General features: G+C 40.9%; 3 protein-coding genes across 5 annotated transcripts in view; all 3 read left to right on the top strand.

Annotated features, from left to right (window-relative positions):
• ap3b1a (adaptor related protein complex 3 subunit beta 1a) overlaps positions 1–2,537 on the top strand; it is a 65,852-nt gene extending 63,315 nt beyond the window's left edge. The window contains exon 27 of one of the 2 annotated variants that reach the window (XM_073477819.1): positions 528–2,537. In XM_073477819.1, the coding sequence (XP_073333920.1) occupies positions 528–681 (154 nt within the window). In that variant the 3' untranslated portion in view covers positions 682–2,537. The remainder of the gene's footprint in view (positions 1–527) is intronic. The other variant, XM_073477820.1, reaches the window with a different exon arrangement.
• A 45,037-nt stretch (positions 2,538–47,574) lies between these two features.
• Positions 47,575–58,941, top strand: tbca (tubulin cofactor a). Its single transcript, XM_073478561.1, has 4 exons — positions 47,575–47,718; positions 53,999–54,104; positions 55,916–56,002; positions 58,324–58,941. Exons 1-4 carry the CDS (start codon positions 47,666–47,668, stop codon positions 58,402–58,404), a joined length of 327 nt encoding a protein of 108 aa, XP_073334662.1. The 5' UTR covers positions 47,575–47,665; the 3' UTR covers positions 58,405–58,941.
• An 8,731-nt stretch (positions 58,942–67,672) lies between these two features.
• On the top strand, positions 67,673–71,851 carry otpa (orthopedia homeobox a). Of its 2 annotated transcripts, none has more exons than XM_073478695.1 (3): positions 67,673–67,709; positions 68,173–68,570; positions 71,330–71,851. In XM_073478695.1, the coding sequence occupies exons 1-3, from the start codon at positions 67,673–67,675 to the stop codon at positions 71,849–71,851; spliced, it is 957 nt and encodes a 318-aa protein (XP_073334796.1). The 2 variants fall into 2 exon arrangements, with proteins under 2 accessions (XP_073334796.1, XP_073334795.1); XM_073478694.1 differs by having other exon boundaries at positions 67,673–67,748.
• Positions 71,852–72,089: the final 238 nt, after the last annotated feature.

The raw sequence follows: 72,089 nt of genomic DNA, 5'->3' as shown, positions 1-72,089 counted from the left end.
GAGAAGTTACTTTAAAAAGAAAAAATGAATTAAACTTTAAGAAATGAGCTGTTTTGTCTCGTGTTCCTCTGGATGAAACACAGAACATGCTGTCAGCTGGTTTTATCCATTTTACTCCTCACTCCCATGATACCTTGCACAAATTACGGACACGTCCTCTCACTTAACTGGAACCAGCGTTTGCCGTAATAACAGGACGCTGACACTCGTTCTGAGAGCGATTGGTACAGCGTTATCGTTCGTACATGAAGATCTAGTTTAGCGACTTTATTTAGTGAATACTACTAACACTGTTATCACTGTTAAACCCACTAAGCTCACGCTTCTGAAGCCTTGAAAGCTCCAGATGTACGTCATCACTGTTACCCCGGTATCGTCCCCGGGAAACTGGTGGATAAGGACTGTTTCTGTGCGAGAAAGTAGTTCCATGACAAACTGGAACTACTTCTTCTCTCTCTCTGCAGCTCAGCTTCAGTCTGTCCTCGATGTTTTGTGAAGCTGACTCGTGTCCTCTGACTCACCTGCAGGTTTGCCGGGCGGACCGTCAGCAGCGGCGCCGTGGTCCTGGTGTCTCTGGAGCAGAAGGAGTCCTGCGCCGCCCTGCTCACCATCAACACAGAGAAGAGCGTCATGGCGTCCATGTTGCTCCGAGACCTCAAACAAGCCCTCGCTCAGGCGTAGACTCCCCCTCCTCCTTCTCCTCCTCCTCCTCCCTTCTTCCTGTAGTGAAGGTAAAGGGGAGCAACACCTAACGAAAGACTTCATGTATTTTATTTCTGTGCTTTAGGACGAGTCCGGCGGTACTTTAAACATGTAGCATCTTTATCCAAAACACAGAAGCTGAAGAACTGGAGCCCGAACAGAGAATAAACTGGAACAACACTCAGCTTTTCTTATTTTTGACGGTCTGTCTTTTCTGATCCTGAATCACAGAAATAACTTTGTGAAGTCTTGAATTAAGTCATGTTCTCCTTTTAAAACTCACAGACGGCAACACTGAAGTGGATTTATACATTTGAAAATGTGTCACTTAAAGGGACAGTCCACCCCGAAATCAAAAATACATATATTTATACTTTCAGTGACAGATTTTTGGAGATCTCAGCCGTAGAGATGTTTGCCTTCTCTCCAATGTCATGGAAGTAGAGGACACTTTGCTTGTGATGCACAAAGTGCTAAAAAAAATGTATTTGAAATGTCTCTTTCCAGAAAACATGTCTCGATTACTCCAGATAATCCACAGACCTTGTTGTGAGCAGGAACTATTTTCTTTCTGTATCATTGCTCTGAAGGAAACGAGCATCTACTCATGGACGAGAAGCAGCTAACTATGCTAGCTAATGTAACAGCTCAGCAGGTGAGGATGCCACTAATAGACCAGGTTTAAAAAAGCCATCTTCATTTGAATGATCCAAGTTAATCCTGAGATAGATCTTCAGCGTATACCTCCTCCCGTTGATGCCTGTGAGGGTCTAACAACCATCAAGCATCATATATTGGTAAATTTTCCATTTTGCGGGAAAATGGCTCTGGCTCTGAAGGCCACACTGATGATGAATATTATAACTCAGAAATCATCAGTCAAATGGCCACAAAGGTCGTTTTAAACACAACATTTAAATGTTTTCTTATTTTCCTTTGTTGAAATACACAGTCACACACCCGTCATTACTTTCTCTTTCTTTCAATGCTGCATTTTTGATGATTAGTTGCTAAAATCACAACAAAATGCCTTTCATTTATCCAGAGGCAGCAAATCGCCAAAACTGCCAAAAACATTTTTTAATAATGCACCAGGGGATTTCTTTCATATCCAAGCAAAACTGCTATTTTAACTGACATATATCAAACTGAATCGAATCAAATCAGGAAATCAGTGGCGATACTCGGCTCTAGCCATTAATATTACCTACATGAAACTGCTCACAGCGCGGCCTCTGGATTATCTTGAGTCACCAGGACAGTATCGTCTAGATCCATTATAGTGGAGAGAAGACTCGCATCTCTCAAAATCTGCCACTCGCACCAAAACACTCTAGATGGATTAAAAAAAACACTACAGGTAAGAGGAAAGGTGTGTATTTTGGGGGTGAACTGTTCCTTTAAATGTGACACTTGCACCATCAGGAAAATGTGAAATCAGCTGGTGTTCTGGTGTTTCTGATCAGCGTCATCACACGGTGGGAGAACGAGTACATCACTGCCCAACAGGCCCGTTTTTCTTCAATGTTTTAAAAAAACGTTTCCGATATTTGACTGTTTTTCATCGACATTCGTGTCCGAGCCAAACGACCCGTGTTTGTGAGGAGAAAATGAGGATCTCCACTCGACATTCAGAACCGCTGTCATCACATCCTAAACCTTCTTAACCTGTGCCTGATGGAGTTTTACATTCCAGCCTCTCCACCCTCATCAAAGTGCCTTCTACATGAAAATAATGTAATTTAGAAAAACCAAACCTTAGACTCAAACCAACGAGGTCTTTTTATCTGTATCGCTTTTGCTGAACAATAAAAAGTGAATTTATTAAAACCAAACTTTTTTGTTTTATTTCTTTGTTTTGCTATTAATAGCGCTGCTCAGCTCAGGCTGACTGCGGTGATTGATGGTCACTCGGCTGAACGTGGCTCAAACACAAAATCGTTAATGATGAGCGCTGCTAATTGGCAGGCTGAGGCGCTCACCATGTACTCATGACATCATGATTGTGATGAATCTGTCACTCCACCTGCTCACATATGTTCCTCCTCGTCTTCTCCTCCGTGTTTCCATCAAACGCCGTCGACTCTGTTGTTAGCGAGCAGTGAGGCATCAAAACTTTTAGCATTTATTCCAAATAAACTGCAGATACAACTTCAGCTTCACTTAATGAAACAAGCACACTGTAAATTTGAGTTTTAGTTTCATGTCTTCAGCCTGATTGACACGAATCAGTGACGGTCGGAACAGAAATGACTATTATTGTCTGTTTTTGGACAATTGAGTGTTAACAGTACAAGTTAAAACACAGCAAGAACTCAAAATCTGTTGAATTTCTTTATAAAAATATCTCCTTACACAATAATAAGATAAAGTGACTTATTAAACAGTCAGTGAGATAAGAGAGACTTGTTTCAAGGGGACACTGCTGGTCTATCTGATAGATATCACCATGAAACTTCCCCAGTTGATCACTCACATTAACACATTTATTTTAACTACACTGATTTGCATAAACTTCCAGAACTGAAATCTGAACTAAAAAGAAGACCTAAATATGTATTTTGGATGTTTTCTCTGAAAGAAAACATGTTATGGAAGCAAAATAACCAAGATCTCAAGTTTTCTGATATTTTAGTTCAAGTAAGCAAAGTATTTAATAAGAAATGGACTCATTATTCAGAACAGAAATCTGAATATTGGATAAAACCAGGTTCAAACTTCTTGTTTCGTGTTGTTGACATCATACAGTCAAATGTTTTTACAGAGGGAGTTTTTAATATCTGTTTTTATCACAGAAAATAGTCAACAGCCGTTAAAAAAAATCAATTTCCTCCATGTTTTTAAGAATAACATGTTCTATAACTCGGGCTGTGAACGTTATACGAACGAAGCCGTCTGTGAAAACCTTCAGAATGTAGAGATTCACACTGAGTCTGAGAATAAACACATTTTTACGTCTTGTGAACGTGATATCTCAGAAACATCTGGAGGGACTTTATTCAAACTTGGTACAAATGTCCACAGTGTCTGAATCCACATCTCCACCCTCTGGACTTGCAGACTTAAGTCGTACGTACGAGGGGTCGACCGATATTTCTTTTTCATGGCTGATACAGATTATAAGAAATCAAGAAGACTGGAAGGAGATAAATGATATTTGAGACCGATATTCATTTGCAGAAAAAATTAAAATCTTTGGTGCATTTCGTCACTGGTTGTTCTAAATTTTGACACAAAGTACAGTTTACTTGAGTGCTGATTTTAAGTACAGTGTTTAAGCACTTAACTTGAGTATTTTCAGCTACTTTATTCTTCCTCTCCACAACATTTATTCGATAAATTTAGTGACTAGTTACTTTGCAGATTCAGATTCTTCAGTGTTTATAAGAGATCAATTGTGACGTGTTACCATCAGATATTGTTGTGGGCGGGACATTGTGTGAGACGATGCTGCATCAGAGCCAAAGTTTTTAAATGAGTTCATTTTATCTGCGATCTGACAGAAAAATCACAGATGATAATCGGAAAATGCTGAATATCATCAGACTGATCAGTCGTGTTTACTGTCATCAGTCAAGTCTGCGAGGCGAATATAAGCCTCTGATCAACGGGCCTGATGACTACAATAATACAAACATTCTGATTACCTCTGCCGTCTGTACTTCTACATATCTCTGTATCATGATGTGGTTGAATATTATTTCTAGCCTACACGCGAATGCGTCCGCAACGTTCAGCCTGAAGGATGAACTGATTAGAAGTCGGTGGTCAAAGGTCAAAAGTCACCGTGACCTCAGGAAACAGACTTTTGGCCTTAACTCAAGAATTCATACAATAAGCACAATAAAATTTGACATAACGTCTAATAGGATAAAATGAAGAAAGTGAAATGCAGCAGCTCTGAAACAGCTTGACGGGTGCGTGGTGGTATGAAACCGTGATGTTGTAATTCTGTTTGGACAAAAAATGGTGAATATGGTAAAAAATGTAACTAATAATAAACATGAAACTTCCTCAGTTGATCCAAAGAACCTGAAAAAGAAGGACGGGTCAGTACGTCACTAAATCTGCTCTGGTGCCAGACTGGTGTCAGATGTACTGAAGTCATGGAGGTGAAGATATGCCTCCCGAACATGAATAAAACTTCAGAGAGCTGATTTTTATCCACATGCTGTTCGTCCCTCCACTTCATTAGGTGAAGGCTCCTGTTTGCAGTGTGACTACAGTCTCATCAGCGATATTTGGTCGGACCGGCCCCGTTTGGTCACGATATTATCAGCCCTGTCAATCATTTGGAAGAAGAACCAGTCGTTAGTATTTATTTAACGTTCATATTCACGTAGCAGAAGGTGTACGAGGACTGTGTGCCTCAGCTCGACTGTCGGGTAAAGAAGATTTTAGCCGACCGGAGCCTCTCCGCCGCCCAAAGACAGTTCTGCAGTGTTGAGTGAAGTTGTGCAGACGTACGTGATGTGTTTTAGCGTGCAGCAGGCCGGTGGCGGCGCGCTGTGCTCTGCGTCTGGCTGTCTTTTCCGGCTCATAAATAGCGTCTCTCTGAGGGCTGTGGTGAACACCTGTTAGCTCATCTGTCACAGGAGCTCCACTCGCATCCATCACCTCTCCCTCTGTACTCATTCCCTCAGCCAGCTGTTCCCATTACACACACACACACACTCACACACACACACACACGAGCTGCGTCAGGCTGCCAGATACACACACACATCGTACGTATCATACACATCCACAGAAACACGATTTACAAGTTACTTCACAAAGAGAACAAAAACCAAACATGTTCGCTCGTTTTTCAACATTTGGAGGCTTTAAAGATCAAATATGAGATTTCAGCATTAAAATGTGTAAAAACGACTCGATCTTTGTTCTACATGTCGTTGAGTTGTGTTCTCACATTATCACAAATGTTTTAAACAATGTTCAAACCAGAGAAATCCACAAGATCGCTTGAGATGACGTGTTTCATTTGAGTCAGAGAGTGAAGGTGGACGTGACCGAGGCGTTCGATCTCAAGCAAGTCACAAGATATTTTTTCTTGGTCAAGTCCCCCCAAAGATTCTGCAGTTGTACCTGCAGCATCTTTATGAAGACGAAACACAAGGTGTTAGTGCCTCTGTAGTGATGCCAGTATTGGCCAGTTTATGTGACCCGTTACTGTGACTAAACTCTAAATACTGTTAATAGATATTTGTATGGAAGTCGACTTCAGCCAGACGACTAACCTTGATGAACAAAACATTCTGTAAATGTAAAATATTCCCATGGTAAATCAATAAAAAAGCCATATATGAGATAAAAAGTCAACATTTCTCTCATATTTATGACTCACTATGGGAACTTTGTCGTCAATACTAATTTTTTTCATCAGTTTCTTCTCTTTAACGGGCTGAAACGGGCTCCATATGTTTGCTCTTGGCCCGAGGCCCACCATTCAGTTTCAGTTCTGGCACCGCTGATCTGGAGAAAACCTGCAGCTCCACAATGCTTCATTTATTTATGTTTACCGATGCGATGATATTTCCATTAATTGCTCTCACTGTACACAACCCCACATTGTCGTAATCTTAATTAATTATAACCGTAAACAGAAGAAAAGAGCAGCGAGTGTTGGACACGTTTGAATAAACAACACGTCGTTTTCTGATCATTTCCAGTTTCAGAAAACAAGAGGTGAACGACCCCGACAGTCATCGCTGTCGGGGTTGTGTTTTTATTTGTGTGTTTAGCAGTGTTTTTATGGTTGTTTTTTTAAATCAAGTCTCCAGCTGCTTCAGTTGTTTAGCAGAATGCTGCAACTCTGTTTTACTGTGAAGCTCCAGAAATGTTCTGTGGACATCGGGCTGAATTTTCATGTTTGGGTGAACTGTTCCTTTAAGTAAATATCAGGAAAAGAGTTACGATGAAGTCACGTTTTTAGGGAGTTTTTCACAGGCTGTCCTCAAACTGATAGAGTGTGTGTGTGTGTGTGTGTGTGTGTGTGTGTGTGTGTGTGTGTGTGTGTGTGTGTGTGTGTGTGTGTGTGTGTGTGTGTGTGTGTGTGTGTGTGTGTGATCCATCTCCTGCTGTTGGCACCTGCTATAATGGGCTGTGTGGAGGGAATGAGAGAACAGGGCGCTGCCTCTCTTCCCCTCCAGCGGTGACAGCTTGATTTCTTTGCCTCTCTGGGCTGCAGCACAGTGACATGATGGGCCTGTTCAGTTGGTCTTCTCACGGTGTGTGTTTGAAGAGAGCGCTGGAGAGCCGTCGGAGGGGGTGGGGGGGGGTGAAGCAGGAGGATCCCAGCTGAGGAAACGCCTGTCTGACCCTACCGCTGAGAGCAGCTTCTCATTAGCCGGCGTGTCTGTGATCAGCTGACAGCGAGCAGGCAAAGATACAACACACACGATCGCAGGCTGGGATGTGGATGTTAAGTTATAGATCTCCTCCTCTTCTCAGTGAGAGTTTTAGCTCCTGTCACAACAATAATATTCAGTTCTGATGACAGGTTTCCTCACGTCAGCCTCCGCAGCTGTTTATAGTGACCGTTAACATGATTGGAGGGAGAAACTGAAGATGATCTCACGCTCACCAGCCAGATCAGACTGAATTCATACAATAAGTAGAAAAATTTGACATGCAAATGTCCGATAGGATAAAATGATGAAACCTAAAATGACCATTCAGGCCGTTATTCATCTGGAAGAGCAACCTGACTGCTGCACAGAGGCATTAAACTGTGATCATGTAATTCTAGTCAGACAAAAAATAGTGAATGGGGTAAAAATCTTGACTAATAATCACGTGAAACTTCACTTCGTTGATCCAAGGAACCTAAAACAGAAGGAAGGATCATTACGTCACTCTGGTTTCAGACTGTGGTGTCTGTTGTATTGAAGTCAATGGGAGATGATGGAGAAACACACTGAAACCCAACATACCTACGCCACTCAATATATGAAAGAAGACAACATTTTATTGAAACATGTCAAATTTGACAACAGTAACCAATACAGGCTACTTCGTTGACGCTTGTGGGGAAAGTCACCAGACTACCTTTAAAAATCGCTCAATTTAGTGAGTTGTTGAATAAGGAGAAACTTAACAAACATTATGAAACTCTATCTTAATCTCTATCTTAAATGTAATACATGAAGCCAACTATTAACCACAATTTCACCAGACTCCCTTAACAAATCAGCTAATTTTAGGAGTTGTTGAGTAGCGTAAATCTTTATAAACATTATGAAACTCTCTCTGACAGATTCTGAATCATTGTCTCCTTCTTGTAAATTCATTATTAAATGAAAACCTGAAGTTGTTTGTTTGCTTGTAAAAAGTGTCAGTTTGTGGCAGCATGGCTGCACCAGCCTGTCTGCTTCTGTGTCTAAAGTGCTAAAGTCTGACCTGCCAACATTTAGCAGCATTTAGCAAGTTTTTTCTTTGTCAGCGTATAAAACATTGTTTGTCTCGGTGATGTACGTGTTTGGTGGTCACTCCAGGTCTTAATTCCCTCTCATTTCTAAAAACCTTTGATACAAACAGAATACCTGTATCACTGACTGACACCCACCAGGGGATGAAGGGTGCAACGTGTTTTTGTAGATTGGTTGAACTGGCCCTTTAAACAGTATAATCAGTCAGTTCATTTTTAATGTGGGAGGATTTCTCTCTGAAATTTGTTGTTCAAGGTGAAATAAATAGATTACAGATTCTGTAACTGATCATTTCACCAGTCGCTGACACAGTTAATCCTCCGACAACACAAAATTATGTTTCCCTCACGAGCTGAACACATTTTACTGAAAACCGAGAGGCGATGATGTGAAGACGTGTGACATCGGAGGAGACGGAGTCACATCCACACAAATACAATTTCTCCCCCAAAACAATCATGTGTGACTCCAGCAGAGCCGTGGGAACAGTAATTGTGGTGATTATGCTTAAATTGATGCTTCACAGCTATTCCTGTGTCTCCTGTATTGTAATTAGGTTTTTGTTTTTTTTTCCTCTGCTGAAGTTTCTTTTTAATGCTTCTTTGGAGCATGGAGACTAATGACTACATGTGTCCCCACTGAAATGTTCAATCAGCAGCTCATTAGGGGGACAGACACATTCAGCGCCGCTGATTTGATTTTTCACTTTCCTTTTTGGTGTCCCACATTTATCAATCTACAGTCCAGCGGAGATGAAGAGCAGAACGTTCACACCGAGAGTCGCCCTCGTTTTGGCCCCTGAGTTAGAGGTTAAAGCGACAAGCTGTGAGTGATGCAGTGATGCTGGTCTTAAATTCAGTTTTATAAATATTATTAATGACGAATGTAATGACATTATTTGTAAAAGTGCTGCACGTTCATAAAACAGTAAAACGATGAAAGAGTGACGAGGGGAAACGAGTATTAAAGGGGCAGTTACAAATAAAAATATAAAGACAACATAATGAATAAAACAAAAATAAAAACATCAAAATCAACAAGTTCTTTATCAACACAAACGTTTTATCTTATTTAATTTATCCACCATGAATTTTCTTTTTGTCAAAATGAGGCAAGTTTTTTTATTTTATACTTAAAGAAAAAGTTCACCCGATAATGTAAATCCAGTCGTTTCTCCTCGTAGCTCAACAAAACATTTCTGGAGCTCAGATCAGTTTGTGATCTCGTATCTCCTGCAGACTGTGATCACAGCAGACGAGCTGTTTGGAGACATCTGATGTTTTAAATCATCTCCAGCTGCTTCAGGTGTTCAGCAGAATGCTGCAACTCTGTTTTACTGTGAAGCTCCAGAAATGTTCTGTGGACTACGAGACTTCAGCTGACTTTACATCAACATGGAGGGAGGAGATGATGACTGGATTTATATTTTAGGGTGAACTGTTCCTTTAACTTTTCTCATTATAATAATCATATTTCTACATAAAACCACCTCAAACAACAGAATAAGTGTTGGTGATGTACATTTCTGCAAACCATCGACATGTTGCTGTTCTGCTACGTTTATTTATGTCCAGTTATTAATTGTTATGTTGTGACAACGCTGTGCTTGTTTTGTTTGCCACAAACACGTCTGGAAAACATTCAGACGTCTCCTTACAACCTGTTGTTTTCATGCTTACAAATGTTGAAACACAGTCTCGAACAGCGGTCACTGGCTTCACAGCTTTCTCACCTGTAACTCCACCACCGTCCCCTCCACCTGCAGATAAGAAGGTCAGGACAAACGCCACCATTGTACCCTGATGACTGAGCTTCAGTAAACCAACTTCTGCACAGGACCACGTATATACGACACACCTGAATAAGATTTTAAGGTTTTGGTTTAAATTCTCTTGAAATGTGATAAAAATTGAAGCGTTCGACACCTGTGATCATAAATGTGAGATATGATCTGTGATGTTTTGCAGTGATTGATTTTAAAACCAACAATTAGCTTTATGTAGCATTAAACGCAACATTACAGACGTCATATTGTTTAATATGAATGTCTGGGTGAAGAAGTGTTGACGGCAGCTTCGAGGCTTTTATTCACCGATCCACTCTGAGCCGTCACTCAGAGAGGAAGGAGAAACTAATCAGCGCAGATTCTTTGAAAGCTGCTTTCATCGCAGTGTTTACTCTCCATTTTTTTGTGTCCTCTTTAAAAAGACACGCAGCTCGCTGAGGGCCGTCTGCAGGTGCATTTAACAATCGACTCATAGTGCGAGCGTGCACAAAGGAAAACAGGCAGAAAGAGCATTTATGGTCAGCCGGAAAGAAAAAACACCTCCCACCAGCCTTTAATTAACATTTGATTGCACTTTAAAAAACACTCGAGTGCATTAAAAAGTGATCACACAGTCAGGACGGCTTCATTAACGGTGACGAGGAGGTAAAAAAAAAAAAAAGAAGCTTGTTTTGCACCCGGACAAACACACGCTGTGATTTATTTGCGATACAGATGCAGAGCTGTTGACAGGTTAAAACGAGTTAATATAAGTTAATAAGTTAAAAGGGGTGAGGAGGAGGTGAGTGCTGTTAAAGTGCTCCGCTGTCCTATTCGCCACCAATTTGCCCCCATAAAGCCCGGCACTAAAACACACTCGGCTGACACGCCGGAGTGTTAGAGGTGCAAAAGACACATAAACCGCCGTGATTCACGCACACAAAGGAGGCTCAGACGCTGCTAATGAAGACCTGTGTGTGACAATAAAGCAGAGCGAGCTGCAGAGAGCGCCGGGCCTCTTTGCATCTGCATCAGCCTCCATCAGCCTCCGTCATTATAAAAGCCTGCAGATCTCAGAAGTGCCTCTGTGTGTTTCTGTGTTTCTGATGTTCATTCAAAGAATTTACTCACATTTAGAAACATTTCATCTGATGTTTTCTCAGCACGGTCGAACCTGTCGAGCACATTTTGTTTACGTGGGTTTATTTCTCACTGTCTCACTGGGTTGATTCATAATAATTAGACCTGCAGTGATTGATGGTTGATTAATCGACCGGTTGATCGTCAGTATAAAGCAAAAATGGCCAAAACAATTGCTGGTTCCTGCTTCTCACATGTGAAAATGAATAGTATATTGGACTTTTGGACTGTTGAGGAACGAGACATGGAGACGTCACGTCGGCGGAAAGAAAATTTGATTGTGAGATTTTTGTTTTATTTTAACCTTCGATCAATAAGTCAAATAATCTGCAGACTCATTAAAAAGAAAAGTAGTTTGTATTTTAGATTTTTCAAGCAAAAATGCCCAAAATGTTATAGCTTCTGCTTCTGAAACGTGACTTCTGCTGACGGTAGCTGCTGGTTTTTGTCTCACGTGAAGGTAAATTGGACTTTTGAGAGACGTCACGTTGGTCTCAGGGAAGTTTTGATTGATAGATTGGGATTTTTTTTACCAAATAAGTAATCGATCAATGAGTTTAATTATTTACAGATTCATTGACGATGAAATTAGTCAGTCGCAGCCCGAGACGTTTTTGAAATACCTCAAATAGAAGTTTTCATTTTGGGTAAAGTTTCTCCCAGTTTTGTCCATAGAAGCTCGATTAATCTTTATTGATCAAGAGAAAATTAATAATCTGAATATTTTGGTTTCTGCTTCTGAAACGTGACAGTCGGCTGCTGGTTTTTGTCTCACGCGAAGGTAAATTGGACTTTTTTGAAGTTTTCATTGTGATTTTATTTAAAATAGCGGATCAATCGATCGTGTGATTTGATAGTCGTCATGTATCAAGTAAAATGTGGAACATTCTCAGGATGTGATCGATACTGTCGTGCTGAATCTCTCCAGTGGTGGAAAAATACTCAGTTACTGTAATTATTGTAATTAAACTGTAATTAAAGTGGAAGTGCTCCTGTGACTGATCAGTGTCAGAGCAGCATGTTACTGTTGGAGCTGCTGCAGGTGGAGAAATACTTTATATACAGTCGGATGGTTCAGTCAGTGTCTACCTGTCGGGTCGGGTCGGGTCGGGCCGGGCTCGTTTAAAGATCCGTCAGATGATTAACAGAAGAAAAACTGCACAACTGTGTTTATGTTTCACTTTTTTGTGAATGATTGGATGTTTCCTCTCGACCTGTTTTATTATTTCATTTTTGAATGAAAGAAGCAGATCGTCACAGTTTTGTTTGTGAAATGACGTCAACTCGATTGATCGTCACCTGATCGTCACCTGATCGTCCAACTAGACTTGACGAGTGCAGCGTCTCCACACAGCAGGTGGTGGTTTGCACCTTTGCAGGTGTTTTGTGTGCAGCCAATAAAAACAGTTCTGTTATCGGTTATTTTATCGTATTGGCCTCGAGAGTCAGCCGATTATCGGTTATCGTATCGGCAGATAAAGATCCACATCGTGCCTCCCAACACTGTCAGGTGTCTCTGAGCTCAGGTCCTCTCAGTGTCAGTGTCTCAGTGACGTCACGCTGTGTCTCATCTGAATGCTAATTTGCTGTTTAAAAGTCCTCCCTCTGCGGCCGCTGGGTGGGTGAATCACAGATGTAGAGAGCATCAGACTCTGGCCTCTCCTCCTCCTCCCGCAGCTCTGCAGGGCTGATAATTAACCCCGGCGGTGCGGTGCGGGGCGGTGCGGGGGGCGGGGGAGGTTTCCTGGCAGCGCGCGGCCACAGGCGGTGGACCTGCTCTCAGATTTAAATGCGCATCTCATTTCCACGGTGCTGAACACGCACACGCACATGCAGCCTCCTCCTCCTCCTCCTCCTCCTCTGTAGCGGGCAGAGAGGCAGTGTTACAGCCTCAGCCCTCCTCCCGGGCCCGGCCTCTAATCCCCTGAGAGCCGGGCGGGTCGTCCGGAGCCACTTTTGGGAGTTAAACGCTTCGGAAAGATCCTTTTGTTTGCGCCACGCACACAGCGGAGATCCATTGAGGCGCCCTAAATAGAAAGTGACTGGGCTTTAATTGAAGAGCCCTGCGAGCAGTTGTCATATGGAAATATTTGAATAGAGATCGCGTGCAGCACTTCACCCAAATCCACCGGCGGCGGGCAGGGCCGCAGGGCCGCAGGGCAGAGCGGAGCGCAGGGATTAGATAAATGGACTCAATCAGCCTATTAACACTCTCAGCGGCTTCAGGAACATGCTGGTTAACATTTGAAAGGATCTGAAAGGCCCGGCCCTCCGCTGCAGCCACCTTTGTCACCTTTGTTAATAGCAGATGTGTCATAATACTGAGGGATTACACCGAGGAGGCTGTAATCCTGTTAAGATTACAGCCGGAGGTTTGGACGAGTGTCAGTTGTTCCATTTACTTTCCTTCCTCATTGGAGATGATTTGGGCATCAGCTCCGCGCTGACAAGGTTACACGCTGCATTTGTTTGAGTTTGGCATCTCTAATCATGGCGTTTCCAATTGTGTGATTTATGTTCAGAGTCCAAACGGCGGCCATGATTACGGGCCCGGCGGCGGCGGACGGAGAGAGTAAATGGGCGTTTTATTTATCACCGGTGCCACAGAACCCCGGAGCGGAAGAGCGCACTCCCAAATTGAAATATAGCGGAGTTTACTCTCCTGATTAGGGCTCTCTGCTCGAGGCTATCATCAGCCGAGAACAGCAGCTCTGACACGTAATTGTGTTCTGGATTAATGTGGACCGGACTGACAGCGGAGCGGCCAGGGTCCCGTCCTGCAGCCGAACTAAAGGAAACACGAACAGCTCATGTCCTCCAGGTCCAGACTGCAACACGAGCAGAACCATCTGTGCTCGTCCACACACAGCAAACACAGTGTTGATCTGATGGGCCTCACAGTGACATTAAAACATATATATATATACAATTAATTATGATTATTTCATTTAATCACTGGTTGTAAGTGCAGGAAGTCAAACTTGAGTTAAAGTAAATTCATTGTGTCAAAAAATTAGAAAAATTAGTGAAAGTATTTGATACTAAATGAACTTAAGTATCAAAAGTAAAAGTACAATATGCGTATATATTTACACGTATGTATAAACTGTACTGTGGGTATTAACATTCACTGATGATCAGAATCTGTTTGGGTTTTTAACCTGGTTGCTGATAAAATAATTAAAAATGTTTTACTTTGGCTCTGAAGCAGCAGTAATCTGCAAAGTAACTTGTAACTAAAGTACAACATTTGCCTCCAAAATGTAGCTGAGTGGAAGAATCAAGTAACTTAAAATGGAAATACTCGAGTAAAGTACAAGTACCTCAAGATTGTACTTCAATGTGATTTAATAAGAAACTCTGAATACTGGATCTGGTGACGGGTCGACCCACAGAACACATGAAGGCATATCATTTACTTTAACTTGTAGCTTTGATACTTGAGTACATTTAATATCAGATACTTCAAGACTTTTACTCGAGTAGACTAATATTTTAACACCATATCTTTACTTTTACTCCAGTATGACTTTATGGTACTCAGGATGCACAATGTTTATCAGACGGAAAAATTATTGGCCCGATTATCGAAGATTTACATCATCTGTTGTCGGCAGATGAAGAAATTATAGCTGATAATACAAAAAAAGTACAATATTTGTCTCTAAAGTGAAGCTGAGAGGAAGAATAAAGGAGCAGAAAATGGAAAAACTCAAGTAAATTACATTACACAAATCGTACTTCAGTAGCCTGCAGTACCTGAGTACATGTACTTAGTTACATTCCCTCACTGTGTACACTGACATCATGACGTCAGAACTGTGATTTCTTCACATTCTGTTAACTGAAGTTCATTTCTGAATGTTTTCAAGTTAATTTCTCACATTTTGCACCAATAAAATATCACAACAGTGAAAATGTTCGTCTCGATCCTCCAGAAGGTGAAATCACGTTCAGTTTGCAGCGTCGTGCAGAGAAAAGAAGCAAATCGTCACATTTCAGAAGCTCGACTGGATGAAAATGATCATTTTAAACAATAACTCGATTATCGGGCGATTAATCGTCATGACCGTCGGATCGTTTCAGCATTTATCCTGAAAGTTGTGTAAAAACGCCTGTTTTTGACACAATGCAACAGTAAAGTTGTGCTCTCGTCTCGTGTGTGACGCTCTCATAGTGATGGTGATGGTCAGGGTGGCAACACGGCTCCATGTTAACACACAGATTTAAATAAAGATCTGAGATCAAACACAACTTTTCACTCTGACACATTTCCAGTGAAACCGTCGATCAGGATGTACAGCAAAGTAAACAGAGCGCTCACACACACACACACACACACACACACACACACACACAGAGACACACACACAGAGAGACACACACACACACAGAGACACACACACAGAGACACACACACACACAGAGACACACACACAGGTGATATATAAGTTAATTAAAATGTAAAGAGTTTATAAACGGCATCGTGGGGGTGTGAGAGGAGATGAGCACAGCTGTAACAAACATCTTCTCTCTGTAAAGACACGACTCTTTATTCTAAATGTTTTTAACTTTGACTTCTCAGCTTCAAGCAAACGTTTCCTCAACAGAAATAAACAGTGTGTCTGTTTGGGGACTATTTTCAGCGGCGGATTAATCCACATTTGGTGCTCTGGTCAGTATCTGAGGCAGCAGGACGGTGTGTGTGTTCACTGATGTGTTTTTAATAGTTTCTGGACAACAATGGAGGAAGAAGATAGATGATTATGATAAAAATATCACCAGATTTAGAGTTCTTCTTTTCTCACTTTAAAGGAACAGTTCACCCAGAAATAAAATCCAGTCATCATCTCCTCCTGATGATATAAAGTCAGGCTCAGCCATCATCTCCTCCTGATGATATAAAGTCAGGTGAAGTCTCGCAGTCCACAGAACATTTCTGGAGCTTCACAGTAAAACAGAGTTGCAGCATTCTGCTGAACACCTGAAGCAGCTGGAGATGATTTAAAACGGAAAAACAACCAAAGAAACATCAAATGTCTCCAAACAGCTCGTCTGATGGGAGCTGAATGCTGCAACTCTGTTTTACTGTGAAGCTCCAGAAATGTTTTGTGGACTACGAGACTTCACCTGACTTTACATCAGCATGGAGGGAGGAGATGATGATGATGACTGAGTTTACATGTTTGGTTGAACTGCTCCTTTAAACTTTTCCGTCAGCACCAGAGGCTCATGGGAAGTTAAGCTCCCATTACCTGTAAACACAAAAGGTAAAGTTGTGTTATGAGAAAAAGGTGACCCTCCTCCCGAGAGGTGCAGGAGCCCTTAACCTGAACGAATAACCTGTGTGTGTGTGTGTGTGTGTGTGTGTGTGTGTGTGTGTGTGTGTGGCCCTGGAGGCGCTCACCTGAGCGTTACCGTACAAACCCTCCATAAAGCGGCGGCAGGCTGTGACCTTTCCTATAATTCATCACGCGGCGCGGTGACAGCGGGGCCCTTCACACGCCGATAATTTGATTACTATAACATCTGTAACATCAATAATGTCCGATGAGATTGTTTTGCGCAACCAAACATGCAGAGGCCATAAAGGGTTGTTGTGGAGGAGGAGGAGGAGGAGGAGGAGGAGGTGGTGTCATGACATTTAACCGCATGCAGTCAGCGTGGCTGCACATGAGAGGGAGGAAGATGATGCTCATGGTGATGATGATGATGATGATGATGGTGAGTTACAGGCTGAGATGTTTTTGAATCACCTCCACACAGGTCGAGACGAGGAGGAGGTGAGAGAGAACTGTTTATGTTCCTAAAACAGAAGTAAAAGTAAAGATATCATGTTAAAATAAACTTCGGTCAAATAGAAAGTCACAAATATGAAGAGGACTCGAGTAAAAGTCTGAAAGTATCTGATATTAAAAAGTACTTTTCTGGTGATTAATGTACTTGAAGTTTATAAATCTGCAGCAGAAAGACACAAATACTTCTGAAGTTGGTGCAACACGACAGAGAAAACAGAAACAGGCCGTGGTTTTCTCTACAGGTCAACTCTCCTGCTGACGGGTGACGTGCTGCGAGCTGGGCGGTGCTCGGTTTATTCGCTCGTCGTTTGTTTTGAAACAGGAAACAGTAAAAAGCAGCCGGCTGGTAACAAACAATATGATATTAACAGTTCAGACAGTTTGATCAGAGTTTGGTGAGACGTCTCGCTCGATCTGAGAGAGTTCGACTGAACTCTTTGTGTCCGTGGACCTTTACAAAATGTGGAACAACAATCTGTAATTAATGAAACAGCCAGATCCTGTTTACAGCTTGTTTTTGCTGATCAGAATCAGTGTTTGTTTGTTTGTTTGTTTTTTATCTGATTGTTGATAATAAATTAAAAAAAAAATTAAATCTACTTTGGCTCTAATGCAGCATGTAATCTGTAAAGTAACTAGTAACTAAATGTATCAAGTGTAACACAATGCAGTGGAGTTAAAAGTAAAATAATTGACTCAAAAAATGTGGTGGAAGTAAAAAGTAGCAGAAAATGGAAACACTCAGGTGAAGTACAAGTACCTCGAGATTGTACTAATGTAAAGTACTTGAGTAAATGTACTTCCTTACATTAGATTGTTGGTAAAAAGCAACATTACCTTCTGAGTACAAGTTAAAACTGTACTTAAATATGGTACTTGAGTAAATGTACATTACTTAGTTACAATAAATCACTGATAAAAGAAGCAATACCCCCTTTATATGTGTAAAGTAGCATAAAATGGAAATACTCAAGTGAAGCTCAGGTACCTCAAAGTACAGTACTTGAGTAAATATACTTAGTTACATTCCACCGCTGTGTTTCGGAGCACAGGAGACATTACTGGAGATGAGCTGGAGTAAAAACATCACTGTGAACGTGAACTTATGAATGAATGGTGGTGATGTCAGAGAGCTGAGGGCTTCACACACACACACACACACACACACACACACACACACACACACACACACACTCATATTCCTGCAGAGATGTGTGTGATGTAACACACACACACACACAGAGAGAGAGAGAGAGAGAGAGAGAGGGATTGTGGGATATAAATGTTTTGCCTAACCAGAGGAAACACTGTGCCCGCTAACCGATCGTCGAATCCATTAAGCTAATTTATTAAATGCAATTTGCCGTGTGTCATTGAGCTGAGTAATGCTGGGAGAGCCGAGCGCGGGCCGACAAAGGGCCACTGGGCGGGACAGCGGGGACACGCGGCCCTGACACGCAGAATTAGAGAGGAATTAAGAGACTCATTGAAGAGGTGGTTCCAGGATAAACACAGCGACGGAGACGATCCAGCGGCCCTCTGTGACTCGCTTTATACACAGACTTTGATTATCGAATTTCCATGTTCAATAAAGTCCATATTTAGCCAGGCGTGCTCCCGCCAGGCGAGCATGCATGATTAGCACTTTTTCTCCAGAAGCTAATGTGCTGGAGGTTGTTCTCCCCACACGCCTCTACATTAAATCATCTTCCACTGTGCTTTGCTTTGTTCTGCTCTGCAGGTTCCTTCATCCTGCAGGTGCCCCCGGTGCCACCGCCAGCCGGTTCCAACGCTCCAACTTCAACTGCAAGCTTGACATTTTCTTTGTTTTTCCTCTTTCTTCTACTTTAATTCCTCTTTCAAGTCCTCGCCGGCTATTTGTCTCAGCAGTCACAACCGTTAGTGTTACATTACAAGATTGATGTCTCATCATTTTGACCATTATTGTTCATAGTAACGAATGTAAAATGAAAGGCTGCTCCTGCTCCAGAGAACAGATACAGAAAAAAAAATCTCATGGTTATTAGCTCGGCCAATTTATTTTGTGTATGTCAGAAAACAAGAAGACCAGAAAAAAAGAATATATAGGCTTTCTTTTCCATTACCAAACATTACAACCTTATTTCCATCACTGCACCGTTAAGTAATTTGCGGGGAAAAAAGCCAACAGAGTCTGGCGGCATTCTCGGTGCGTGTGTTTAAACCCATTACTTTGCCTTTTAATCAAACGGCGCGCTGGTGTCAAAACGCACTATTTTCTCCATGCATCTCCCCTCCCTGGTTCCAGTTCACCGGGTGACCTTGAAAATGTTTGCTCTCCTAAACGTCTCCCTGCAGCCCCTCCCTGCAGCCCCTCTCATCTGATCCCAGGGAAAACGGAGCCGCCGGCGCCGCAGTGCCATGGACGGGCCGCTGCTGGGCGCAAAGATGGTGACGATGACGACGACATGATGCGTTTCAAGGTGGATTCTTAAAAAATATGTTCATATGACTTTCTGTACATGATGATCAGAGGCAAAACAGACAATAATATCAACAGAAAAATCAATGACACTTCCAGAGAGGCGTGAGTTAATGTTTTCCTTGAAGCTCTGCGATGATGGATCACATTAATTTATGTTGTTTGGATTCACATCAGCTTAAAAAGGCCTTTAGTTGGGTTTGTCCTCAGCCGCTCATCCGTGCTAACACGACGAAATGACAGCGGAGCTCACCTCTGTGTGTATTTAAAGGAAAACAGTTCACCCAACAGTGAAAATTCAGTCATTATCTCCTCCCTCCGTGCTCGACTTGTTTTAAAACGTAAAAAAAAACAAAAAAAACATCAAATGTCTTCTCAGATCAGTTTGGGATCTCGGGGCTTTTGGAGACTTGGATTATTGTTTTGTTCTCCAGCTACTTCCGTCAGTGAGCCCCAAACCAACATGCTGCATACGAGCGGCAGGCGTACCGGACCTTCGATGTACACTCGCATTTTGATTAGATTTGGGCGACAAAACTACTCGGTCTGCTTTCAGAAAACATTGTGGGTCGGCTTAAAAATAACGATGTTGCTTCTGTAACTTCAGATTTACTCTCATGTTCGTCACGCAGCTTAAATAACTCGGCGTTGACTCTTGGTTTCACAGTGGACACAAACAACAGCTCCTGGGTGACAGTCCTGTGTTTGTTTGACCCGACCGTCCATCCTGACGTCCTCCTTTGCAGCTGTAATAATTACTACAGCCACTAGAGGTCGCCGCCTTATAACAACCGTAAATATGAGTCAACTTTAAAAAACATGTTAATAAATTTCAATTTTGGATCTCGAGCTTATGGAGAGTTTTTTTCCAGCAGCTGATTTTGCTTTTCCATCACCTGTTTTAAAAGTCAGTGTGTTCAGCTCTCAGTTCTTCTGTAGCTTCTAACTGAACCTCTTTAGTTTCTCTCGTCCTGTTTGTTCTTTCAAACATCTGTTTTTTTTATGTTTCATCGTGTTCATTGAAAACACAACGTTTCCTGTGATGCTGCTTCATAATAAAAGCTTTTAAATGATTTTTTTTTGCTTTTATTGTGAAGAAGTTGTGAAAAAACAACATTGGATTGCACCTGATGAGCTATATGGAGCCATTTTATATTATATATGTTATATTTTATTTTATGTTATCTTTTTTTGTTTTGTTTTGTTTAGCAGAATGCTGCGACGCTGTTTTACTGTGAAGCTCCAGAAATGTTTTGTGGAAACTTCACCTGACTTCCCATCAGAGTGGAGGGAGGAGATGATGACTGAATTTTTTAATTTCTGGGTGAACTGCTCCTTTAATGTTTTTCTTGATGGATTGCTTTAATTTATGACATTTAGATTCTTGTCACCTGTATTGTTTTGTCCTCAGCTGCTCATCCAACCTCTGCTGCTGCGTTCACTGACACACAGAGAACAAACAGGATTTAAAGCAGAGTGTTGTGAGGCCGAAGAATTAAATGAATATTAGAGTCTAATTGTTTTACTGTCATCACATCAGGCTCACATAATGGACTATTGCTTCAATTACACTGCTGATCAATTGATTTAACCTGCAGGTGTAAAGGTGTGAGGGCCACGTGATGTAGTCAACATACCTAGAGAGAGGCAGAGGGGGAGGACAGGGGGAGGACGGGGGGAGGACGGGGGGAGGAGGGTGAATGTAACAACACTGGGCCGTATGATTTATCGCGATGGGAACGCAGCTCCAGTTTTTTGGTGCCCGGCCTGTCCTAACGCATTTCGCTCCAGCCATCAGCTATGATTAAACACCTGCTGTTGCGGGGGAACAAAGCGCACTAATCCAATATGTATTTCTGACATCTTAAATATCACCCAATCCCCTGACATCACGGGCCGCTTTTTCCACGGGATGGAATTCTAAAACATATTTTTCTAATTTATGGACGGACTATAAATCAAAATTAAGCCGGCGGACAACGAAATATACATCAGTGCAAAGAAAAAAACACACAGTGACGATGAAGGAGCCTCACAGACTGAAGCACATGCCCTTGTGTGCTCTCTCCCCTCTCTCTCTCTGACACATTCCTTCAAAGTAAAATCCTGATTCTGATCCTGATCCTGATCCTGATCCTGATTCTGATTCTGATTCTGATTCTGATCCTGATTCTGATCCTCATCCTGATTCTGATCCTGATCCTCCTCCTGATCCTGATCCTGATTCTGATTCTAATCCTGATCCTCCCCCGATCCTGATCCTGATCCTGATCCTGATCCTGATTCTGATTCTGATCCTGATTCTGATCCTGATCCTGATCCTGATTCTGATTCTGATCCTGATTCTGATCCTCATCCTGATTCTAATCCTGATCCTCCTCTTGATCTTGATTCTGATCTTGACCCTGATCCTGATCTTGATCCTGATCCTGATCCTGATCCCGATTCTGGTTCTTACGTACTTGTACTTCCATGCACCTTTACTATTGTTCACAGAGGAATATTGTGCTTTTTATCAATGATTTAATGTAACTGTGTACATTTACTCAAGTAATGTGCAACTTTCAAAGTATTTGTACTTCCATTTAATGCAACTCTACACTTGTACTACACTTCATATCAGAGGGGGATGTTGTGATGGGATGTAACTAAGTACATTTAAACAAATACCGTGTTTAAGTACAATGTGTATTTCTACTTCGGAGAGATTAAATTTTACTTTTTACTCCTCTATATTTATTTAGTAACTTTAGTTACAAGTTACTTTTCAGATTACATGCTTCATATTGTTCTGGACATTTATGCAAATTAGCCAGTTTTAATCAGAAAATGCCTCATTTGCATATTTAAAGATAAAATATGAGAGAACTTGTGATACAAATAATAATAATTGATTGATTTCTGACATCAAGACAACATCTGGAGTACTTTTAATTGTAACATAGTATTTTTGCACGAGTACTTTTACTTCTACCGTTGCTTTCTATCGGCTTTATTGATGGGAAAAAAGTAAAAACAGCACAAACACCCAAATATAACACGACAACATGAGATATTATAACAATAAATATTTCAGTATGAAGCAGAGCTGCAACAGTTAATCGTGTAATCGATTAGTTGTCAACTATTTTGATCATTGATTAATGGGTTTGTGTATTCCAGCTCGTTAAATGTGAATATTTTCTGGTTTCGTTCCTCTGTGACAGTAAACTGAAGACAAAACAAGAAATCTGAGGACGTCATCCTGTTCGACATTTTATAACCCAAACAACTGATCGATTAATCAGGAGAATAGTCGGCAGATTAATCTACGATGAAGGTAATCATCAGCTCTAACACGAAGAAAAGATTTTCAGCTGATGTTATTTTCATTGTTGATTCATCTGCAAATTGCAGAAAGCACATCCAGGTTCAGAGTCGGTGACGTCTTCTAATTGTTTGTTTTTGTCTCATTAACGTCCAGAAACCCCCAAAATATTCACTTTGTTATCATATTTGACAAAGAAAAGCAGCAGATTCTCACAGTGGAGGAGCCGGAGTACTTTTTTCTTTTTTATCTTGAAAACTAATTAATTTGTGATCGACTAACCGATTAATCAGGTATAAATGAATCACACTGATCTTCTTGTCTGTGTTCTTCGCCCCTAATTTTGCTGTTCCACCGACTTTATTTGTAGAAACTGTTCAAATCTCTGCAGTATTTCACATTTCAGGAACAATAAGTTTCTTATTTCTTTGAAGTTGCTGCAGTGTTGGAGGAAGTTCTGCTGAATCTGTCCCCCCTGACTCCCCCTGACTCCCCCCATCCCCCACCCCGAGGCCACTGTCCCCCCCTGAGGTGACGCTCATTGTATGTGACTCCTCAATTTCGCTGCTTCCCTGCATTTACAGCACATTTCTGCCGCTGTATTACCGCGCTATGAACTATCTGGACAAGCGGTGTTTGCACCAGGTAATGGATTGTTTTTTTTTTCATCCTCTGGACCTGCAGCTGCTGCTGATGTGCTGAGAAACCATTTCTACCGCAGAAAACCTCCCATAAAAGACCAAACATTATTCTATTTGTTCATGTTCTGGCTGCAGGATCGGACGCCCTTTGTTCTGTCCTGAGTGTGTGTGTAGAAATTAGTCTCAGTGCGGTGTTGATTCTGTCACAACAATGACCCATTACAGGATAACTGAAAAACTAACCCAGATAATTGTTTATAGTGGCCTTAATTAATGCACTAATGACTGCATTTCATGCCTCCTAATGAAAATAAAGTATATTTTCAAGCATATAAAGTTTGTGGCCAATAGGGCGGGTAATTGTCATAATGTCCTCTTATTGATATTTATGTAAATAAGCGAGTTCCTTTAATCAAACCGTTGGAATCAGGTGAAATAGTTTCGGATTCATTACAACGTTCACGCAGAGAATCAATGCAGCATTCATTTTTTTAGCACCGCGGACTCTTAAAGGCGAGGACGTATTGGCCAATTTGCATCTAAAACGAGTCTGTCAAACATGTTTTGGTAATGCGTTTATGAATGTTATTCAGGCATTAGCACCGTGGATAAAGAGTGATATTAAGGTGGATTATTCTCCCCTCCTCACACACTCTGCAGCTCAGGACTGTAACACTGACAAACAGGAGAATATCACCACAGATGATGAGATTAAATTCAGACTTTTTAACGTGGTAGTTTGGTTGGGTGTGTGCTTCCGGCTGCAGGTGATCTGTTTTCTTCTCCTAAAAGGTTTTTCAGGGGGAAACAGGTGGCGTTAATGAGCAGAGGAGTGAAAAATGCAGGCGTTCTTCTCCATTCAGCGACTTTTATGTCACACAGCAGAATTTAATGGCGACGTCAGTGTCCAGAAAATGGATGCTTGCTTTAACTATCGTTTTCATCTCCCTGACAAATTGGCTTCTTTTGCCTAACATGCCTCCCATGGCTGCCACTTAACGCCTCCCGGGGAAGCAGCCTCCGTTTTTCATTTTTCACCGGCTTCCATCAGACGCCTTTTCTTCTTCATGAAGCTCCTAATTCTGAATTACAGGAAGTGTTGCGCGCCGTCTCGTCTCGTGTTTACAGAGCAGGGCCTCGTGTTCGCTGTGGGAGAGGAAAGATAGAAAGATGCAGGACTGGAATGTAACTAAGTACAAATATGAGGTACTTTTACTTCTTTATACATGTAGTCCACTAGCTTTGTTCCCTTTGACAGCTGTATACTTTAACACGTGACATATATCAGCGGCCATTTTACTTTTTAAAATGTACCCACGCAGCTTTGCTTAAATTACATTTTTAATTGTAATGGAGTACTTTTATACTGCAGTATTGCTACTTTTACTTCTGGTCTGAATACTTCCTTCACCACTGGGTATATTATGTATACAGTACATATTTTATGACATTTATATGACGTGTAAAATAATGTTTACATCGGTAAAGAGGAACCAAGTACATCAACTTAAGTACTGTGCTTACGTTTTACAGACACTTGTATTTTACTTGTATTTCCTGCTGTGTACTTGTACTTCTAGTTACTTTGTAGGTTGAGATTTTACAAACAAAATGTATGAAGCTTTTTTATAGATTAAAGGGTTTATGAAATTAAATACAACAGTCAAATACTACTCACATGAACATGAATGCATCAGTAATTATAAACTTGTATGATATTTATTAGTAATATATAATATATAACACTAACAGGGGCCCTTTTACTTTTTATACTTAAAGTATTTTTTACTACGACCTACACACGTTTGCAGTTTCAGATCTGAATTTCCTTCATTCTGTGTTGTATGTCTGTACTTTTACTTAAAGGAACAGTTCACCCAATAATATAAACTCAGTCATCATCTCCTCCTCCATGCTGATGTAAAGTCAGGTCAAGTCTCGTAGTCCACAAAACATTTCTGGAGCTTCACAGTAAAACAGAGTTGCAGCATTCTGCTAAACACCTGAAGCAGCTGGAGACTTGATTTAAAACGTAAAAACAACCATACAGCTCGTCTGCTGTGATCCAAGTCTCCAGAAGCCCCGAGATCCCAAACTGATTAAAAAAAAAACATTATTTACACCCTGGATGTGCGGTCGAGCTTGTGCACCCAAGATTTGGGCATAAAAGAGGGTGTAAATAACGTCTTTCCAAATCAGTTGTGATCTCGGGGCTTCTGGAGTTCTCTGATGTTTATTTTGTCTGATGTTTATTTTTTTAGTTGATTTTTCCGTCTCCAGCTGCTTCAGCTGTTAAGGAGAATGCTTGCGACGCTGTTTTGCTGCGAAGCTCCAGGAGGAGATGATGATGACTGAATTTATATTTTTGGGTGAATTGTTCCTTTAAGATTTTACATCCTAAACCTTTGAGGAGCGAATAAATAATATGACAAACTGTTGCAGATTCAAAAAATCTAAAGTGATTGAAATCAGCTCCACATCCACCAGCTGCAGCAGCAGAAATATGATCAGAAATATCAATACAACAATTAAATATATAATTATGTAACAAGTACTTCTACTCAAAGTACGTTTTGCAAATAATATTTGAGTACGTTTCAGATTTTTGATGCAGTAGATTTACATGTAAAGGAGTGTTTTCACATCAAAATACTTCTTCCACTGCTGTATTTTTCATCAATGATACATTATTATGTGAATGTATCTTAGATTTTATAGCAATCCACTTTTATTTTTCATATTTCTACGTATGTTTCGCACATAAAAGCCTCAAACACACCAACGCTGACATGAACAACACTCTGTAAAACCCTGCTTCCGTCTTTAAACTCGTGAATCTGTGTGCAAGAGAAATGAGAAGTGTGGAGGGAGATGATTTTTCATTTTGTGTTTCGCTTCAGCTCCCCCCCCACCCTCCACCCCCACCCCTCCTACAGAGGATCCAATCAATCTGCCAGCTATTAAGTTTGTTAATTGATAATGCATACTAATTAGGCTGTGCGCAGTTACTTTGGAGACTCTGAGGAGGTAATTGTAGGCACCGGTCCAAATGGAGTTTAAAACAGTCTGTGCCAGGTAAAAATTCATTAGGCGGATAGATTGGAGAGGACGAGGAGAGGGAGGAGGCGCGGAGCAGAACAGGTGGAGGGGGGGATGGGGGTCAATGCTAATGCCAGTCTTTGGAGAAATTTCCCTCTGTGATCCAATCATTGTTTCTTTACGGCGCGGCTCGACACTTATGGAAAGACTTTGTTGTTGTTCTGTAAACTTCTCCGCTCAGCTGCCAGGCCCACTTTTTCCACCCATTCTGCTCCAGTGAAACTTATTTTGATCTTTTTTCCAACATGTGATCCATCAGGCAGCAGCTCTCCTCCACCTCCTCCTCCTCCACCACCGTGTTGTTGCCCTGAGGCGTGTGTGATTGACATGCGTTTAACATAATGAGACCTATCTCCGGGATCTCGGCGTGACGGCTGTGAATCAAAGGCCCCGGCTGCTAATTGAGACGGTTGTGGTGTGTTTACTGTCCCCTTTCGGTGTCAGCCTGACGACCCTTTGAACTGTCTGTCAGTCTCCCCGACAAATGAATGTGTCCCTCACAGTGAGAGGCATGCCTGGGGATCATGTCAAAAGCATGTTTTACAGCTCGCCTCAGTGTCTTTGTCACTGAGACGGAGTGACAGAGATATACTGTGCGGGAATGGAAATAGATCCGGCTTTACAGTGTCGGCTGAATCCTGCAGGAGTTCACAGACAGGGTTGAGTTACAGTGGACGAGAGACGGGATGTTTGGTAGCAGCTCTGTGAACAGCAGCTCTGATTTTACAGGAGTTTCCTGTTTATTTACAGCGATTTCCTTAAAATACATGAAAAAAACATTTCTAATGTAAAACAACATGACAAATCTGTAGCTGCTGAAAGAAAGAAAGTGTTTTTTATTTCACAAAATAAAAATAACAATAATTTTGTAGTTTTACATCAGTTTGTTTACCTGACTGATATCTTTTCTACATTTATGTTAGTTTACACAACAAACAACAAGGTTCCAGCTGCGTGTTTCACAAACTACGCTGTAAATTAAACCTGTAATTTTACAGAATTTTTATGTTAATTTTTAAATATTTTCCTGTATTTTTACTAAACACATGAAAATATCAATACAATTACAACAAATAGTTCATGAATTGACATGTCTAATGTAAGATAACATTAAAAATCTGTAACTGTTAAAAGAGAATGTATTTTTTTCCGTTATCAAATTCATCAACATTTAATAAATTACAATTACAAACAACTAAATTAATCACATTTAGATAAAATAAGTGAGTAAACAGTAAATGAAGTATTAGTTTCATATATTTGTTTTCTCAATAAAAACGTTGAATAAACGTGTTTTTCACAAACTTCTGAGTAGTTGCAGTTGCTATGCTCAGTGTTAAACCATATTTCATACCTTATTTAAAGCTAATTTAATAGTTTTACACTTTATAATAACAACATAAATGAATAGTAAACGTTAATTAAACTTTAGTTGATTGTTATTTTATTGTTAATAAAGTTAAATGTTTTATAAATCATTTATTAAGCAGTAGTAAAGGTTTATAAACAGATGCACGATATTGTTAAAGTTATATTATCAGCTATTTATTGTATCAGTGAAACTATAGCTGATGTTAAAGCCCTTTATTATTACTTTACCATCTTCTTTATGTTTTCTTATTATTTTTTGAATGTTAATTATGTGTTTTCTGTAACTTCCTGTCATGTTTTCTGCCTCTTCCTGCCCTCTGTATCTCTGTTTGTTTTTCTTGTCATTTGTACATTTTTTAAATTGTTAAAAAAAAAAACTAAACTAAACTGATAAATATAGACGTTAATATGAAGCCAAATATAAAATCATCTTTGCTCAGTACATCTGAGCCTTTATAACCTTCAGGTGTGAATAAACTGCAGCTCAGGAGTCTTTTTAAAATACAAACATTATCGATTATCTGATCAGTATCGTCCACGAGAAGCTGGGAGTTATTGGTCGTCTAAAAAATACAATTTCTGGCATCACTAAAATAACTTTGAACTAAAGTTGAATTAACAATAAATGTAATTTATTATTGAGGGTTATTTAAAGTGTTTTCATGTGTAAATATTCTTAATTACACATAAATAACCCCAAAACATAAACAGGATCTCACATATAATGAAGTTAAAACCTGCATTTCAATCACAGAATATTACAGTATTTTCCTGTTTTTTTACAGGATCTTTTGGCGTCCAGCTGCCTTTTTTTTTTTTTACAGTGCGTCGAGTCTTTGTCTTTCCCATCTCTCCATTCTCGCAGCTGACAAAGTGAATTAGCCGTCCTGTTGCTGTAATATGAAAAAGCAGGACGAATTTTTTTGCATCTCAAACTCGATGAAGAGAGACCGTAAACTCTACAAATTGCTCTGATGTTCTGCCGTTGTCACATTATTTATCCTCCATTTTAGAATATCTCCAGCTCCCCTCTTTTTCTGTTGAATTAATAATAATTTATCGCACTTGCTATGTGAGTCTATCCTTCACTCTGTGGTCACTTGCTAAATAATCTCTCTCTCTCCGTCTCCGTCTTATTCTCCGTCTCTCAGTTTTGTTTGTTTCCCCGCTCGCCTCGTGGGACACCCAGAGACAGACAGCCTTGCCAGATTCATTTTCTGATCAAAGCTGTTTGATTTGGTCAATTTTGCCACATTGGAGACGTTCCCTATTACTGAGATAAATAGCCTCGGGCTAACTGTCAACGAAAACTTGTAAGCTAATAAATTATTCCAATTTCTTCCAGCTGGATTTCTCTTGGGAGTCGGCCTCTAGGAAATACACTTTTTGATTAGTAAATTTCTGTGTGTGTGTGTGTCTGTTTGGGTGTGTGTATGTCTGGACATTCGGATGTGTCGTTTTTGATTAGCGGGCGGGCTGCTGGAGTGGAAGGCGGCAGAGGGGGCTGTCAGTAGAAGGAGGCCTCTAATGCATTATGCATTGACAAGGCTTTGGATCCTGCCACCTCCGCCGGCTCGCCTGGGAGCGAGGAGGCTGAACCGGCCTCACCTGAGGGGCCTCGGCTCTGCTCGCCCCCTCCTCAGTCCTCGCTCGCACTCCTGGGGGAGAGGAAACTTTGACAGAAGCTGCTGCCGCCTAACACATGGACAACCCCCAGGTGTGCTCTCTCTCTCTCTCTCTCTCTCTCTCTCTCTCTCTCTCTCCCTCTCTCTCTCTCTTTCTTGACTGACACACACACACATTGAAGACAAACACACACACCTAGACTTTTTCGCTCTTGGCCTGGAAATGGGCCGATGGGCAGAGAAAGTGTGTCATCAGCAGAAACGGACAGAGTGAGAGGACATGACTGATAGGCTGGAGGGGAAAATTGATCGGCTCCACGTCTCCCAGCCAGGCAGTCTGTCCTCCTTCCATCGCTCCATCCCTCCTCCTCCACCTCCTCCTCCTCCTCCTCCTCCTCCTCCTCGGCCCTGTCTCTCCCCTCAACCAGCCCTGGTGACTCAATAAGGCTCAGCATGCTCCGCATCTCCAGCCCCGCTCGGCTGGGTTTAGGCCGCAGCAGATAAATAGGTGTGCGTGTGTGTACGAGCACCAAAGCCACACACACCATTCATCAAGCTACCAAAACTGTCCCTAGATGATTACCTCTTCCAAGCTCCCCAAAACCAGGGGGAGGGAGATAGAAGGGGGAGATGGTAAATGAAACTTTTGAGGGGTCAGTGGTTTTGTACTTTGGCTATTCATCTTCTCTCTCACCTCGCAGGGCTGCAGAGCGGCAGGAGTGCTGCTGGGTAATTACCTCTCAGCGTGCTGCACTGCTTCATTATGTCCTGCAACTCCAATCCACTGAAACATTTGTAATTTAGTCTGGGAAGCTTCGCACAGGCCATGCTGAGAGGAAGATGGCTGTGTGGATATGCTGGAGTGTGTGTGAGGAAGCAACCGTGTGTGTGTGTGTGTGTGTGTGTGTGTGCGTGTGTGTGTGTGTGTGTGCCTGGGAGGGTAACGTGTGAATGCATATTACTGCTCGGGATCATTTCTATCTCTGCATCCCCCATTTAGGAAATGAATCGAAATTTAATTCATCAGCTGCAGAGATTGTCCATTATTTTCAATGAGCATTGTTTTTTAAATCAGAGACTGTTTTAGATTTACTGACACCAGTTGAACGCTGGTGTTCATGATGCATAAAGAAATATAATGTGGGAACATGACGCTCTGCAGCATGTGAATACCAGCACCTGATTGATTCTGTTTTAGTCCAACTGTAGTGATCGATTATTCCGTCCCCAAAACCGAAGACAAGTTTAGTCCGATGTAAACGATGCATTCAGACCAAATGCGAAGAGGATTTCGCCTCTCGTTACACAACAAGTTTAATCATTTTTATTGGTGTTACTCGTGCTGGTGCACTCAGCTTGCTGAATTTCACCGTCTTCTTCAGGAGCTTCGCCTGGATGACCGACTCCTCCAGCGTTACCTGACCCCCAGTTTCCACCAGGGCCCATCAAGGCCGCGATACGGGTCGCTGGAGCTGATCGGAGCTGTATTTTGTTAGCATGTCAACCTGTTAGCATATCAGCTTGTCTGCATGTTAGCATGTGTACCTTGTTTGACCACTTGTAGGCCTGTTAGCCTGTTGTTAGCATGTTAGCACTATATGGCTGTATCCTGATAACAGTATTTCCATGTAATGTAACATTTTTACTTTTTTTTTACAGTCACCGCAGAATGACGCTGAAATTCAAATTCACAGCAGCTGACTGTAAATAATCACCCATCATGCATTTCAAAAAGCGTGATGACAGTAGTTAAGTAGTATTGATTTATCCCAATTTCACCAATTTATTCTGAGCACGTCAACAAACATGTTAACGTTTCATCAAAGCGTGGAGGGAAAATGGACGTCATGTCACATTTATACAGGAGTTACACAGTTATTAACTTCCTACAGGTCTTTTGTATGGTAAGTATTTCCTTGTTTTCTCTCTCGTATGTTACCTTGTCTCTCTCCATGCACTCTCCGTAGACTAAAACCAAGTGAATAGACACAAGTGGATTTAAGAGACTCTGGATGATCCCAGTGTCTCGAAGTTTCACATCTCTCCTGTCATGACCGTTATATAATCCCTCTTCCTGCTGTCCAATGACGTCACGGTAAACTGGAAGCCACCCCAGTGACGTCCAAACCCCACAGGAGCTGCTGTCCAGGCCGAGGCCCGGTCCCTCAGATGTGGACTCAGATGAGAGGACGGATGGATGAACAGCTCTTTGTTTTTGACGGAGCCGGTGGGACTGAGGTTACAGTCCTGGGGAGATGTGTTTTCAGATCATCTGAAGGCTCCACGCTGAGAGAAAACACATCGCTGTCACTCACGTGGCTTCATGTATGACACATCTGTTTTACCTCAAAGCCAACCTGCCATGTGCAGGTGAAGTGGGTCTCAAAGACAATAGTTAAACAGGTCGCAAATATGTAGTTTCCTCAGTGATTTCCTGAAACAGAATAATAGTGCACTTGTTGGGGACTGTTTCAGCGGCAGATTAATCCACATTTGGTGTTTGTGGCGGCAGGACGGTGTGCTGGTCTTATCGTTAAATACACAAAGAGGGGCAGCTCTGTAAATATTAACCATATTCATTCAAATTAAGAACATCGTCCCACAGGTAGACATCATTTACTGTGAAATATATCAGCCTACAGTAAGTTATTTAAGGCGCCTGACTCTCCTGTATTTATTTCATGTTCCCTCAGTCAGGCATCGAGTGTCACACATCATCTGATTCAGGAGAACCTGAAGTTTCAGTCTCGCTCATATAAAGTCCCAATTTTACATTTGTTTTGTCTGAAGATGGATGATTTTACAAGTATTTAAAAAAAAAGTCAAATGGTTTTGTGTTTTCTTTCGCTGTGAGCTCAGACTGAACCTCAGGAAGTTTAACTTTATTTATTTACGAAGACGAACTTGGATCTTTCCTAAAACAAGTTACAACCATTTATTATAATATTGTCCTCCACTGGTGTAATCCTTTATTTCATTTCCTGCCTCGTAAACAGAAAGGTCATTACATTTTCAGAGAAATATATGATTCATTGAACATAAAGACTAAAACTAGCTCGGCTACAACCATCAGAGGAAGAAACTACGTGGTTTTCCTTAACAAATCTCCAGAACATGATGGTGTAATCACGTTCTGGACACGTGTGATTCCACGAAATAAAGGAGCTCGGCCTTCACGTTGATCTCAGCTACACACCTGTAGAGTCCGCTGGTAAAACAGAACCAGAAACACTAAAACACAAAACTGCTTCTGTGCTTCAGTATCTTCCTGCTGCAGAAGGTTTCTGTAGGACCACATGACACCATGATGACACACACAGACTCACAAGATGATAACATCAACAGCCGACACTGTCACAGCTGGATTTATTCATTTACACCACTTTTCAACCAAAATCTTCACAGTTCACCTCATCTGAAGTCCAGGGTGTAAATAAGATGTAATATAAAAAAAGATTTAAGGTTTTTCTTTTGTTTTATTTCTGGAGCCTCACAGCAAACAAAAAACATAAAATGTCTTCACACAGCTCGTCTGCTGTAATCCAAGTCTCCAGAAGAACAAATTGATTTGAAGAGACGTTATTTACACCCTTGAGGTGCGGACAAGCTCGTGCACCCACTTCAGACGCTTATAGCTCAACAGCTACAGAGAAGATTTACGCTTAAAAAAGGTGTAAATTTGTGATCTCGGGGCTTCTGGAAACTTTTGAGCAGCCATTTGATTTGTTTTGTTGTTGTTGTTTTTCCCTTCGAAATCAAGTCTCCAGCTGCTTCAGGTGTTTAGCAGGATGCTGCAACTCTGTTTTACTGTGAAGCTCCAGAAATGTTCTGTGGACTACGAGACTTCACCTGACTTTATATCATCAGGAGGAGATGATGACTGAGCCTGACTTTATATCATCAGGAGGAGATGATGGCTGAGCCTGACTTTATATCATCAGGAGGAGATGATGGCTGAGCCTGACTTTATATCATCAGGAGGAGATGATGACTGAGCCTGACTTTATATCATCAGGAGGGAGGAGATGATGACTGAGCCTGACTTTATATCATCAGGAGGAGATGATGACTGAGCCTGACTTTATATCATCAGGAGGAGATGATGACTGAGCCTGACTTTATATCATCAGGAGGAGATGATGGCTGAGCCTGACTTTATATCATCAGGAGGAGATGATGGCTGAGCCTGACTTTATATCATCAGGAGGAGATGATGACTGAGCCTGACTTTATATCATCAGGAGGAGATGATGGCTGAGTTTATTCTGCTCACAGAGATGTTTCACTTTGTTTGAATTCTGCTGGAGTCTCTTTTCATGAAATTTTATGTTTATAATTTAGGTTTTTAGTGAACATCAGAAGCTTGTCTTTCACCTCACATGAAGAACAGTGTGTGCTGAGCATCATGAATATTACAGTTAAATAGATTATAAGCTGCTTCAGGCTTTAAAGTGACATATTTTCCTCTCCTGACTGCTTCCAAGAGGACGATCCCCATGATCTCATCTGTGGGACGGTTCGAGGAAAGTCCTCGTCCTTCATCACCTCGCTTCAGTCTTTTACAGCCCGCTCTGATTTCCTCCTCGTGTTTCTTCTCTCGTCGTCACCTGAGCAGAGTCCCTATTAGACTGTTGGCCTCTAATCCGCTAATCAGAAAACTCATTTTTCCTCCTACCCATGAACTCCCAGCAGCCCACCAGCACACACACACACACACACACACACATTACGCTTGTTCACACACATAGTCTTCCTGTAAGAGGTGGGGCTTTACAGTAGGAAGAAGACCCCCCCCCCCCCCCACACACCACCACTACCATCACCTCACCTCCCTCCTCCTCCCCCCTCAGTGGAGAGGAGAGTGTAGGGAGGGCAGGAGCAGCCAGCTGGGTTGTAGGAGTAATAAAGAAGGAGAATCAATAGGGCATGCAATGGAGCCAAGGTGCTGCCATTCATCACGCCGCCTCCCTGACTCCCATCATTCATCATGCTCAATGAGGCAGCAAATAGGAAAATGACTATTTGTATCAAACACATCTGCACTCATCCACCAAGGTATTTTATTCCCATTAACTCTCGGAGTAAAATACGCACCGGCTTGTTGTTTTTCTCCCCCCTCCTCCCGCCGATTGTGTGTGTTTGAGCGTCTCTTTGTTGCACGTGTCTCTCTGTTTGTAAAGGACGGCGGTGAGAAAGAACACATTCATGGTGCACTCCTTCTTCTTCTTCTCCTCCTTCTTCTTCTTCTTCTTCTTCTTCTTCTTCTTCTTCTTCTTCTTCTTCTTCTTCTTCTTCCTTTTTTTTTTTTATGATCCAACCACACCCACATTCCCACCCTCCCCTCCCAGGTCTCCCACCCCACCTCCCCATCATCCTTTATGTGCTGTCATTGGCGGCTTGTCATGGATGTCTTCATTCCTAAACGCCGACCACAAACACACACACACACACACACGGGCCGATTCTATTTGCCTTTTGGGTTTACACTCGGATAATAAATCTCTGCGGTTGACTCTAAGTGCAGCTTGTATTATTCCAGAGCGGCTTATGCTCTATAAATTACCCGTGCCAGGTAAGATGGAGGTGCGGCGCGGCGGCTAAAGGCTGGATGGGATGCAAATGTGCAGGACTATCATCATTATAGTGTAATACCCCATGAAATGGCGGGATCATTACAGTCTATGGCAGGATCATTATTGTCTATGAGCTTTATGAGGTTCTGGGGAGCAGCAGAGAAGAGCGGCTATACGGGAAAACAGTGTGCTCGCTCACACACACACACACACACACACACACGTGGAGGCTCTGTGATCCGGCCCCTCAACCTTTACATTAAAGTAGTGCTGTTTGTTTTGAGGCGGCTCCCCCGGTGGCGACCCCGTCACGTCATGATGGGCCTACAGTTTTAATTGGATCTGTCAAATTCTAATTAATGTGGATGATCCTCAAAACGCAAAACATAAACAAGCAGATTCTCATTAAGATGAAAATAACGCAGCTCGTTTTGTGTTTGTGTCGGCAGACGGAACAGTCAGAGAACGAGGACGTGTTTCAGAGGGAACGGTTTGATGGTGACACTTTACTTTAACACTCTTTATTCAGCTTTTATCAACATTTAATGAGTTATAACACACTGGAATTAGAAGTAGAAGTACATCTACTCAATTACTTTACCTCAGTATAAATTTTAGGTATTTGTACTTTAATTGAGTATTCCCATTTTCTGTTACTCCACAACATCTCAGAGGGAATTATTGTTTTCTATCATTAATGGAAAGTAACTAAGTATATTTACTCACAGTATCATACTTTTGTACAATTCGTAGGTACTTGTACTTATATTTAATGCTACTTTGCACTTCCACTCGGCTACATCTCAGAGGGGAATATTGCTCTTTTTTAACCAGTGATGGAATGTAACTAAATACATTTACTCAAGTACTGTAATTAGGTTTAATTCTGAGGTTCTTGTACTTCCATTTAATGTTACTTTGCACATGTACTCCACTACATCTCACAGGGATATTGCTTTTTAAAGAAGTACATTTACTCAGTTACTTTACTTAAGTATGAATTTGAGGTATTTGTGCTTTACTGGAGTATTTCCATTTTCTACTTTCTACTTCCACTTCACTTTATTTTGGAGGCAAATAAAGTACTTTTTACTCCATTACATTTATTTGTGTAAATTTATTTATTAGTTACTTTGTAGATTACATGCTGCATCAGAGCCAAAGTAGCACATTTTAAAAATGATTTATTTTATCGGTAATCAGATGAAAAATAAACTTATTGATTCTAAACGTCAGAGCTGATAAAAATATAAATATCTGTATTTTCCACTCACAGACGTGCAGCAGTGAACAACTTTAAACAACCAGCAGTTTCTGGAAACATTCACGTGAACAACGTGTTTTAAATTAACTCAAACTTCTGATCAGTCGGTGTTTGAACTAAAGCACAAGATGATAACGCTGCAATAGTGACTTCTTATTTATACTTATACTTATCACAGTGCTCACAGTGACAATAAGCAGATTTTTAACTCTTGAAAACAATATGATTACAGAATAACTGCTTTGAGTTTAGTGTTTTAAAGTGTGTATTAAAGATCTTATAAGTTATCAAAAACAATAAAAGGTTGAGATGAAAGATGAAAATGTAAATGAAAACTACTCTGTTAGATATTATATTCATTTCATTGTTATTGTTCTGTGTGTAACATTGTTGAATTATTTTATAAATTGTCATTAATTTTAAATCGTAGAACGTGTGTGTGTTAATTAGTGTCAAACTTCTAGTGAGCAGGACATGTTGTGGGTTAGAAATCCTTGATTTGGAGTTATTTGGACACCGTTGAGACTTTTTAATGTTCGTTACATAAGAATGCACCTTATTAAGTGTTAATAAGGGAGAACGACCTTATACAGGACATAAACACACATTATGTCATTTCTTCCTCCTCTGAATCAAAACAAATATAAAGCTGCTGCCGAGTGTTGTCTCAGGAGATGTAGATCCAGACCTTCTGGAGGAATAAACACCTGGAGTCTCATCAGATTCTGCTCTGATCCGGAGACGTTCACCGATGGGAGGAGAGCTCAGAGATTACTTTTTAACTTGTGGGATTAAAAAGTGGATTTATCTTCACTCCTGTTTATCAGCCTGACTGCAGCAGTGATCCGGAGGTGACCTCCATTGTCGGGTGTTTCTGTTCTGTAATGTTGACTGCTGACTGGAGCTGGAGGGGAAATGGACTTTATGAATGTAATGTTACAGAGAGGAGACAGAGAACCAGAACCAGAACCAGAGTCTCTGCTGAGTGCTGAGGTCAGTCAGAGTTGACCTGAAGTCAAACACACAGACACTTGTAATCGGATTGTTTGGGCCGAATAAACACAAATGATTGTTGATGAAAAACTATCTGACGTGACAAACGAGGTAATATTTTAAAGTTTTATTCAGGTGCCGTTCAGTCTTGTTTGCAGACCTTCCATAGCGACAGGCGACCAAATGAAACCGTTACCTTGAGTAAAGTTGTTGCTTTATCTGGTTTGAACATTGTTGGAAACAACTCAACAAAAATATATTACAAAGACGTAAAGATGTCATTTTAGACATTTAAATGCAGAGGTCTTACATATTACACAGTATCTTTGTTTGAACATGAACACGTCATCAAGTATTAATCCAAGCAGATTTTTATTAACGACGCCTTTGGACCCTAATCTGCATCTGAGCACCTTTCAATAACATTTAACAGCTTGTTTTGTTCCTGTAAGTAATCAGGCGAACTTAAACTACAAACGTGAAGTTCTTTAAAAACCTTCACACCTCCCCCCTTCCTCCCCTCTTCCTCCCCCAGATCTCCCCCGTCTGGCCCTCTGCCTGTGCCCCACTTTCCAGCAGCTCCTCGGGGAGCAGCCAGCAAAGTCACAGACTGCAGGAACAGACCTTTCAAATTCATAAAATTCATAGGATTTTTCACAAATGAATGAACACAATTTTCTACCAATTTCCTCATTATGCAAATATGCAAAATATCGCATTTAGGCCAATTAGGCTTCCACACAGTTCCAAATTTAACCGTTTAAGCCGTAATTGCAGAAACTATCAAATAATTACCGCCACTAATTGTGAATATTTGTGACAGATACAACAAATTCTCACACAAATTACATTTTATTCACTGAACGCCACTGCAACTATATTTTTTTCCCCCTGCAAAGTCTAAATTAACTTACATAATAAAGAGGATTGAGTGCTTGTTATCGAATTTGAACAATTCATAAGGCCGTAATGTGGAATGATGAAGTAAATTGGTCCGAGATCCTCACAATATTTTACTGATCTCCTTCACTGGCCTCTTTCTATTTGTGGGAAAATGTCTCCCGCTATTACTGGAGGTGTCACAGAGTCTTTCAGAGAGTGATAGCAGCTGGTAGAAGGTGATGGGCTCTCATCACAAGACTCCTTCTTCACTAACACTGAGCTCAGAAATACTCCTTTTTATTTGTGTTTAAACGACCCATAATAAAACATTTTTCTGACAAATCCTTTCTTTTTCTCTCCCTGTCCTATAATAAACTGCAGGCAGTGGTGGGTGCTGCATTCAGGGAAGGTCATCTGTGGACACGGACATCTATTCTACCCCCTAATACAAGACACAGGCATTTATAACTGTCGTGCTGGTGACCCGTTAGCGGATTATGGATGTCCCCCTCGGGCAGTGATTTGTTTAATCCGTGGAAATGGTCCTGGTGCTATGTAAACAAGCCAAGTGCGGAATGAAGGTGGCCACCCGAGCGTGGCGGGGAGGCCCTATTTGTCAGGGACCCTTCATAAAACACGGGGACGGCGTCGGAGAAGTGATGTCTTCATTTTGTCGCAGAGGGCAAAAAGGCTAAAAGACTATTCCAGCGAATTTAACCACAAGGGGATTTTTTTTTTTTTTTTTTTTAAAAACTCATTGTAAGATGAAGTTTAACTCAATCAGTGGATGAAATTACATTTCCTGGTTAGAAAATTTCTAGATTACATTCAGGAAACAATCTCAGAGCAAATTAAATGATTTTCTTTTTAAATTGAGTTTATTAACATCACTAACTTTAGTGGTTTTTAGCCTTTTGTATTATTTCCTGTAAAAATCTGCTGCTAAATTTCCTGTTGGCGTCTTTAATATGTATTTTAAAATCATCGTAACATTTTGTGAATTAAGCTTGTTTGATTGCACGTCTGTCTCTTAAAATTATGTGCAACATGAAATACGTCCTGAGGTAAAAGACTGCAGACTGGATTGTTTGTCCAATGTGAATAATGAGAAAATGTTTAACAATGTTGTAAAAAGTACCCAGAAGACATTGTGTGAAAATAGTTTGGTAAAAGTGAAAATCACTCCCTCGGTCTTTATGCTAAGCTAAGCTAACCATCTGCTGGCTGTAGCTTGAAAGCTGCTCACGTCTGCTATTTTCAGGTAGCTTATTTTTTGGAGTACCTTTGGCCAGACCTAGGCTAGCTGTTTCCCCTTGTTTCCAGTCATTATGCTAAGCTAAGCTAATCACCTCCTGCCAGTGCTTCATATTCATCACACAGACACGAGAGTGGTGTCGATCTTCTCGTCTAACTCTTAGCAAAAAAAGCTAATATTTCCTGATTGATCGATTTCTATGAATGCACTTGGAGGTTGTTTATAATATACAATTAATAAACAAATTAAAGCCCTACACATCTACATAAGTAGCCCAGATGATCACTTCTGCATTACCAGTGAACACACGGTCTCGTACTGTGTTACAGTAAAAACTCGTCCTGTTTCCTCTTTAAACGTTGATCACTGTTTTCATGAAACACGGCTACAGCGTCCGGTCCTCGTGGAGGACGGTTTTTGGTGAGTGAATAGAGATGAAGGAGGAGATATTAAGTCACTCTATATAACATCCAGGACACAATGCCGCAGTGATTGATGGGGGACAAAGTGGGAACAGCAGGACAGAGGGGGGAGGATCCTTGGAGACAGCGGAGGAGGGGGAGAGTAAATATTGGAGAGGAAAAGGAGAGGAGAGGAGGTGAACAGAGGGAAAACACATTTCTGGAGGGAGCAGGCGGAGTTTGGAGTCTATTTGTATGAGTAATCAGCCGCCTAGCTACCACCTTACACACACACACACACACACACACACACACACACACACACACACACTCCTCTCTCTCTCTGTCAGCCGTGTTTACTCACTGATTTTCTCAACAAGACAGCCATTGACACTGGATGGATGGGGCTAATCCGACACAGAGAGGAACAGCTCTGCCGGGGTTACAGGTCTGAGATGGAGCGCCCTCGACACACTCCCCTCACCTAATCTTCCGGCAAATATTTATCACCATCAATTTGGCCTGACTCCGTGACATTAAAATACCACGTATAGATAACCTCTCGCTGGAGAATCGATCGCGGGCCTCCTGCCGGCTGTCCGGCCCGTCCGGGCTCCGTCTCCCTGTGTAGCCGACCAGAGGCTCAGATGGAGAAGGTCACTTTAGTGGCACATCACAGCTGATACCAAACAGGTCATCCGTGCTGCTGCCGCTGCTGCTGCTGTGGTGCCCGGGGAGGTCTTATGCATTTTAATGGGGTTTGTTAGAGGGTGGTGGAGCCCAAAGAGGAGCTCAGGAGCCAACAGGGTTCCTGAGAAGAGGGGGGCACCGAGGGGCCACCTGGCAACCCAACGAGGACATGAATCATTTCACTGAAAATGAATTTCACTGAAGAACAGTCCACATTTAAAGGAACAGTTCGTCCAGAGTTAGACTTCAGTCATCATCTCCTCCCTCCTGATGATATAAAGTCAGGTGAAGCCTCGTCGTCCACAAAACATTTCTGGAGCTTCTCAGTAAAACAGCGTCGCAGCTCCCAAACTGATCTGAAAAGATGTTAATGACAACCTTTATTAAAGGAGCAGTCTGTAGTTTTGTTGAAGAAATGTTAATGAGAAGAGAAAGATCGTCACCGACTGAAACAAACTAAATAATCAAGCTGTCTTTTTTTTCATGACTGAATAAACAAACTGACCTTAAAGAACAACACAATTTATACTGTTTCACTTTGTTTATATGTGGCGGACCCTGCCACCTTTCTAGCTTTAAACAGTGTTCTGGGACTTTTTGTCCTCTGAGAGCAGCTTGTTCATTCACTTATTATTACCTCATTAATATTGTAAATATTAAAATTCTCAGTTTGAATTTCTTCTCCAAAACTACATAATGCCCCTTTAAGCTGAAGTCTTTACTGCAACTGCTAAGCTAAAAGCGTTAGCATGCTTTCAGTGTGCATTGTGTATTAGCTCGTATTAGCTCCATACATATATTTGCTTCTTTGGAAACGTTTAACTGCAATTTCCGCATAAAGTTTTGTGTGTTTGAAAAGTGTTTGGCTGCACAACATGAGTTTGAAACGGCCGCAGGAGCAGCTCGTTGATACATGATTTATAGACTTATAGCTCCTTTTGTAATTGTTTTTTATTTAATGAGAGATATTTTGGGGTTATTTTTATTTTACTTTGACAGTCAGTGCAGAGAGGAACCAGAAGGTGCTCCTGTTCATTACATTTACCTGTTTTCATTTGTTTTTACTTACAGCCAACACGTATTGTTCTTACCATTATCATACTAATTAACTGTTACACAACAAATTATACAGGTGTATGAGTCAAGTTCGATGTCTTCTTGTGATGCTGAAAGCCGTATTTCACACACGGTACGATGAAAACTTGATTGACAATGGAAAAAACTTGGGACACAACATACACTAACTAAGTAATTAAGTAACTAAGTAACTTTTATAGAAACGATGTCCTTCTTATCGGTCAGCTGCTTTCTAATGAAGACGTACCATTAAAACTAGTTATAGTGACGTTTGTAGATTATCTACAGTAACGGGATCACAGTTTCTATAACCACAAAAAGTTTCATGTTTTTTCAGTGATTGAATGTAACTAAGTACATCTACTCAAGTAAAATTATGAGGTACTTGTACTCTACTTGAGTATTTCCCTTTCTGCTACCAGTACAAATATTGTACTTTTTACTCCACTACATTTCAGTGGAATATTGTTGTTGGGTTTTTTTTTTTATTGTTTGTTTTTTATCAGTGGTAGATTGTAACTAAGTACATTTACTCAAGTACGATTTGTACTTTACTTGAATATTTCCCTTTCTGCTACTTTATACTTCCACACCACGTGATTTACTGCTGTTAATCATGTATATTTACACAAGTACTGTACTGAATTACAGTTTTGAGGTACTTGTACTTCCATTTAATGTTGCTATATAAAGAAGTACATTTACTCAATTACTTTACGTACATATAAATTTCAGGTACTCGTACTTTACTTTATTTTCTTTTACTTCATATTTCCACTCCTACTTCATTTTGGAGGCAAATATTGTACTTTTTACTCCACCACATTTATTTGATAACTTTAGTTACTAGTTACTTTACAGATTACATGCTGCATCAAGCCTAATTAAAACATTTTTAAAAAGTATTTATTTTATCTGCAATAAGAAAAAAAAAACACTGATTCAGATAATCAGAGAAATGCTGAATATTCGCTCAGATGATCAGTCGACCTGCAGTCTACAGTACTTATATACATTTAAATACAGTTAAGTACAATTATTACCAGTAAATTACTTTTGATAGTTAAGTAGGCTAATAAATATCAGATACTTTAAGACTTTAACTCAAGTACTATTTGCATGGATGACTTTCATTTTTTACATATTTAAAGTAAAATTTTATCTTATTTTATTTTATCTTTGTTTGTTTTTTTTATTTTTACTTTTACTCAACTTTAAGAAAAACTTGTTTTTTTTACAACACTGCTGTTTTCAGGGCCGTAGCCTGGATCGTATAAATACTGAGGTCACTGAGAACATTTTGAAGACTAAAGTATAAATCTGTGCATTTTCTCTGCATTTTGACAGGATTGATAATCATTTAGGAAATAATATGAAAACTGGACTCAAATTCTGACAGAAGAAGAAGAAAAGTAACAAATATGGCCGATTTGACTTAAATGTATTAAAACTTATTTCTTTGCTAAAGAACTTTACAGACACTTTATAATGACCATCATTAATAACTGGTAAATTTATGGTTTATTAGATTTAGTTAAGTAATTTCACTGTTAAGAAACAATGAAATAAATAAACATAATAAACATCAACTGCAACTTTCCAATAAACTGCTAATAAATAGATTATAAAGCCTTTCATTGCTTGTTAACAGTGAAATAACTCTTAACTTACGTCTGATTAACTACATCTGCACTTTTTATGATATATAATTGTTTATTTTAATGATGTGGCAGATATTACAAAGTGTAAAGTGCATAAAGCTCTTCAATCTGTGGTGTTTGAAGCAGAGTTCAGTGAGAGAGTCTGTTTTTATTTCATCTGAGTGAACTGACCCTTTAAGGTCTAAACGTTTTGTAATGCAGCCGCTTAAACAGCCAATCATCAATCACCTCTCTGGTGTCGTCATCACAGTCAGAGATGTTATTTCCTGCAGTTTTATTAAAAATTCAGAGGAAATCACATAAAGCTGAAGGCTGTGTGTGCGTGTGTGTGTGTGTGTGTGTGTGTGTGTGTGTGTGTGTGTGTGTGTGTGTGATCTGCACTACACCAGCTGATCCCCCCCCCCACCTCCTCTCGCCTCGCGCTAATTGACTGCCGGCGTTCATACACACATTTCTCTCTAATTTCTCATTTGCTATTCCAGCAGCTCGCGCCTCGTCTCGAGGAACATGCCGGCCTCCTCTCTCTCTGCTGCAGAGTCCACAACACACACACACACACACACACACACACACACACACACCGGTTATAAATTAGCTGTTTTGTTTGATAATCACAGCCTCACGCACACACACACACAGTTGCTTTACGCTCTGTCTGATGGAGAAAATTGCCAAAGTGAATTGATATTTGATTTTTTTAGGGAATAAGACCCTCACACACACACAGACACGCGCACGCACGCACGCACGCTCACATGCCACGCATACACCAGCAGGCAGCGCCATTAGAAAACTCCAAAGTCATCCAGTTTGCTCTAATCATTACAATTAGCCGTGAATTATCACCGGACTCTGACAGACGTTCCTTGTAACTCTCTTTTATTTCCACCCCGCGCTAATCAGCGGCTCTCATTACAAACGCTGATTAAACTGCAAATTACCCAGCAGCGGCCCCGTCCGCGCCGACCAGCGCCTCGCTCAATATCAATTAGGTGCAGCAGCCCGTCTGTAGTCTCGCGGCGCTTCCAAATGCTTGATAGTGCCACTTATTAGTTTGGAAAACTCGGAAAATACCAATAATCAACGGCCATGAAGCTGCAGGGGGAGAGAGCCCGGGGTTTTCCCACCTCTCAGATGCAATCACAGGAGCTCTGCACGATATAAAGGATTTCTCTGCTGCTGCATGCAGCACGCGCGCGCACACACACGCAAACACAGAGGAACCTGCGCCATGTTTTATTCAGGTCCACTATAGAGAAGATATATATTAGATGAGCTGATATCCTTCATGTTGGAGTCATGTTTTCAGATAACGTCCTGCATTAATGTGAGGTAAACCTGGTGTGACATCATCATCAGCTGGTTTCTGCCCTCTGATCTGCTGTAATATGAATTATTATCTACTCATTAGACATTTTCTAACATTAGAGGAGAATCCTGGTCCGGTATGTTTCTATAACTGACTGTGTCTTCAGTGTCAGACAAGTTAAAGCTACGGTGGCCCTGATGGTCCAAACACAAACATAAAGAAAAGCTGTAACTTTTCAGAAATTATGACATTTTAGAAAATGCAACCTGATTTCACAAAGATGATGAAATGTCACAGAACACAACATTTCAGAAAAAAAGACATTTCACAAAATTAATCAACATTTCAGAAAACACAACAACATTTTGTGAAACACAACAACATTTTACAAAAGAAACGACAATTCAGAAAACTTCGCAAAACAACATTTAAGTCACACAACAACAAAACACAACGTTTCTGAAAACACAAAATTTCACACTGTAAACTCACAGTTGATACTGCAGCATTGTTAGAGAAAAACACCTTCCTCCACCTCCACCTCCTCCTCCTCTTCCTCCTCCTCCTCCTCCACCTCCTCTTCCTCCTCCTCCTCCTCTTCCTCCTCCAGCTCCTCCTCCTCCTCCAGTTTCCTCCCTGGAGCTCACCTGAGGCCTCTTCTTTACTCTGACAGGTGACTGGAGGTTTTGGCCCACTGAGTTTGAACAGGTGAGGAGCGATCGAGGCCAGGTGTTAATCAGGATGTTTGTTGAATGATCAGATTTGTTTTCAGAGTTTAGCATAGTTAACGTGCATAGTTCCAGTTTTTGTGTGTTCACAATAAAAACTGTAACTTTAGTGTAGAACTGAACTTTGATTCGTATTCTCAGCATCACACGAGCAGACGCAACATTAAAAACGAGTCCTTTTCTATTTGCCGGGCTGTCACGCCTAAATCAAAAGCTCTGGTGAAAATGAATGTGTTCAAGGGAAATGAATGATTTTTTTATGTAACAGCAAAATTGAGATTTTTGCTGAGAATTTTCACACCAAACATATTTTCATTTAAAGTTCATTTGAGACTCAATAAGCTGCATGTGACGCTGCAATAAAGTCAAAATGTAGCACAAGAAACAGCACCGCCAGCTTAACGCTGATAAAACAAAACAAAACTGAAAACTGAAGCTGTTGTTGTGAACATATTTGCTCTTTACGTCACATATTCAGGATTCACACCATTTTCTGCTCTGATTATAATTTTTAGATTGGATTTTTTAACTCAGTTTTTTCTTGTGTTCTTCAGCCTGACAGAGACAAGAACCCTTCTTCAGTTTGACAGATGACAAAACATAAAAACACTCAGTCAAGTCATTTCGATATTGCAAATTAAAAGCCAAAATATAACAGTGAGAATTTGTTTAACACAATTTCTATTTTTATGTAGAGAATTTGTGAATATGGTGTATTTTGCATGTGGATGTCTTTGCATGAGAAAAGGTGAAAATTTCCTCCCCCTATCCGAGCTGTCCTCCTCTCCTCCAGCCTTCCCCTGACAACTGCTCCGCTCATCACTGGCAGGTTTTGTTGTTCTGATCAGTTGTGACGAGCGATGAAGATATAAAATGTAATTAGTGTTTCTTCTGTTATGGAAAAAAAGCTGTGTTAAAGCTGTTGTGCAGAAATGCTGTTGAGTAACATAAACTTTTAATGGTACTGGCAGACCTGATTGTAATAAAAATATATACTCTGACACCAGCAGCCTTGAAGAAAAACTATGAAATTGATTCTTTTCTCATAGATCACACAAATCAATATCAGATGCACAAAGATTCAAATGATATTGAACGTGCTGTCGTTGTAACGCAGCTTTATGAGCCATGTCAATTGTTTAGCTTAAGTGATAAACTGTGTAAATAAAGAAATGGGCTCATTCTGAGGTTTATAAGACCTGCACAGATATCAAAGATCTGTCTGTAGATACAGTTTAATGTTATTGACACTGAACGCTAAAGGCTAAATTAATGCCATAATAGTTCAATACACTGGTCAGCAAATAGGGTACATCTATATTATACAGTATATGGATCTATTAGCACTTTGTAAACTCTGTTTTTAAAAATGCTATATGAATAAAGTTTATTATCATTTATCATTATTACAGTGAACATGATGTAACTACAGAGTATGCTGTCAGTTAGTCTCCAGCTGCTTCAGGTGTTTAGCAGAATGCTGCAACTCTGTTTTACTGTGAAGCTCCAGAAATGTGTTGTGGACTACGAGACTTCACCTGACTTTCCATCATCAGGAGGAGATGATGGCTGAGCCTGACTTTATATCATCAGGAGGAGATGATGACTGAGCCTGACTTTATATCATCAGGAGGAGATGATGACTGAGCCTGACTTTATATCATCAGGAGGAGATGATGGCTGAGCCTGACTTTATATCATCAGGAGGAGATGATGACTGAGCCTGACTTTATATCATCAGGAGGAGATGATGACTGAGCCTGACTTTATATCATCAGGAGGAGATGATGGCTGAGCCTGACTTTATATCATCAGGAGGAGATGATGAGTGGATCTACGTTTTGGGGGTGAATTTAAACATAAAAGATGTAAGCATTCTGCTAAACGTTGAGCTAATTTAAAATTCTTTGTATACTGCTGGGTAGCTTTATTTATAGAAAATATATGTATATCCTGTATTAACAAAGCAAAAAGTAACTTATGTGCCAAATAAATGTAGGTAGTGGAGTAAAAAGTATATTATATTGTCCACTGACATGTAGTCACATATAGCATAAAATAGAAATAATCAAGTAAAATATAAGTATTTCAAATGTGTGCCTAAGTAGGCGTGCAGTACTCGAGTAATTGTACTTAATTACATGTCACAACTGTATAAGCTCTGACTCTGGGGTTTGTGATAGCAACACATGACGTCAGTGAGTGAGGCCGACCTGGTTTCATGGTTCATTTTTTTACTCATCTCTTTAAATGTAACTTCAGGATAAATGTGATTAAACGCAGCCTGAAGCAGCAGAGCTCGCTTCCTGGTCTGGATCCCCTCCTGGACCCGTCACTGTGATCCAACACTCGATAATCATCCGCTCCACCCGATCGATTTATCTGCGAGCAGCTCGTCAGACTTCCCCTCTCCTGCACTGCGCTCACACGGTTAGCCTGTTAGCCTGTTAGCCACAGCACGCTAAACCTGAGTAATACGCACTACCAGCAGCCATGGCAGATCCAAGAATACGGCAGATTAAGATCAAAACTGGCATCGTGAAGAGGTAAGGTTGACTTTGTGTGAAAGATGAGTAAGCATGTCAAGGAAGCTACCTATAATAGCTACGTTAAGCTAAGGGAGGCGAGCTAACTAGCTTAGCCAGGCGGACAGGCTAGCTCCGCACCGCTCACGGAGCAGTGTTTGTCGGAGAGGTTTTTAACTTTACTCCGGTGTTTCGCCGCGGCCTGTAGTCAGTCAGTTGAATGCTACGCTGTTTTCTTTCCTTCTGTTTGCAGTGACTACACTGGCTGACACTCCTGCTGTGATACAAGCTCACTGTGCTCGAAGAGAGAGCATTATACTGTAATAATGTGTTTTGTATAACTTGAAGCGGGAGCTAGCGGTGGTCGACTGATGCTAGCTGTTAGCTAGTTAGCTGTTAGCTCCGAACATGATGCCTTTCTGGCTCGTCTCTGAGGTTATTGTTGCTGCATTGTCTCTGAAGCAGTCATGTATGCTGCTGGAAGAGGTTCACTGAAACCTCGGTGCCAAGAGCAGTTTCATCATATTGTTTTATTCACTCCAGTTGTCATAAATGTGAGAGAGAAAGCATAATTAGCTCCCGAGACGCTAACACTGAAAACTGTCTTAATTATCTTGGCAAATGTGAGACAAACTAACGTTTCACTGCTGTATTGAGCACAGCCCTGTTCAGCTGTTGTTGTCTCCGTGTAACATCGCTTCCCCAGCTGCTCTGAAGGGATGGTGGACATTTGTGGTGATGTAGGAAATAACTGCGCAGTCATGTTACCACAATGGGAAAGTCTCCATCATGTGCTGCTGCTGTCAACAAGGCCCAGACAGCACAGAGACAGCAGCTCTGCGTGTTTACTGCCACTGAGCACAACATGAACATGTACAGTGTGATGTTTACCACACTTGAACATGTCACTTTAATCCTTAATTGATTTGTAGTTACTAAGTTAAAAATGATGTGCATGACTTCATTAGACAAATATTTTATATCAGGTTTTTATATATATATATATATATATATATATATACAAATATCTATTAAATGTGTATTTATAACCAGAGGAGTACAGGAATCACGTCTTGGTACTTGTGGTACATCTGTTGAGGAGGAAACATGTCTGCACTATTTCACATTTGTTTTAATGTGTTATAATTACATTATTACCTTCCTGGAGACAGACTGGTTATGCAGCCATGCAGTTTGTTTAATTGTATGGGGATTTAGCTGGGAGTTGTCTCTTTTTAAATGATAAAGGACTACAGTCGGGGCCATTGGTAAACTTTGAGTGCTGAATGACCAGATAAAAACATCTATTAGGTGATGTAATGCAATGCAGTAGTCTTCCAGTAAATGCTATATTTTAAAACAAAAACCTTACCGTATAATTTATGGGTTGAATGTTTTCAGTGCAACAACACTCCTGACCTACATCCTCAAGGTGTGTCGCTCACACGGTGTCACCAACAACTCAAAGTAGTACCACAAACTTATTATTAACACATGACTTTTATTGGCCTGCTTTACAACATTAATAAGTGAATGAGGGCAATAACTGGACGTTTCCTTAATCCCAATCCAAGTTCTTTAATATTGGATATCTTTCATTACCATGTAACAGCTGATGATTAAGTGTGTGTCTGACACGTTGAAATAACAGCTGTAGCTACTAAATTTGGCCCACCTTATTTTTCACAAGCTTCTTTATCCAAACACTGAAGGTCCTGGTTCAAATCTATAAATTTGATCTTCTTAAATCATTAATATCCTGAAACTGACATGAAGCCATCGGTTAAAGAGATGTATCACTCTGTTGTACATGTTTGGACTACAAACTGAGTGTAAACACCAGCAAACCTGACAGCAGCCAGTCATCAAGTTACACACAGAAACAACGTTCATTTTTATACCTTTTAATACGCGTCACAGTAGTTTTGTGCTAAAACATTTTTTTGCCAGTAAACTCAGCACAACACATTGAATGCTTTGCAGATTTAACTACAAAGTTAGCTGATATTAAATTAGCTATGATGTGATCAGGACTGCAACTAACATGTATTTGAACTTTTTGATTGAATCTATATATATTCATACCAGTGGATTTATGGCACTTTAGTAGAGCCTGACCAATATATTGGTTGCCAGATATAATCAGCTGATATTGACCTACACAGACAAATCATGTCAATGTACATGTTAACGTATATTTGCCGATACATTTGTCTTTCTTTTTCTCTTTTTTTTCAGATTATAATGAAAAAAATATGCCTGGAATAATTTATAACAAATAAATAAAATGGTGACATTTTAGACAATGAAGATTATTGTTAAACTGTAAAATATGTTGCCTCCATTAATTATCTTTGTCACAAGTGTTGATAACGATATTTGAGAGATCATTGCAAAAAACTATCGGCCTCAAAAGTCTGTCGGGCTCTACGCTCGGGATTAAAAATAAAGTTGATCATAATAATAGTTGCTGACTGGAATCGATTGATTAAATAGTTCCCATTTTGATGATTTTGCAAACATACTTTAGTTCATGTTTCTCTAAATCTATAGCAGAAAAAAGATGAGATTGTTGGACAGGTTGTGCTTCTGAAAGATGTTTGTGAACTACTAAAACCAAAGACTACAACTACTGGCAGTTTTATGTCCCACTGTGTTCCCTCTGCTTCTTCACTGTTTGTAGATCTCTGGTGATGGATGTAGCTGAGGTATTTCATAAAATGGGAAAATGGCCTCCTATAGCACCAAATAATAATGAAGAGAATCCAAACCTTTTGTTTTGTGCATGACATCTGGACAGATTTGATTTGGGACAACACAAAGGATTTTTGATGTAGAACCTCTCAAGCTGCCGATCCAGTTTAAGACGGGCTATTAATAGAGCTCCATTACTAAACTTGGTACAAAGGCCAGATTTAGCATGCTGGAATAGAAAATACTGTAATATGATGATGTGTGGTGGGATAATGGGCTCAGTGTAGTAGTCTGTGTGATGGACTGAGAGGCAGACCTCTAATTCCCTCCTGTCAATGGAGATAATGTAATGTGCTATCGATTGTGTTTTGATGAGGGTCAGATTACAAACAGGCTCCCTGAGGTGGTAATGATGGCGGCTGGATAATGTCACAGAGTACACAGGGTACAATAGATGTACTTCATCACCGAGTACTGTCCTTCATATCATTTTACACCAAAATAAGTGCCTTTATGCAGGTTATTTTTTTTAAACGAAAGTTAACTGTAGGTAATCGACTCCTATCCTTCCTATTATTTTTTTTTAATGTGTCATGAACGAAATTGATTGTGGGGAATTTTGACTTGAAAATGCTGCCTTGCCCTCTGATGTACAGTCCTGTGTTGGTTTCCTGATTTTATTTTAAATTTCCTAATCCTGTCACCATGTCTGAAGGCTCGGCTTGCACATTACATCTCCCATAAAAACAAGTAAAATCTGATGTGTGTAAATACTTCAGATTCCCAACAAAAGATGAGATTACCACCTTTATGTAACCTTTATTTGTGTAGGGAGACTTTATGATTTATGATTACTTATTTAAGATTCTTTAATAGTTTGTTTTTCACAAAAAAAAGATGTGTGTCCCTCTGTAATGAAATGAATGAATGAATGATATCAGTTGTAAAAGTGCAGTTTTATCATCAGGATAATATCATGATTACTTAATAATGTTGGACAGGATGATCGTGACGTAAGAGCATCAAGTTAGCGGACTGCTCTGTGAGATGCTCCGTTTGTCTGCTGACCCGTTTTTTTGTTTCCATAATCCAAAATATTTCCACAATGCTTAATTATTCCTGAGAGGGAACGTCCTCATCGTCCTGTTCTTGCTCTTACCTGCCTGAAACGAGCACTGTGTAGGACGGAGGTGGGTTTGGACAGACATGGTGACACAGACGTTCCAGGGGAGTTTCATAATAAAAGCGTGTCTTTAAATGAACCTTTCCCACTGAAGTCAGATGTTTGTGGGTGTTGAAAGGGTTATAGCTGTACTGATGCTTCTGAGGTTGAGTATCCTCTCTGGGCCTAAAGCACCACGTTGTCATGGAGCCTTAATCAAGCCGTTAAGTTTAAATGTGCAGAATGTCATTGCTTTGTGTCTCTTCATAATCTCGTGTCCCTCCCATTCAGTCCCTCTCCCTCCGTCTCTCCTTGTCCTCTCCTCTTGCCTCGCTCTTCCCCTCCTCTCTTATTATATATTGGAGTTTAGAGGAAACCTGCCTGCTCTTTTAGCCGGGCCTATTTCCAGTGGCTTTTGCACATTCCAGTCAGTGCCTTTTCTGCCCTAGCGAGGCGGATGCCCTTAATAAAATGACAACAGTAATTTGCCTTTGTCATTCCGGTCCCAGCGCAGACTACATCGCGGCTCAAAAATACAGTGCTGGAGGAGGAGGCCGAATGTGTGTGTCGGCTGGCTCTAATTCCCTTTTTTTCTATTTTCCACAGAGCTGCCTTTTCCATTAAGCCTGAGGTGGCAGGTCTATTTAAAACCAGCCACGACCCCACCCCTCATTCACAGCGCTCCAAGTCTGGGAGAAATAAGAAATTAACATCAGGACTGGAAGGGGAGGAATGGACATTTTGTTATTAGACTGTCCTTCAGTTTTATTCAAATTATTCCAGCCCTCCTTCCTCCATCTTTCCCCTCTCCTCCTCGCCACCTTCTTTGACTCTAAACAGGTGACATCACTCACTCTGCATCAAGCGCGAGAGAGGAAGGCAGGAGCTGCGATTGCATATGGTGCCTGTTTAAAAGCTTCTTGATGGAAGCGTATTAGAATGAGTGGTAATTGACGTAAAATATGACAGAGTGCCGTCGGCTTCCTTGGCTAAGCAAGGAGCAGTGCAACACGGAGGGAAGGGTCTCCGGTAATGTGACTGATTAATGAAGGATCACTCACTTACGCACACACAGCTGATTTTATGAAAAATTAAATTTGTGTTGTCATTCCGACAAGCAGCCGCAGCCGGAAAAAGACTATTAGTTGGGAATCATTATCAATAGCGATATTTTCAAACTCCATTATGCCAATCAGGGTCAGAATCTGTTTAATAGATTTAGTTCCATTTGGCCCGTAATTGATAAATAATCAAAATTTATCAATGTACTGAAGCCCATTTTCACTAACAATCAAGGAAAAGAGGCCCATTTACCACCTGACTTGGTCCAAATTAGGGACTAAATTGATGATCAATTAATCTCTAAAAAGGACTGGTAGTGTGTGTGTGTGTGTGTGTGTGTGTGTGTGTGTGTGTGTGTGTGTGAGGTGGATAAAGGAGTCAGATAAGCATGGTGATGAGATGTTAGCTAGAAGACATACAGTTTTTTTATGTGTGCCTGCTGAATGGTCACTCAACATGGAAAGGGTTGACTTACAGCAGACCTATTCAACTGGTGGCCCGTGGGCCAAACGGGCCCTTTAAACACTCTGGTTCTGGCCCGCTGATCATTTTATTAGTTCTGTCTGTTGCTCAGCACAAAAGTACTTATTTCATTTCAACGTTTCAACCCAGGCTGTTTAAGCAGAGGGAATTTATGATAATCAAACCGACAACTTAACGCAAAAGATACATTTTTTTAATATTGTCTGTAATGTAATATGTAATGCTTCCAGAAAATATGCACATTTAGACTCCTTATCTTAAAAAAATGACTCAAACAGATGAATAGATTATCAAAATAATTTAATAACTGACAACTAATCTGTTGACAACTGCAGATGCTTTTGCATATTTGTATTTCATGGGATAATTATTATCATTAAGTGTAAAGTAGCTACTGAATTTTAATATTTAGTGTAAAGATGAAGGTTTGTTCCATACATATTTTTTTTATGTCAGATAAGCATTATAAAATCATTTTTCTCAGATTTCCAGCAACATTTTTAAATATGCAAGTACATCCCATCCTAAGTGTCTTTAGATCAAAGTGTACTCTCTATATAAGTTAAATTTAAAGTGTAATTGAAGGCTGATCTGTTGGATGTCAGTGCTGTGTGTAGCAGGACTGATGTGTTGGCTGCTTGTTATTGAGGTGTGTGTCTTTCCATCCTGTGGGAGATGATCTCAGTGCGTCCCCTCAGTCAGACAAACGGTGGACAGAATGAGGATAGATGGCCTCGTCTGTAAAAGGTGACCATCACAGCTCGCCTTTTCATGCTTGGGCCTATATTATCCGTCCGGGAGGCTGTGCATTTGTGTTTCGTGTTTGATGGAACAACACTGTGTCACTGCCTTTAACTGTGAACTGTCTTCTCCTCTCTTCCCGTTCACGTCGTCTTGCAGGCTGGCCAAAGAGGAGATTGCGTACAAAACCGAGGCAAAGCAGCAGGAGGAGAAAGTCGAGCGCCTGAAGGCAGAGGCAGGAGATGAGTACGTCATCAAGAAACAGGTATGTGTGTCTTATGTTTTTGCCTCTTTGATACTTAAACAATTATGTGTCTTAATGTGAAAATCTCTGCGTTAGTCTTTCATCTCAGCCACTGAGTGAAGGGGTTTTGCTCTCCCGTAGTCAGGAAGTGAATTCTATCTTGATGATTTGAGTGGCCCCTCATTCATGTAATGAGGTCAGTCCACAGTGATAATGAAGAATTAGGTTTTGAGAGGAGAATCATTAGTGATTTTGTAATTTGCTTGATGCAGATGTAATTATATCATGTTACTTTAGAGGAGTTTGATAATTACTGACACATGCTGGTAATTTAGTGTCCCTAACCTCCTCTCCATTCTCAGTCACTGTGCCTGCAGCCCTTCATCGTCTGCCTGTGTATTAAAGACACTATAGGCTCTGAAAATCTGTCAGACACACGTGCTGCTAGCTTGTCTTGATACCATCTTAAACACTGACTTTATCTTTGTGGAGAGAAACTGAAATACGAGGATTTGGACTGGCTCATCGCTCTGATTATTCACCCTGAGTGATGGATTCCTGGTTTTGAGAAATGTCTCAACACTACATTCATTTAGTTGAAGCTTTGACCAAATACGTGAAAAAATGACATTCCCATCAGCCTCTGCTGGAGACAGGTCTTTGTAAAGATGTGGTGGGGACGGGTCTCTGTAAAGATGAATAACCGTCACATTAGTTGCAGCCCTGATTCTGGCTTGGTCCACCAGAACTGCTCCACACTTCCTCCAGCAGCAGTACTGGTCCCAGTTCATTTTAATTTCCCTTCTCCATGCTGCAGGCCGAGCGGGCACCGCTCCTGATTATGTTTACTGGTAACATTAAAATTCTGAGTGTGTTTTGTTTTGTTTGCTCATTCATAGAGCGGCGGCTCGGGCTGAGCAGCAGGCTTGGCTGGTGTTAAATGTGGAGATTGGGAGGCCAGATGGATTATGGTTGGAGATGAGAGGTCTGAGGCAGGATGGATTACAGGTTTTTATTTTAATGGAATCAATACGCTGTAAGTGTCGTCTTTATCCAGCGCTGATGGGATCATTCCACTGCACTGGGAGGGCACCATGACTTTTCTCTGTTTCTACAGAGTCTGCCTCACCTTGTCACATCTAGACGGCAACCAACTCGACTAGTTGTCTTTCGGCGTGTCAGTTAGTCTGCCAGCCTGCCTGCCTGTGTATGAGTTCATCTGCGAGTGCCTGTTGGTGTGCACAGCCGTGAAATGTACACGTGTGTCGCTGCGTCCATGTTGTGGCTTTCCAGCTCGACAGAGGGCGAGGTGAGGAAGCATCTGTCATGAGTGAGTGTGTCTGACAGCGTTAGCCAACTCTTCTCTGCTCTTTAGGGTGCCAGCTGGGGGAATTCCACATTAGCTGCGGCTGTGAAAGTTCCCCAGGCTTTAACACAGTCTCACTCCAGGCGTAGTAATACCTCTTTACGCCTGATCACAGTGCCCTCAGCTCAGGGTTTCTTCATTTATCCAGGTGTGCAGTCAGATCGAGGTGGTCCCCTGCTGCCCAACTCCCTGCCCGATCGATAACTCAATAACATTTTTCATAGCGCCGGCTTGTTGGGAGATGTTAACCACAGCAGAGCATGTGGGACACCCTGCACTGTTACTGTGAGGAGCAAGGCTCCAGCCAATGAATATGCCTGTTTCTAGCTGTTTGAAATAATGCTCTATACTTGGAAAACATGTTTTTCTTTGTGAAGGCAGGTAATGAAAAGTGATCACAGGAGCAGTGATGGGGGTAAGTTAATTAATAAAGCTGGTGATGGCACTGCTGTGGTCTCTGTTTCAGCTGGAGGTGTTGCAGGAGTCCAAGATGATGATCCCCGACTGCCGCCGCCGTCTGGCCATCGCACATGCAGATCTGCTTCAGTTATTAGTGAGTAACACTCGTGTGTAAAAAAAAAACAACCTTTTTCATGTCACAACAGGACAAAAGTGTATTTTATTTTGTTACTGTGCCTATTTCATGGCCTTACAGAGTGTAATTGTGTTTGTAGGGTATCACTGACTCATGGTGACAAAAATAACTACTTGCCGTTAAATGAACCTAAACCTCAGCTTGTGTTTACGCAAAGTAGGTTTCTCCCAGACCATCAACATGTGCACCTATTGGTCCTTTGTGTTCCTGTTGTTTATCTAAGAGTAAATTAACCAAGCTGAACTAAGCTCAACCCAGTGCTCATAGGTGTTAGTATGAGAGGGTAAACACTGCTCATACGGCTGTTCATGTATAGATATTATGCAGTTTATAATATGAGACTACACTCAAAATTAGTAATTATTTTAGTTTTTCACTTGATGGTTTATTCTCTGACACATCTGAATTTTTATCTTGCGACACATTTTATTTGACTTTTATTGGATATCCATGAGCATTCATATATGCACTCATATCCCAATAACACATTATGAGTAGTGTATTCCTTCTTAGATGTTGGATTTATGGAGATATGACACAAGTGTTGTCGTTTGTTGGTTTTAATGGCTGCATTACAGTAATGTGATGTAATTTTCTGACTGCTGTGCTTGTTTTAGTACTCGTCTTTACCCACTTAGTCATTATATCCACATTACTGATGATTATTGATATAAAAAAAAAATCTCATTGTGTTCGTACAAATAGTCGTCTCTACAATATCTGTTGAGGTATTTGGTCAAAAATATTGTGATATTAGATTTTGTCATTTTTTTGTCAACATTTATTAAGTGCTTTAGAGGAAATCGCATATCAACCTCTAACAAGTTCATCCAATCATCTTATTCAGCCTGTATGAAATCATCGAACAGGTTACCTGTTTGTCTACCTACGTACCTGTCTGTCTGCATACACTCTGCCCGTTCACTCAGTGCGTACGACCGGAGTCTTCCACAAGGCTTCAGTGAACGCTTGGGCCGATCATGGATATTATCAAATAAGCGGTGGTGACGTAGCCAGTGCCTTTCTTAAAAGTTGATTTTCAACTTGGAGTGGCTGCACAAAAAAGGCGTAGCACTCAGCACTCTAGGTGGCCGCCTGCTGCTGCAGACGCTCGCTCTTCATTAGAAACAATTGAAAAAAAACGATGCTGGCGGTCAGAAAAAAGCTCTACGTGGACACGGGCCCTAACGCATCCTCCAGCTAGCCAGTGAGGGCTACGGGGCAGCAGGTGTAGTGAGGCGGTGCAGGTTCATGTGTTTCAGAGGAGTGGTGGGAATTCAGCTTGCTCTCGCTGGCTTCCAACAAATAATCAACTTTAAAGGTACTAATAATCAAAAGTATTAAAACAAGGTGACAGACGCTGAGTCCTGACATATTATTGTTGTTTAAAGTAGTTACGCGTTCTCATTCAGATCCAATCAGGACCCCAGCTCCACCCTCTTGTCCAAATATGGTCACTTCTGGTTCCAAAAAACCAAGATGGCGACATGCCGTGATGCTAAACCCGAGGCCCCTAAAACCATGCTCCACAAACCAGCAGGTGACATCACGGTGGATTTACACTTGGTCTTAATAGTAGATACCTCACCGCTGAGTCAAATCAAACAAACCTGCTCCGCCACTCATCACAATGCTGAACTGAGGATTTATGCTCAAGTATGACATGTTACACCAATTAACCATTTTTAGGTCCATACAACCAGAGTGTGTCTCCAGGACTTGAGCTGATGTGAGAAGCAAACACAAGCATGCGTGTCTCTGGGTCATCTTCATTAATGCAGAGCAGCAGTGTGCTGCTGTGAGTCACTCACATGAGAGCTGAGCGGCAGGCAGAGGGAGCTAACCTGGAATTAGCCACATGTCCTCTTCCCTATCACTCATCCTCCCCTGTTTCTGCCTTCAGACAAACATGCACATATGCACACGCTCATCACCGCTCATTAGCGGGGCTGTCACCGCGGTGACCACCACAGGAACTCACACACACTTGATTAAAGGACGTGGACACCATACAGCTACGTTATCGCTCGCTCCAACCCCTAACGGCTAAGTTTGGATCAGGGTAATGTGATACTGACTGAAGTTTGACCTCGGGCATTAAGTTTTATCATGACAGACAGCTTGGTTCAGATATTTTTAAACTCACAGTGATGTATAAAAGTTGTGGATTTATTCTGAAGTATGTAGCTGTAGTTGATCATTTTTGGTGTAGGAAATGGCAGTATTCTTCTCAGATTGCAATAAAACCAAACCGTGTGTGTGTGTTTGTGTCTTTGCAGGAAGCAGAAGAGGATTTGGCTGAATCAGAGGAGTACAAAGGGGCCAGAAACATATTGGACTCAGTGAAGCTTGAAGGATGATTTCTGATCTGTTTCTGTTCTCACTGTGAGATTCACTCGCTTTAAATGTCCATTCCTTTTCGTCAGGCCCTGTTGGCAGCCGCCGAGGCAAACTGAATCCATTCAAAGTCTCTGTTGATGTAATTATTTCTACTGTTTACTGTTAACGTGCCACCACGTTTGTTCATGCCTCTCCTGTGTGTGAAATCCCACCTGAACACGTTTTAGGAGTGGAGTGGGTTTTTTTTCTTAAGATTTTATTCGTCATACTAAAACACTCTGGACTTAATACACATGATTAAACCCACACACACACACACACATTTGTCTGTTGTCTTTTCTGCAATTATAACTTGATTTATTGAGAAACTACAGAAGCTCCGCTTTTTTATGAGTTTTGCATTCATTTTATATGAATCTGAGTTGGACCTTTAATGCCTCTAAGCACTGATCATCCCAGAAAACTGACCAGAGCTGCAATTAATGATTATTTTCACTGTTTGAGTTTTCTTTTGATTAATTGTTAAGATGTGACAGAGAAGTAAAAAATAACCACCACCAGTGTCCTCAGCTTGTTTTGTGTGTCTGAAACATAAATGCATCCAAACTAAAACGCTGTAAGAAAGCTGGAAAGCAGCACATTCTAACATTTGGAATATTATTATATGATATTGTTTTTGTTTTGTTTTTTTTTTAAGATTATTTTTTAGGAATTTAGCCTTTTTTAGACAGGAAGGCCATCAGTCGTACAGGACCCGAGCCGCTGATGTGAGACTATACATCGTCTTATATTTTTTATTAATCGTGATGTGACTTAAAGGTCCAAATTGAAGGAAAGTTTATTTTTCAGTCTCATTCTCAACTCCTCAAATATTGACGTTTTGGGACGGCGTCCGACCCGACCTTCAAACTCCAAAGTGTCGGCGTTTGACGAGTTGGGAATTCTCAAAAAACTGGACCTTTTCCTGGTTTCAAAGTAAAAAAAATTATATAATTTCTTCTACAGTTTCCATGTAGCTCTGTGTACATATAAGCCAACTGGCAGTCCAGTAATGTTTTCTGGTCCATAAAATTCCTCGAGTATGTTGAAAAATTTCAACTTCTGCTGCGTTTTTTGGACAGATCGTATGCCAAAGTCCTTATAGGCAAGTCTTGTCACTTGGCAGCCATCTTGTCAACGCCCTGCGCAGTTATCCTGGACTAACTGAAGGTCCTGTCTAAATGAATATGAGGGGGACAGTACAGTAAAAACACTTCTACTGTTTGGTGACGTCGCCCCAAAATAAGATTTAAAACGCCTAAAAGGTTAAAAAAAAAAAAAAAAAGAATGGTGATGTTGCAGTTATTCACAGGCCACAACTCAAGAACTACAAATACAAATGTCTAATAGGATAAAACGATGGAGTTGTGACTTTGACATCCAAAAGGTCAGAGGTTAAATTCACTGTGACGTCATAATATTCTGCTAAATATGTTCTGGACATTAATCAATCAATTTGTAATTTTATGTATATTTTGGTGTGTTGAAAAAATACAGGGAAAATCTGTAAAATATAAACAGGAAAATAATGTGAAACTAGATTATTTTACAGTGATAACGACTTGTACGTATAAAACAGAAAATTGAGTTTTCTTTTTTTCATGGTGACGTTAATATCCATCCGTAAACAAATGCACTTCCTGTCGTTGAACACCAGGGGCCTAAAACAGCGTGACAACCGTTGACGTGTATACGTAGACGCCACGTTGATTCGCTGGATCGTACGTTGTCGTCGCCGCCATATTGGATGTGGCATTGTTGAATCAGTCTGTTGTGTTTAGTATGAATTAAACTGCTACTCTTCATTTTTAAGAGGAAACAAATCCCTTCACTTGTTTAACCGTTGTTTTTGTTTAATGATCGTCATTATTATAACTTAAATGATTATAAATCATTGAATAAAGAAACGATTAATCAGAATCGGTTAAATGTAAACGTTTAAACCCTCAGTTTACAGGGCCGACCTGCCACATCCAATATGGCAGACGTGCTATCGCGACAACGGGCCAACACAGTCACTGTGGCGTCTACTTATATATGTCTATGATGACGAGGTGTCGTCATTAAATCAACTTTACTGATGATTATTTATCAAAAATCTCCAACAGTCGTCTTCATTATTGTCACAATGTCGATATCGAGGTATTTGGTGAAAACATGTATATTGTGATATTTGATTTTGTTTTGAGGAGATCTCAAACTATCAACACAGATATCATGTGGGGACATGTTTTTTATCTTATCTCCCTAGTTTGACAAAACTTGTCGATTATAAAAAAATAAATTGGAGGGATTCTAATTTTCTTTCAATCAACTAACAGATTAATAAACTGGTGGTTTCAGGATTCACACTAACTGCTGTAGCTGACCTGCTGCAGGTGACTGTTGTATCTGCCTGATACAGAGACCGCTGCTGTCTGTGACCCCTGTCAGTCAGCTGACAGATGAAGCTGTCAGTCTGTCTGTCTGAGTCTGTCTGTCTGTCTGTCTGTGAGTGTGTCTGTCTGTCTGTCTCTCTGTCTGTCTGTCTGTGAGTCTCTCTGTCTGTCTGTCTGTCTGTCTGTCTCTCTGTCTGTCTGTCTGCCTGTCTGTCTGTCTGTCTGTGAGTGTGTCTGTCTGTCTGTCTCTCTGTCTGTCTGTCTGTGAGTCTCTCTGTCTGTCTGTCTGTCTGTCTGTCTCTCTGTCTGTCTGTCTGCCTGTCTCTCTGTCTGTCTGTGAGTCTGTCTGTCTGTCTGTCTGTGAGTGTGTCTGTCTGTCCCTCTGTCCCTCTGTCTGTAAGTCTGTCTGTCTGTCTGTCTGCCTGTCCCTCTGTCTGTCTGTCCCTCTGTCTGTCTGTCTGTCTGCCTGTCTCTCTCTCTCTCTCTGTCTGTGAGTCTGTCTGTCCCTCTGCCTGTCTGTCCTGCAGCTCCCACATCTATTACCCTAAAGTGAGCGGGTCTTTCCTAAATAGTCAGACTAATAAATGAACTCGGACAAATTAAGGTCGCATTTGACTTGATCCTTATTTTACAGATTTCGATAATTATCGGGATCACCCCGAAGTCTCATTAGCGCCCTAATGAGGCGCTGCTGCTCCGTGGCATCTACCCCGCTCCATCTCGTTAAGGAAATCGCTCTTCAATGCTGATTATTTTATTTGGAGGTATAATTATATTTCTTTCGGATAAATCACGGCCTAATCGAGTCCGTGCAGAGGGCAGCGGCGCTAATTGAGGCATGAGATGCGGCGGCGGGGCGCTGCAGCTGGGCGGATGTGACCGCAGGACCCGGGCGGGCTGCTCACTCCGCTCCGCACGGAGAGACTGGAGGAGGATTCAAGTACAAAATACTACCTTATAAAATACTCTGTAGGCAAATATTTGACTCCAGTGAAAATACGAGTATTATCCTAACTTAATTAAAGTAGCCTATCAAAATAAAAGCACTGATGAGGCGGCAGGATGACCTCTTTCTGTAAGTGGATTTTTATTTCTAAAGCAGAAACATGAAAGCAGCATCATAATGTTAAAAATGTTTTATAAGCTGATCACGTGTCTTCTGCTTTTAAACACTTAAAAATACTTCTGCATTCAGATATTTTACTTCAGTAGAAATATGAGCATTATCCTAACTTACTTAAAGTAGCCTATCAAAATAAAAGCACTGATAAGACAGCAGCATGCCCTCTTTCAGGAAGTTGTCATATACAGTAACTTATAGCCTCAGTAGATTTTTGTCACTAATGCATAAAAGTTAAAGCAGCATTTCTAACGATGTGTCTGGTGGAGGTTGTCGATATTCTGATCTGTTGAACTGAATCATATTTTTGCTTTAAAACTCAACATTCAAACATTTTACTCAAGTAAAAATATGCAAGTATTGTCAACTACATTTACTCTGTTAGTGTCACGATAAAAGCAGCAGAATGCCCCCTACAGGAAGTTATTGTTTTTACTCTATAATTAGATTTTTGTTACTGATGCATAAAAGTTAAAACCCCCCTTTTAATTTAGCAGCTGGTGGAGGTTGTAGATAGTTTAATCTTATTTAACTGTGTCATATTTTTGCCTTTAAAATACTCCTGCTTTCAAATACTCAAGTAAAAGTGTGAAAGTACTGTCGGCTAAAGTATCAAAATAAAAGCACTCATCAGGCATCAGAATGGTCAACTTCAGGAAGTAATACCTACTCTATAATTCTTATAATCTTTTGTTATTAAAGTATTTTTAATGCTGCAACACAATTTCTTACTGTTTTACTTTGTTTATATGTGGCGGACCCTGCCATCTTTCTAGCTTCAAAAAGTGTTCTGGGAGCTTATTTTCCTCTGAGAGCAGCTGGTTTATTCACTGATGGAAACAGTTTGTATTATTACCTCATTAATATTGTAAATATCAAAATGCTGAGTTTGAATTTCTTCTCTAAAACTACAGCGTGCTCCTTTAAGAGTGGAAGTACTATCAGCTAAGTATCAAAATAAAAGCACCCCGGCAACAGAAGGGCTCCTTTCAGGAAGTTATTATACCGACAATATGATCAGGTTTTATTACTAATGCATGAAGGTGAACTCAGCGTTTTATAGCTGGTGAGTTTGGCAGATGCTTTTTATTCTATTGAACTTCATCATATTTTATAAACAGATCACACGTTTTTGCTTTAAAACTTTTAATCTGAAAAGGTCTGTAGTAACTGTAGGTGTCAGATAAATGTAGTGGAGTATAAAGTACTTCAAAATATTAATACTCAAGTAAAGTGCACGAAACTCAAAATTCTACTCGAATAAAGTACTTGAGTATTTAGTTACTTTCCTCCGTCATACTGGGTCGTCTATGTTACTAACTTGGAGTATTACTCACACTGTACTCTCTCTTTAATACTTTATTGCTGTTTTATCATATTTTATATGTTTATTTACTTCAGAGTCTATCGTCCACATCTGTACTGCATTATAACACATCATTAACTTACTTATTATACATTATAATACGCCTGTAACACTTTGTAACAATAGTTTTAAGCACTTGTGAATATTTGTTTCTTTATGAATTATGAACATTCATAAGTGCTGATAACTTTGATAATACGCTGCAATCGGCACATTATAACACATTATAAGTATGTTTATGATGTGTTATAATTCATTAAACACTACACAGATGGTGTTACTGCACATTTTTACACTAAATTATACAATTACATTAATAAATAATTAAAGAATAGACTCAGACAGAAGATGAGGGAGGTTAGAGGAGACTGAAATCTTGATCCAGCCTTTTGTTTGATCTCTGACTGTAATTCAGAGATCAAACAAAAGGCTGGATGTAATTTTTCATGTCCACGTGTTCTCAAAACCAACAGCTTCAACCTCTTTACCTCCAACATCGGCTGACTGACCTGCTGTGAATCATCAGCTCTCCTTAAATGAGCTCCAAATGAACGTAGTGGCCTGTATGTAACCTCAGAGCGAGATATACCCTCCATCTACTGTAATAATGTCAGGGAATAATGATAAGACGTTACACATGAGACCATTTTGTTCAGCTGTGGAAGGTAACTGAGTACATTTACCTCAAATTGTGCTTAAGTATCTTAATTTGAAGTTCTTTTATCGTCTATTTCACAACATTTTAGAGGGAAATAATGTACTTTTTTACTCTGAAACAACATTTAATTGGCAGCTGGGCTCCTTTGCAGATGAAGTTCTTAATAACTTATAATGAGCGTATAGAGTAAAGTGTATTTATATACAGTAAATTACACCAGCACACAGTAAAATGAGCTCTGCAGCTGAGACTGCATTAAAAATAATCCTAAAAATAGACTATCATACTGTTTAAATGTAATGTACACTGACAAGAGGCCATTTTTCCTTCACAGTGAGTACTTTTACTTTTATACTTAATAGCAGATGTTTGTACTTTTACTCCAAGAATCTGAATATTTCCTCAAAACTCATTTTGTTGTTAATTTACTGAGTCTAAGTTTATTTATATAAAAAAGTCTAAAACAGCTTTTAAACTCTTAATCTGAAAATGTCCAATTGTACTTAAGTAGGCTACTTTAATTTTGTGTTATTTTATCTTCTACTTCACTACAATTCAGAGGGAAATATGGTACTTTTTACTGTTTCCACGTTTATTTAGATTAAAAACACACGTTAGTACTTCTACTTTAATACTTAAGTACTACATGTGCTGATGATAGCCGATTTATGTACTTTTACTCCAAGAATCTGAATGTTTCTTCGAATACTCATTTTGTTGAGAATTTACTCGTTTAAATTTTATTTATATTAAAAATCACTAAAAACAGCATGGAGATTGGTGACAGGTGACAGTTTCCCGCAGATTTCCGCTTTTTTTCTGCATCTAAAGTTGATGAAACTTTGGCTGCAGGACGCGGAGCAGCCCGCTGTGGTTTGCAGCTGAGTCTCCCTCCTCCTCCTCCTCTTCCTCCTCCTCCTCTTCCTCAGCACAGTAACTTATTACTCCCTAATCCCCGCAGACTGTCACCAAATCAGCTGCATGAAACAAGAATCTCATTTGTTAAACTGGAGCTCGTGCAGATGGAAGATCGATTGTTTTTCTCCTCAGAAATCTCTAATTGAGTGAAAACAGGCTGCGGATCACAGGGAGGGAGAAAACATTCCCCGCACTGGGGCCTGTTGGTGTGGAGAGGCTGTACTGTAACCCAGAGGTCACGGGTTCGAGTCCCGCTCTGCCCCAAAACAATCACACACACGTGGATCCCAGCTTTCTCACCGTTTACAGTAATATAGTTTAATGTGTGTTTTTTTTTTTCTTCAGTTTTTATTAAAAGTCACTCCTCATCTCCACAACGCGTGAAAATGTCTGCTTTCCACTCAGATGCACCGCATTAACCCGCAGGGGGCGAATTTGTTTGTCTATTTTTATTTTCTATCATGGAGGAGATGGATGAGAGGGAGAGAGGCTGCAGCTCACTGTGGCTGTGTTTACACTAATTACACACACACACACACACACACACACACACACACACACACACACACACACACACACACACACACACACACACACACACACACACACTATCGACACTGCTAAGTGAAAAGATGCCTTTGAATTAGTCGAACAAAAACACTGAATCTATCAGGAGCTTCCAATGAGAGGAATTTAACTCAGCGAATGATCTCAGCTGATAATAAAAATAAAAATAATTGTGATATTTATGATAATGAACGTGTCCCTGAGTCTATACTTTATACTTTATTATCCAAAAAAAGCCTGAAGTCTGGCAAGATTCAATCTACACCAACGAAAACAGCTAAATAATAAATGAAATGACAGACAGCCAGAGCTTTTTTTAAAACAACCACCAAAAAAAACACTATTAAAAATAAAACTATGTTCCCTTTAATTCGGCTTGTAACAAATAAAGGAAATGTCTTTTAAAAAATCAGATAAATTAACATTTATTTTTCAGTTTTTAGGCCCTTTAAACGCCTCCTCATCCTCTTCATCCTCCTCATCCTCTCTCTCTGTGTGTTGTTTGGGTTAAATGTTAAATATGAGCTCGTTCTCGGATGTTTGTGCAGCTATAAAAGCACTGAGCTGTTTGAAAAGTCGTAAAATGAATCCATCACGAGTCTGGATCATCCTCACAGGGAGAGAGAGAGCTGCCACAGGAAATACTCTTCATTCTGTACAGGATTATAGCAGCTGCGTAAATGTTCAATAATGTGTTTATAATTCTGCAGAATAATTAAGCTGCTGTATTCTACAAATTACAGAATAATTGGAACAAGAAGCGTTTAGTTCCGGTGTTAAATCTCTAAAAGTCTACCTCAAGTCCAACAAACAGTGGCTTCATAAGAGAGAGGACAGGAAATATCTCCAAGTGCGTCTTCTTCTTTTCCTCCCTGAAGAAAGACGCATGAAAAAAAAATCTCCTCCAGCTCAACCGTGCGTCCGAAGAGACTCCCGCACTCCGTCCATCCATCCGTCCCTGTCTGTCTGTCTGTCTGTCTGTCTGTCTGTCTGTCTGTCTGTCTGTCTGTGTGTCCGTCGTGCCACCAGATTGCAGACAAATAAAAGATGAGCAGAGGCCGGTGGAGTCTGGATGGATGAAGAAAAGAAGCCAAACGAGCCGCGGGCTTCACGCTCGGACGCCTCCTTTGTGCCACTTTTTTTTTTTCTTCCAGCACATAATAAATAAAAGCTGCTGCCTCCAACACGTCCCGACATCTGTCCACATGTCTCAGGCTTTTTTTTTTCCTCTTTTAAATATTTAACAGACTGCTGACCAAAAAAAAAAAAAAAAGAAAGAAAGCTGTCCTACTGAATGAGTCTAATTTATTCAGGGATGATTTTATTTAAAGAAGTTTCTCTTCTCATTCAGAATAAACAACCTTAATTTAGACAGATAATAAAACGTAAAGGCCTCCGCTGTCTGCTCAGGTGTCCCTGCATGTTGAACTCCCTCCACTTTCCGCCGAATTAATCTGCTCACACACATCATTTAAACCAAGTCCCTCCTTCTTGACAGTTGGGGCCTAAACACGAGTAAATTACCCCTCTAATTTACACTGATCTTACTCTGATATTTGCTATAAAAGGCGTATAGATTTGCCTCTAATTACATAAAAGCCTAATGGGCCTCGAAAATGAGCCCGGTTACAATAAAGTTTGTTGTCTGGCTGACTGGGAAATCAAGGATATTAGAGGAGGTCGACGGTGTCATCACGGAGGCTAAAAATGGCAGAATATCAAAGGGAGTTTTGTATCACGGACTCCAGCTCATATTCAAGGTGTTATGAGGTGTTAATAAGCGCTATTCTCGGCGCGGAGCAGCGTGCACAATTAAACAAATATTGTGGTGATCCGACATTTCTTGAGCGGGTCGAAGCTTTTTCACACAGATATTAAATCAGCTTATTTTTATTGGATGTAATTTGGAGGAGAAATCAAAGCCAATTACAGGAATGAGGAGGAATGAACTTGTGGATGTGAGAGGATGGAGGAGGGTGGAGGAGGAGATGAGGGGGTCTGTGGAGCTGACATACCTCAGGCTTCAGCTCTGATTGGTCCTCGTTTGGAGGAGCTCATGGGTTCATTCCGCCGTTAAGCGCCTCCCCATTTCTCTAAACTACATTATAATGCAACGAACCTCCCTTTTAACCACAAACCGAATTTGCTTTCATTTAGGCTATATATATTTCTTAAATAGGTTAAAGTCATAGAGGTTGGTTTTTTTTTTTAGGAGTAGCACTTCGCCCTGGAGCGGTGCGCAATGCTCTCTCATGCCGACCTCCTGGATGCTCGCCTCGGTGAGTTATCATCACCAAACTCCGGTCTTCAACTCTACTGTAAGCTGGAGACACTTCTCATCTTAAATCAAGCTCAGAAAATTGTCAATTTGCTTCTTATTTCATCTTAATGCGACTGAAGTGAGCTAAACTCGCTTAATTCATTGGAAAAGTAATTATTATTATTACATTACTGCGTAATTTGATTTAAGCGTTTTCTAAGTTATCGCTGTGATCGGATTGAATTAAGAGTATTTAAGGAGCAGATTGTAACGTGCATGCTGTGTGCGTGTGTGTGTGTGTGCGTGTGTGAGAGCTGCAGTTTGATGTCTGCTGATGTTTAAAGTTAAAATAATGTCTCAGCTGCTCGCACTTCTTCTCTCCTGCCTGTAAAGTACCCGCATGTTTCTAACATGTCCCTTCTCTCCTCCTGTAGCCGAACTCTTTTCTGTCCGAACCTCACCAGCTGTGCTTGTCTGTGCAGGGATGAAGGATGCCGCGGCGGAGCTCCTGGGCCACAGGGAGGCTCTGAAGTGTCGGCTCGGCGGAGGAGGACCCGACCCGGGACACTCCGGGGAGCTCGGCCCGGGCCCGGACGGCGTGGAAGGGGCCACGATGCTCCCGGGCGATGATATCAGCAGCGGCGGAGGATCCAACCCGGTGCAGGTCGGCGGCAAAGAGCAGGAGAAGCAACAGCAGCAGCAGAACAACAACCAGAACCAGTCCGCGCAGCAGAGCCAGAAACAGAAGCGGCACCGGACCCGCTTCACTCCGGCGCAGCTCAACGAGCTGGAGAGGAGCTTCGCCAAGACGCACTACCCGGACATCTTCATGCGGGAGGAGCTGGCGCTGCGGATCGGCCTGACGGAGTCCAGAGTGCAGGTAGGAGCCGCTTCCGGTCACCACGAGGACACACACACACACACACACACACACACACACACACACACACACACACACACACACACACACACACACACACACACAGGCACGTGCCAGGGTGGTCAAATAAAACAGCATCAAACACAAAATAAACCCGCGCTTTAATCAACAGTTAACTACAAAACTACAAAACAAAAGCATGAGAGTGACGCTGCGATAAAAACAGGAAACTAAAAATCACATTTAAAGAAATAAAATAATCCGAGCAGCAGAATTTTAATCTTAAAAATTCAGCTGATATTAAATTTCTGCAGTTTAACATTAATTTTATTCTTCTTGCTTATTTGAAATGATATAAACGCAGCTCCAATAATAATCAATGAGTAAAACGCTTTATTATAATTTCTATTTATTTTTAACGGCTGCAGAATTAAATGTTCTGATTTTATCCGACGGTGTTAAAACAAAAAGCTCATTTTTATTTGCAGGCTGAAAGAATCAGAACCAGAATCGGCTTCAGAAACACAAATCAGAGACAGAAATACAGCAAGAATAAATAATAAAGAAGGTAAAATTAAATCTGACATCGTCTGAATATAATTGATGAGGTTATGTTAAAGAAAAAAGAGGAAAATGTTTATTTATCGTCTTGATTTAGCTCCTAAATAATGATCCGCTGGAGGGAAACGAACACAGATGTTTTCTGTAACTATCCAACAATTTGACTTCATGTTTTTTATTTTATTTTACAAAAAGAAACAAACAAACAAAAAAAAACAGAAAGAAAATGTGTTTATTTCTTCAGAATATGAGGTCATGTTGTTGTTTTTATCGGTGTTTTAATAACTAATAAATGTGTGTGGCGCTTCATACACACACTGTTCACACACTACATGATCTACAGCCTGAGATCCGCGCGTTACTTTAGTTACACTACTCAAATATAAAAGTAAAAGTAAAATAAAAGCCAAATTAAATGTGTCGCATAATTATTGGTGATCAAAAATATCCGCAAAACACAAAATAAAAATTCAGACATGTCACAAAATAAACAAGTGAAACATTAAAACATCCTTCACTTATTTTGGTTAGTGTAAATGTTTTCAGTCTTTTTGTCGTTATTAAGAATAATTTACAACAACATGAGACATGTTGCGCCTCAACAGACGGAAACATACAGCAGCCACACCGACTACAGTCAACAGCGAGGAGAGAAATTCACCAGACTCCCTTTATAAAACACTTAATTTTGTGAGTTGTTGATTCATCAGAAAATTCATAAACTCTGTGAAACTGTTTCTGACAAATTCATAATTATTTAGTTCTTCTTGTAAATTCGGCAAATGTTCCAGCCTCGTTTTAGTTCCCGCGTCCATGCATCCTTTATCGGACAAACATCAACAACAATAATTTAATATTTTCAGGGAAAAAAGCAGATTTATGAGGATGTAAAATCTCATGTTTGAGGACACGTTTTATTTTATTGTGTTCATCTTAAACAGGTGAGGTTAGATGTTCTTTACTGTCCACAAGAGGCGTAAATTTCACTGACAGTAAATAATAATAAATAAAATAAACATCTGGAAGGTAAAATGTGTCCTCTGAATTGTGCCTGATTCTAAAATGGTCGCACATTTCGTCTCCACCTCTGATGAACCCGCAGGGAACCAGATGATGATCGCAGCTTTATTACACTCCTCTAATCGCCTCAGATAAAAAACTAAGAACCTTTAACGGGCCTGAATCAGCTGCTCCAGCTCGACTGGACTCTGTTGGTTTTATCCTCTGTAATGTTTCTGTCTTCACTGACCTCCAGTCTGCACAAACACATCAGGACTTATTAAGTCGCGCTGCTGGCAGACGCCCTCGGCTCGCTCACATGTGAAATAACACCCTAATAATCATTATTATTATCGCAGCTTCTCTCAACTATTTCCATAAAATAAGAATTAGTGAAATGAAGCTCATCTCCTGGAATGGGAGCAGGTCCAGGATCAGTTTAGCGATGGGCCTGTCACCGCCGGGCGCGCTCAGAGCGCACTCCGTCTTTTTTAAACGGAATGAGGAATTGCGTTTTCTTTCCTCTGAAGTGTAATGCATTTCAGGCCGGATTTCACGGCTGGCTACGCGGAGGGAGAAGAGGAGGAAGAAGGAGGAGGAGAGTGAGATTGTCCCGCTCTTATTACCGCGCGCCACTTTCTCAAGCAAATCTTCACATTAATCATCGGCAGGCGGAGCTGCACGAGCTCAAGGACTCCCGGAATAAAGTCTGTTTGTCACAGCGATAACATTATCTTTATTCAGGCTCCGCGGGGAGCAGGAGGAGTCATTTAGGGGCTGAAAGGTGGTTTTAAAAATGTGTTTTTACGCGCAAGAATAAAATTAAAAACATGATGTCTGCTCGTCTGGAAAGCTGAGATAATTACGCGTAATATTTTTATGGATTAATTCAGGCAAAATTCCCACAATTCACCTCAAATTTAGAACATTTTTTCCTATCTGACTCACAAAATAAGAGTTTATTATAACATGTGTGAGCACAGAGAGAGTAACTGCAATAAACTGGATTTACGCACGTGTTATTTGTTGATTTTAATAATTGGGCACTTTTACGCACGCTGTAAATGTTGGCACATAAATCTGTTTCCTGCAGCTGATTTATTGTCGGCTGCTCGCATTATGATGGTGATCACACTCTGATGTCATAACCTTTTTATGACCTGTCAGCTCCACCTCACTCGTCACGTCTCTGCCTGCAGGTCTGGTTCCAGAACCGACGCGCCAAGTGGAAGAAGCGCAAGAAGACCACCAACGTGTTCCGGGCTCCGGGGACTCTGCTGCCGACGCACCACGGCCTGCCTCAGTTCCCGTCGGCCGCGGCGGCAGCGGCCGCGATGAACGACAGCCTCTGCTCCTTCCACGCCAACGACACCCGCTGGGCCACGGCAGGGATGCCCGGCGTGTCTCAGCTGCAGCTCCCGCCGGCCCTGGGCCGCCAGCAGGCCATGGCGCAGTCCCTGTCTCAGTGCAGCCTCGGCGCCGGGCAGCCACACAACTCCATGGGTCTATCCAACATGTCGTCCAACGGCTCCGGGCTGCAGTCTCACCTCTACCAGCCCACTTTCCCAGGGATGGTACCCGCGTCCCTGTCCGGCCCGACCAACGTGACCGGCTCGCCTCAGCTGTGTAGCTCCCCGGACAGTGATGTCTGGAGAGGGACAAGCATCGCGTCGCTGCGCCGCAAAGCGCTGGAGCACACAGTATCCATGAGTTTCACCTAGAGAGCTTTTCTTTCCGTCACACTGAGAGCTTCTGCATTCAGTTCTGACTCATCCAACACATGCCAGCCGGGAAAATACAACCAGGATATCGTTCAGCTGCAGCGGGCGCGTTTTCCTCCCAAATCACGACCCGGAGGGAAACTGAAGCGGCTCATCAGACCTTTAACAAACACACGACTCGTTCTGTTTGAAGCTATAACTTATGATTTCGCATGTAGCCTATGACGACTATTTATTT

The sequence above is a fragment of the Pagrus major genome, chromosome 12, assembly GCF_040436345.1.
Source record: "Pagrus major chromosome 12, Pma_NU_1.0".
Taxonomy (NCBI): Eukaryota; Metazoa; Chordata; class Actinopteri; order Spariformes; family Sparidae; genus Pagrus; species Pagrus major.
This window is presented reverse-complemented; position numbering and strand designations above follow the sequence as displayed.

Coding starts and splice junctions, on each gene's coding strand:
- tbca (XM_073478561.1), top strand. CDS start 47,666: ATGGCAGATCCAAGAATACGGCAGATTAAGATCAAAACTGGCATCGTG. Junction 54,105..55,915: donor AGTACGTCATCAAGAAACAG/GTATGTGTGTCT, acceptor TCTCTGTTTCAG/CTGGAGGTGTTGCAGGAGTC. Junction 56,003..58,323: donor CAGATCTGCTTCAGTTATTA/GTGAGTAACACT, acceptor GTGTCTTTGCAG/GAAGCAGAAGAGGATTTGGC.
- otpa (XM_073478694.1), top strand. CDS start 67,673: ATGCTCTCTCATGCCGACCTCCTGGATGCTCGCCTCGGTGAGTTATCA. Junction 67,749..68,172: donor CTCCGGTCTTCAACTCTACT/GTAAGCTGGAGA, acceptor TTGTCTGTGCAG/GGATGAAGGATGCCGCGGCG. Junction 68,571..71,329: donor TGACGGAGTCCAGAGTGCAG/GTAGGAGCCGCT, acceptor CTCTGCCTGCAG/GTCTGGTTCCAGAACCGACG.